The sequence below is a fragment of the Taudactylus pleione genome, unplaced genomic scaffold, assembly GCF_031769625.1.
Source record: "Taudactylus pleione unplaced genomic scaffold, aTauple2 ptg000043l, whole genome shotgun sequence".
NCBI classification, from domain to species: Eukaryota; Metazoa; Chordata; class Amphibia; order Anura; family Myobatrachidae; genus Taudactylus; species Taudactylus pleione.
In genome coordinates, this window is record NW_028284445.1 from 9,495,942 (window position 1) to 9,568,030 (window position 72,089).

Sequence of the window (72,089 nt, forward strand, 5' to 3'; positions counted from 1 at the left end):
CAGCTGAGTAAGTGTAACTTGTGAGGGTGTGTTTACGGAATTGCAGGTTAAACAGAGTTGTCTTTTGAACTAGGGATAAAGCTGGCGCCAACACTGTAACAGGGTGGCAGTGCGCCCTGTGCTGGCCCCGCCCCTAAACCCATGTCGTCGTGGGGCACGACTACCGGCTCTGGGAAATAAAGTAGTGCCCAGAGCCAGACTGCAGGGTGCCTCCCTTGTATGCTCTGGGCGGTTCTCCAGTAACGCTATTGGCTGCATGGTGACTTTTCAGGCACCCTGCAAGCCACAGTCAGGTGCTGCGGGGCAGCAACGGTGCCGCTCCCAGGGTCCTGTGCCCTATGTGGTGGCACTGATAATATGTGAGGTTCTGAATTTGTTGTGGACCCAGGGTGGTGATAGGAGCAGACACAGAAGCAGACTTAAATGAAAAAGTGGGGTTTTTAATAGGTGACTTAGAAGACATGGGAATGGCAAATGAAAAGACCAGGTATAGCACTAAAGTGCACTTGATAACTGTAGTGGGGTTAATGGGAAAATGTCCAGATAGTGACAGGCAGGAACAGTACAGTATACAAGTATGGTGAGCTGAAACAGAATGCAGGTATGATGAGCTGTAACTGAATGCAGGTATGGTAAATGCTCAGTGCCGCGCTGTGACTGGCTGGAATGAGCATATGACCTACCAGGATTGGACAGCCGGAATCACATGGCCGCAGGTAAGATGGCAGCGCCGATGCCAATGGAACGGAAACACCGCCAGACCTCACCAGGCATAGTGACAATGTGCCCGCACAGAACCACGCGCAGCCAATGCCCCTCACCAAACACCCGCACCGCTGCCAGAGACCCCCCACCATAACGACCTCACAGGTAATACCCGATGACTACCATGCCTAGAAACCCTGTCTGTGACAGTACCCCCCCCTTATGGGAGGCCTCAGATCACTCACCAGGCTTCTCCGGATGGGCAGCATGGAACCTCTTGATGAGTGCAGGAGCATGGACATCTCAGGCATCGGTCCAACAATGTTCCTCTGGGCCGTAGCCCCTCCAGTCCAGTAGATACTGCAAATGTCCTCTGCAGAGACAGGAAGCCAAGACCTGGGAAACCTCAAACTCTATGCCTCTTTCAGTCTGAACACGGGGAGAAGCAGGCAGGACTCTGTGGAATTTGTTTAGCACCAGGGGTTTCAACAGGGAGACATGAAAGGAATTGGGACTTTTCAAATAAGGGGGTAGTGAAGGCGATAAGCCACGGGGTTAATGACTTCTATGATGGAGAAGGGCCCGATGAAGCGTGGAGCAAATTTCATGGATGGCACTCGAAGTCGTAGGTTCTGGGTGGACAACCAGATCTGGTCTCCAACTTGCATACGTGGTACTTTCCTACGCTTCTTATCAGCTTGAAATTTGTAGCGGGAGGACGCCTTCTCCAGGTCAGTACGAACTTGAGACCAGATTGAAGCAAATTTCCGTACAGTGTCTTCTACATCTGGAACGTCAAAGACGGGCAGGCTTTGAAATTCAGGGACCGGAGGATGAAGGCCGTAGACCACTTGGAATGGTGTTTGGTTCGTGGAAGAGTGGTAGGAGGTGTTATGAGCAAATTCAGCCCATGGCAGCAATGCAGACCAATTGTCTTGGGAAGATGTCATAAATTTTCTCAGGAAGGTCTCAATGTCTAGATTAACCCTCTCAGTGGAACCGTTGCTTTGTGGGTGATAAGCCATAGAAATATTTAGCTTAACTTGCAATACAGAACATAAGGCTCTCCAAAATTTTGCTGTGACTTGAACACCACGGTCAGAGACTATCTCAGCTGGAAGACCATGGAGACGGAAAATATGTTGAACGAACAAGTGAGCCAAGTCAGAGGCAGAAGGCAATTTCTTTAGTGGTATGTAATGGACCATTTTAGAGAATCGGTCTACTACGACCCAGATGGTAGTGAACCCTTGAGAATTCGGCAGATCCGTGACAAAGTCCATGGAGAGATGTGTCCATGGACGTGATGGAATAGGTAGTGGCAATAACTCACCAGCCGGTGACTGACGTGAAGATTTATGCTGGGCACACGAAGAACATGAAGAAATAAATTCCGACATGTCTGCTTTCATGGAGGGCCACCAATAGCCTCTCTTTAAAAATTCCAAGGTCTTCTGAGTACCTGAGTGTCCTTCAAAGCGAGAGGAATGAGCCCAGGTGAGGAGCTGCTTCCTTAACTCTGGGGCCACAAAGGACTTCCCTGTAGGAGGCTGTAACTGTAAGGTGGCGAAGACACTTGACTCCAAAACAGGAGTATTTTGTTGATTCTCTGATTTGTCATCACAGCGGAAAGATCTGGACAGGGCATCTGCCTTTTGATTAAGGGCTCCAGACCGGAAGGTCAGGGTGAACTGGAACCGAGCAAAAAATATTGCCCATTGGGCCAAACGAGAACTCACGCACTGAAGATTCTTGAGGAAGAGAAGATTTCTATGGTCCATGAAGACAGTGCTAACTTTATGCTAACTTTACTGCTAAAAGTTCTTGTTCACCAATGGCATAATTTCTCTCAGCAGGAGAAAACTTCTTTGAGAAGAACCCACAGGGATGAACACGATTATCGTCATAACTAGAGATGAGCTCCGAACATAGGGGATCCGAGTCCACCCGAACACTGTTCGGGTGTTCACTGCCTGACTCGGATCCCCGTTCGGGGCCGAACGGCGGCCGCCTGATGTCGGATTCTCACTAGAGAATCCGACATCAGAGCTCCTATTGTGTAGGGCAGACCGCTGTGATAGCGGTCTGCCCTACACAGATACAAACACACAGCCACCAGCGGCAGCTGTGTGTTTGTTACAGCAGCCAATGAGAGTCACATAGACTCTCATTGGCTGCTGCATGGAGGGAGCTGGCTGGAGTTCACACATGAGCTCCATCTTTCGGCTTCCTCCTCAGCGTTTGGCAGCAGAGCGGACGGCGCGGGAGCGGGGATTCAGGTAAGTTTTTTTATTTTACGTGTGTAAGGGCTGGGGGTGCTACTGAGGGGTCTGCTACTGGGGGGTCTGCTACTGGGGGTGCGGGGGGGCCATACTACTGGGGGGGCCTGCTACTGGGGGGACCATACTACTGGGGGGGTCTGCTACTGGGGGGCCATACTACTGAGGGGCCATACTACAGGGGGGGCCTGCTACTGGGGCAGCATATTACTGGGGGGCCTGCTACTGGGGCAGCCTACTACTGGGGGCCATACTACTGGGGGGGCCATACTACTGGGGCAGCCTTACTACTGGGGGGGCCTGCTACTGGGGGGCCTGCTACTGGGGCAGCCTACTACTGGGGCAGCCTACTACTGTGGGGGCCTGCTTCTGGGGCAGCCTACTACTGGGGGGGCCATACTACTGGGGGGGCCTACTACTGGGGGGCTGCTAATTGGTGGCATACTACTGGGGGGGCATACTACTAGGAGGGCATACTACTGGGGGGCATACTACTACTGGGGGCACTGCATAGGGGACCCTACTACTAAGGGGACTGCATAGGGGGCACAACTGCTGATGGCATTGTGTAAAGGACACCACTACTGTGGGCATTGTGTAAAAGGGTCACTACTGTGGGCATTGTGTAAAAGGGGCACTACTGTGTGTCGTAACATAAATAAGAGACACTACTTTATGGTGTAATGTGAATCAGGCCCTATGTGCGGTGTAATGTGAATAAGATTGTGCACTGTGACTCCTTGGGCCGTAGCCCACTATGTAAACAAGTACTGTGACTCTGCTGGCCGTACCCCACTGGGTGGGTGCACTACTTTTCATTTCTGCCACTGCTGTGTGGCAATGTGTCATAGATGTGCTTTATACTGTGCTGTCTGTGCCGTTGTGCCGCTGCTTTGTCGCTTAGTAACCAGTCTACTCACTGCAACCTTTGACCAATAATGTTGAAAACAATATTATAAGCTGTGAGGTGGTCTAAATTGACTGGAAATTAATATTATTGAGGTTAATAATACTCTAGGAAGAAAAAAAAGACCAATTTATGTGATTTTAGCTTTTTTTTGTCAATTTTTGTAAAAAAATCCAAATCCAAATCCAGTCACCGCAGTTTGGCAAATCCAAATCCAAAGGCGGACGACGAATTAGAACCAAATCCAAATCCGGCAAAAATGGTCCGGCGCACATCCCTAGTCATAACGCTGGGAAAGAACTGCACCCACGGCCTCTGAAGACGCTTCCACTTCCTCTAGAAACGGCCTATCCAGATCTGGTTGTCGTAAGACTGGAGCTGAAATAAATGCCTGTTTTAAAAGTTGGAAGGCAGTCTCTGCCTCAGGTGGCCATAGGGCAGGGTTAGCGCCTTTTCGGGTCAACGCGGTAATGGGAGCCAATAATGATGAAAATCCTTTAATAAAACGTCTATAGTAGTTGGCGAACCCAAGCAATCTCTGGATGGCTTTCAAAGTTTGAGGATGGCACCAATCCAAAATTGCCTGCACCTTCTTGGGGTCCATTTCTAGACTGGAGCCAGAGATGACGTAACCAAGGAATGGCACATTGGGAACCCCAAAGACACATTTCTCCAGTTTGCAGTAAAGGTGGTTCTTTCTCAGACGGGACAATACTTCCTTCACATGTTCATGATGTTTTGTTACAGAAGACGAAAAAATCAATATATCGTCCAGGTAAACTACAACCGAGACGTACAACAGGTCCCGGAAAATCTCATTAACAAAGCCCTGAAACATGGCAGGGGCATTGCACAACCCAAAGGGCATCACAATGTATTCAAAGTGTCCATCTCTAGTATTAAAGGCGATCTTCCATTCATCGCCAGCACGAATGCGGATGAGATTATCAGCCCCTCTCAGATCCAGCTTTGAGAATATGATGGACCCTTTAACTCTGTCAAACAATTCTGTGATCAGGGGAAGAGGATATCGATTCTTAATCGTTATATCATTGAGGCCCCGGTAATCTATACAAGGTCTTAGGCCTCCGTCTTTCTTTCCAACGAAAAAGAAGCCGGCTTCAGCGGGAGAGGTGGAAGGACGAATAAACCCCTTCGCTAGGTTGTCCTGGATGTACTCTGACATGGCTTGAGTCTTGGGCACGGATAGAGGATAGGTGCGACCACGAGGTGGCATCTTGTCAGGTAGCAGATCGATAGGACAGTCCCATTCTCTGTGGGGAGGTAAGACATTCGCCTGTTGTTCGGAAAAACATCAGAGAACATCTGGTACTCCTTGGGAATATCTGGAGATGTTAACGAAGCTGTCTTTCTTACAGGTCGTAATTTGGGAAGACAGGATTTCTGACAGTCAGTTCCCCATGAAAAAATCTGCATTGAACACCAGTCTATTCTGGGATTATGTTGGCGTAACCAGGGTAGTCCTAAAATGATTTCTTGAGAAGCCTCTGGTATCACTAAGAACTTTAAAGACTCGGAGTGGAGTGCCCCAACACGAACTAATACTGGTTGAGTTTCCTTGGTGACTTTAGCTAGAGGACGTCCATCTACTGAAGTCAGGGAAATTGCTTGCTTGAGAGATGAACAAGGAATCTGTAGTTTATCAACTAGGCTGGAAGTATGAAGTTTCCGGCTGCTCCAGAGTCTAATAGAGCAGGGGCGAAGACAGGGTTGGGATTGAGATCCAAAGCTAAGGAAATCTTTAGTATTTGGGGACAGGCAAATAACTAATAACTTGATGTCCCCAAGGTCAGTTAGGAACGGGCGTTTCCCGACTTGCAGGAGCAGGAGGCCACCAGGTGACCCGAATCTCCGCAGTACAGACAGAGGTTTTTTAGCATCCTTCTCTGACGTTCCTCTTTGGAGAGTTGGGTTTGGTTCACCTGCATGGGCTCCTCATCTATAGGAGGATGGGGTGGATGGGTAGGCAAGGGAGACGTAAATGACCTTTGCCGGTCAGTTCTGTGCTTTTCAGCCTGACGTTCTCTGAAGCGTAGGTCAATTTTGTTGCAGAGTGAGATCATATAATTTAAATTGGTAGGAAGCTCACGGGTAATCAGATCATCTTTTAATTGGTCGGACAGACCATGCCAAAAGGCTGAGGTGAGGGCCTCCTCATTCCACTTAAGCTCTGATGCCAAGATTTGAACTGTACGGCATATTGGCTGACAGGACGGGTTCCTTGTCTCAGGGTCATGACGCTGGACGATGCTGACACTGTGCGTCCAGGTACATCGAAAATCCTCCTGAATGAAGATACAAAGTCTGTATAGTTATCCAGCAGCGAGTCTGAACGCTCCCAGAGTGGGGAGGCCCAATCCAGAGCCGAGCCGGTCAGCAAGGACACGATGTATGCCACTTTGGTTCTAGCAGTGGGGAAGCCGCAGCTGAGAAACACGTTGCACTGGCAAAGGAAGGAAGGCTCTGGACCTTCCTAAATACTCAGTGCCACGCTGTGACTGGCTGGAATGAGCACATGACCTACCAGGATTGGACAGCCGGAATCACATGGCCGCAGGCAAGATGGCGGCGCCCATGCCAACAGAACGGAAACACCACCAGACCTCACCAGGCCTAGTGACAATGTGCCCGCACAGAACCATGCGCAGCCAATGCCCCTCGCCAAACACCAGCACCGCTGCCAGAAACCCCCTGCCATAACGACCTCACAGGTAATACCCGATGACTACCATGCCGAGAAACCCTGGCCGTGACATAATGATTGCACTGATAATGATAACTGGCATAGCACAGGGGCAGTCAGACCGCAGTGATGACTACAACTCTGCTGATGAATGTTCACATTTATTCCCGTGCCTGCAATACGGGAACAATTATGGCGACATGCGTTCACCTGGACATCAGGCCAAGTAAGGCTTAGTATTTTAGGGTAGAAGTGGTATACAGGGGTACATTCATTGGCAGGGGAGAGTTGGGGCAATGCTACTATCAAACATTTTTGTTACAAGGCTAATATAATTAGTAAACTGCCCCTCACCCCCACAACTTACCCTGGCTCAGATGACATATTCTGCGTATTATGAACTGAACTTGGCTCCAACTCTTGGTATCCTGTTCAAAGTTTACCAGTACAAAATGTGACATCCCTAGTTGTGACATCTCTCTTTGGAGCTAGCTCTGTTTGTTCTCTCCAGGGAATATGCAATAAAATGCAATGAGTATTGTGTAGACCAGAAATATCCCGTACAGGAGCACAATGTAAATAACAATCTGAGCGTTTCCTTTTCTAACATAACGGAAAAGCAAACAAAACATAATCTTATTCTTCTAAGCTCCTAGCAACTTTAGTGCATGTGTATTTCAATAGTTTTATACATATGTGAGAGATTTGATTGTACCTGTACAATAAATGTATTGTTTATACATTTATTTCCTAAAGTACCTACTGCTGACAGCTATTAGATCTGCTGTGTAGAGCTGCACATTTTATTTCCTAAAAAGGAGCTTGACACCCGAGTCACATCGCAAAGCCGACAAGGTGATCTCCATGGTGTTCTATTTGCAGTAACTTTAGAGGAGTGGGGTATATGTATTAAGCCGTGGAGAGAGATAAAGTACCAACTAATCAGCTCCGAGTCATAACTGTCATGTTACAGATTGTGTTTGAAAGATGACAGGAGCTGATTGGTTGGTACTTTAGCTCTCTCTACTTTTTAGCTCTCTGGACCTGATTCAAACATGGGAATAGAGTAAAATAGAGCAATACCCCTTTAACACTGCTGCAAAAACCCGGGTTATTGCCGGGTCTACCCTGGTCGCAGCTCAGTGTAAAGGCTCAAGTGACCCGGCTCATGCCTAAAATGAACTGATTGGTGGTTGTGGAGCAGTCACCTCCCACTTTTTATGACCTCATAAGTTTAGCAGGGCAGACCCAGGTTCAGTGTGAACAGGGCTGACCTGGGAGTAACCCAGATAGAAGGTGCAGTGTAAACGGGGGTTTGACCTGGCTTGGAACCAGTGTCGGACTGGGGCATGAAGGGCCCACCAGGGTATGCATTGTTAGGGGTCCACTGAAAAACTGTCTGCACTGAACGATCAGTCATCGGTGCAGGCACAGTCCATCATTCCTGAACATGCTAATCTGTCGTTATCGTCAGATTGTGCTGCATGTTCAGGCGATGGACAATGTCGGAAACGACCAGCGGGAGTGCGCATCGCTGGTCGTTTCCGACACAAGAGTGCACGATTTGTGCACGATTACTGAGCGACTGCACGATTACAATGTCGTAATCGTGCAGTCGCTCAGTAATATCGCCCAGTGTGTACCCACCATTACTCCGGCAGATGAGATGTTCATACATCTCATCATTAGAGCTTCCTGCTTTGCCTCGATAAAGAGGCGAAGCAGGAAGCAATATAGCGGCACATCATCCCCAGTATGCTGTCACAGATCGCACTGTCCTCTCACACAGCCCCCCTCACAGATCACACTGTCCCCTTACACAGCACCCCCCCCCCACAGTACACACTGTCCTTCACACAGCCCCCTCTCAGAACACAATGTCCCCTCACACAGCCCCCCTCACAGATCACACTGGCGACTCACACAGTAGCCCCCCCTCACAGATCACACTGTCCACTTACACAGCACCCCCCCCCACAGTACACACTGTCCTTCACACAGCCCCCTCTCAGAACACAATGTCCCCTCACACAGCCCCCCTCACAGATCACACTGGCCACTCACACAGCAGCCCCCCCTCACAGATCACACTGTCCCCTTACACAGCACCCCCCCCACAGTACACACTGTCCTCCACACAGCCCCCTCTCAGAACACAATGTCCCCTCACACAGTCCCCCTCACAGATCAAACTGGCCACTCACACAGCAGCCCCCCCTCACAGATCACACTGGCCCCACTCACAGCAGCCCCTCTTTACAGATTACACTGGCCCCTCACAGATCAGACTGTCCCCTCACACAGCAGCAACCCCCTCCACAGATCACACAGCAGCCCACCCCCAGAGATCACACTGGCCCCTCACATAGCAGCTCCCCTTCACAGATTGCACTGGCCCTTCACATAGATCACACTGGCCCCTCACACAGCAGCCCCCCTAACAGATCACACTGTCCCCTCTAACAGCAGCCCTCCCCACACAGATCACACTGTTCCCTCTAACAGCCGCCCCCCTCACAGATCACACTGTCCCCTCACACAGCATCCCCCCTCACAGATCACACTGTCCCCTCTAACAGCAGCCCTCCCCTCACAGATCCCACTGTCCCCTCTAACAGCAGCCCTCCCCTCACAGATCCCACTTTCCCCTCTAACAGCAGCCCTCCCCTCACAGATCACACTGTCCCCTCTAACAGCAGCCCCCCCTCACAGATCACACTTGCCCCTCCCACAGCAGCCCCCCTCTCACAGATCAAACTGGCCCCTCACAGATCAATCTGGCCCCTCACACAGCAGCACCCCTCCCTCTCACAGATAACACTGTCCCCCCTCCACAGATCACACATCCCCCACACAGCCCCCACCCCCTCACAGATCGCACTGAACCCCCCTTGACACCTCTAGCACTAATCTGCTTTTCTCAGGTCTTCTCTTAATCTCTGGCTGTGACAGACTCGTCTCCTGCTGGTGGCCCCGCCCCCGGCTGCCAGTGTCCCTGCTCCCGGCACAACATGCGTCAGAAGTCATGGTCAGGCAAGGCCAGGGGATCTTAACCAGTACTACTGAGGTGGGGGCCCTGGTGACAGTCTGTACCTTCAGCTGCTCCTGGCTAGGCAGCAACTCCCCTCACAGCCTGTTAAGCCCCGGCCCTTTTTTAAAAGGGCGTGTCCTAAAGTCTTTATCAGTAGTACAAACGGCGGCTGGGGGTCTCTGGTGACAGCCTGTCAGCCATACCTTCAGGAGCCCCTGGCTGGGAAGCAGCCCCCTGACACCCCCTCTCGCGACCCGCTAAGCCCCACACCCTCTTAGAGAGAAGAATGTCTTAAAGTCAGTGGGGCCCACCGGGGAATTACCCGAATCCCCTGTGGCCCAGTCCGTCCCTGGTTGGAACCATGTCCAAAAACCCAGGTCGGACCAGGGTTTTTGGTGGAAAAGAGGTATAAGTAACTGTGTACCTGGACAAACCTTGTTGCAATGAAAGGGGTGCAAATATATACCTTTTTTTGCATGCAGGGTAAATACTGGCTGCTTTTGCATGTAGCCCACAAATGCTGGACAGTTTTAATTTTACACTGCAATTTAGATTTCAGTTTGGACACACTCCTCCCAAATATAAATCTCTCTGTACATTTTACATCTGCTCCACCTGCAGTGCAGCATAGTTTTATCAAGTTGCACGGTTACTTGCTATAGCCTACTCCAGTGATTCCCAAACTTTGTCCTCAGGACCCCAAACAGGTCACGTTTTCCAGGTCACCTAGCAGGAGCAAAGGTGTATTCATATTCATTAGTCACTGACACATATTCCCAGATCACCTCACAGATACACAGGTGAATTCATTACTCCCTGACACATTTTAAAACATCTACAGGTGGAGTAGTACTAATTAATTCACTTGTGATTCTGTGAAGAGATCTGGAAAACATGCACTGTAAAGCCGCATATCCACTACACGACTAATGATCGACTGAATGATAACGACATCGTTATCGTTCATTATACTGTGCAGTGGATATTGTGCCCACACTGATAGATATATCGTTCAGTGCCGGCACCCTCCCTCAACCCCGAACCTGCACAACCTGACAATATCATCAGGTTGGACAGTAGGTTCAGGCGATGACAGATGGCGACAACCACCAGCGGGAGCGCGCATCGCTGGTCATTGCCGGCATATCCACTGCACGATTAATGAACGAATGAACGATAACGATGTCGTTATCGTTGAATAGTTAATTTATATTGTGTAGTGGATATGTGCCTGTAGGGGTCCTGAGGACAGAGTTTGAGAACCTGTGGCTTACTCTATTCTCAACTGTGAATCAGGCCCTCTATACTTTATCACTCTCCAAGACTCAGTACATCTACCCCACACACATATAACATCTTTAGTAGACCTTGGGGGTCTACTAATAGCAGACGAAGGCCGTATAGGCGTGAGAATAAATAAGAATCCGGGTTTTTTTTGGCTGATTTGGCTGTCTTGACAGCCTTGTTACTAGGTAGATTAGCTGAGTTATTGGTCAGGTGGTTGCTTATCTGACCAATGGAATGAATTGTGGGAATGTTTGAAGATTATGTATATAAGAGGTGGTTGTGCATGTGATCAGCCTCTTTTGTCATTTTGGAGCCCAAAGCTTTGCTGCTGGTGTTTGGTTGTGCTAACTTTTTCTTCCTGATTCAGGGAAGGCGCAGCATGGCGGGACAACGCTGCATCTAAGTGGCGCAAGAGAGCGTTATGAGGGCGCTTAAACTCAATGTATTATGGCGAGTTTGTCCTTCTCGTACGAGGGGACCCGAGCGCTTTTGTACAGAAGCGATCGGACTATGCCCAGGAGGGGGGCGGGACATTCGTAATGTAAGTGCGTCTTTAGGGGGAGCGTTTCAGTCGTTCCCAGTGTATGTCTCCAGCTTGAAAGCTAGAACAGAGTATGCAGCGTCTCCTGGGCACCTCGGTTAGGTGAATTATTTAGTTGATAAATAAAAGCTGTGACCTTTCAGCCAAGCTGTATTTGTGTCCATATCTTTATTTATTAGATAAGCTAAGTGTTAAGTTTAGTAAGGATGTGTAAGATATTAATTGGCAATAAACCAATGGAGGTCTTATAGGTTCCAGTTTTTCCAAAATGGATTGCAGCTAAATTTACAGCAGCAATCCGTTAGAAAGACATAACTGATGACGGTTTTAAATTTAAATACAATCTTGTTGAAATCTCGCCAGTTCCGAAACCTATTTCATAACCATAAGTTGAGACCAAGGCCCTCATTCAGAGGCGCTCGCAAAAAGCGAGCGCTCGCTCTGAATGAGGGCAGCCGTTTTTTTTTTTTTTAACCCGGCCTCCTGGCCGCTCGCTAAGCTGTAGGTGACCACCCACAGCTTTTGCAAGCGGCCAGGTGATGGTCGCGATTATCGCGACCATCGGGCTTGCGACGAGACCCTTGTGGTAGGGTCTCGTCTGCCGCAAGCCCCAGTGAGCTTCCTGCTCAAATAGAGCAGGAAGCTTACTACTGACAGTAGGGCCGTCCAGAAACGGCAGGCGTTCCTTCAGGAATGCCTCCGTTTGTCCAGCCACCCCCCCTCCACGCCTACAAGACGGGGCGAGCTGTCGCTTTGTAGCGAGCCCCGGAGCGAGTGAATTTCTCACTCACTATGGGGCTTGCGAGCGGGTCTGAATGAGGTCCCAAAGTCCATAAAATCTTTTGGTTTAACAGACTCTTAAGGTGTGTATCCACTTGCCGACAATGAAGGACTGAACGATAACGATATCGTTATCATTCATTATACTGTGCAGTACCAACACTGAACGATATGTCGTTTAGTGCAGGCACCCTCCCTCATCCCCGAACAAGCTTAAACTGACGTTATCGCCAAGTTCACAGTCATGTTCGTGCGATGAGTGATGCCGACAACGTCCAGCGGGAAACATGTATCGCTGGTCGCTGCCGACATTTTTCTGCACGACTACTGCACAATTAATGAGCGATTGAACGATAACTATGTCGTAATCATTCAATCACTCATTTTTCTCGTCTAGTGGATACGCGCCTCAAAGGCTCATACACACTAGACGATGTGCTGTATGAACGAGCGAGCGCAAATAGCGTCCGGCTCTGAATCAGGCCCCAGGTCCGTCCACCCATGAGTTCTTTGGGCCTGATTCAGAGCCGGACGCTATTTGCGCTCGCTAGTTCATTAAAAAGGGGTGGCTATTCAAATGAACCGTTCGCACTTTGCGGTCTGGTCACGCCTCTATGTCTGACCGAGCGAACAAAACTTGCAGTCGTAATTTTGAAAAAGACGCCCCCTGGCCGCTCGCACCATACGTCATGTCCGCTATTTAATAGATTAATCAAGTACATCGAACAGCGTATGAACTGCTCGGTATTCTTGTGGTTGGTTTTACCTACCACAATCTTGCGAGCAGTTCTGACTATAAATCAACCAAGTGACGTGGTCAATGAAGCTCCTGTATTAATTATGCACACCCATAAAACGCCCGTTTTGACCTTTAAGCACGCCTGCGTTCTGATTTCCACTCCCCGTTTTCAAGCACCTTCCCCTGTTACCACCCACATACGCCTCCTCCTGTCACTCAAAATAGCAGGCATTCGCTATTTAGCGAACAAACGATTTTCGGCCGCACTGACTGGTTCGCGCATGCGTATTAAAATCCGTACGCATGTGCAGTTGTGCGAACATCGGTCGGAACGAACGAGCGGCCGCTTACGAGCGGCTCTGAATCAGGCCCTTTGTTTTAAATGTCAGTGCTAATAATTTATTGGTCGGGTAGCGGGGAGGAGGAGGCCTTTATATTAAATGTGAGTGCCAGTGATTTCATGCTGTGGAGGAGAAGTGCTAGAGTGTTCCTTGTTATTCGGTTTCATGGAGGTCATTTAGAGTTGGATGGAAGTCTGGGTTTGTTTTTTTATGTAAAATATTTATTTTCAAACTGTGCATGTGCTGTACATAAATATGTGCACCTCCTTTTTGTGTATCCCTGACTAGAGCCTCCTTATGCCTGGAGAGGAGGGACAGAGGGAGGATAGGGTGTGAAAGCATAGGCAGAGTACAGTAAAGGTATCAGTGAATCACGTCATCGCAATACTATTAGAGGCGGTCTCAATTGCACATTCATCTATAGGGAAATCTGTTCTGGGTACCAATCCCCTGGAGCAAAGACTTATGTTGATGAAAATGGAATGCACTGACCTTTACATTGTTAAAATGAAAAAAAAGAAAAGAAAAACATTAAAACAACTGTGTGTCCCTACCTCCACTCCTTCATAGAATGAACTAAACACCAGTACTGGATCTAGTCTACATATGAGCCTGGCACCTATCTGTACCTGGAAGTTCGTTTTGAGTTTTCTGTACCACGGCTATTGTTTCAAAAATAATTAAATAAATACATTGAATAGGACTTTTCGTTCTACCATGTATATTTTGTAGTATATTTTTTTTGCTGTGATTACATGTGTAAAAAAAAGTGAAGACTTTAATGGTCCAAAGCTGAAATACGCAAAAAAAAAATAAAAAATGGGGAATAGAAGTGTACTGTATCTTTGTTTTTGCAATATTTTCTACTATGCTGGCATTTGCCATCCAAGGTGATTCTAAAAGGTACAATATCAGGTCTTTCACTGTCTCTCTGCTATCACTTCCTGGATGTCCCTGCACTTTCTTAAACTCAACATGTCTAATGGTGCGTATACACATAGCGATTTAAAAGGAAGATTTGAACGATAACGATTTCGACCCGGCAAGCTCGAGACGGGTAATTATTACCCGCCCCCCTCTCAGCTCCCATGCCTGCAAGTACGCTGTCTTGGAGTCCTCCCGGTGAGCTCTCCCTCTCCTTCAAACCACACATTCACTACCTTTTGCAGTCCTGCTGTTTCCATCTAAGAAATTATTTTTTTGTTGGATTAGACCCTGTCAAGGGGCAAAGGCAGGATTCTAGAGAGGGTTTCCAACTGCTTGATTTTAGAGTGAGTGTGGACAGCCCATGTAGAGGGCATAATCAGCACTTAACCAACTATGGTATGCATGATACAAAGTGCAGTGTATGTAATAATTCCTGCATATACATGACCAGCGATCACAGTGTGCCATTAGATCATCAGTAGGGCTATCCTGCCTGAGATTAATGTTTTTATTTCAGATGTGGACACAATTCTTGAGCATTGAAGCAAGTGGAAATCTGGGGGAGCATCAGAAGAAACTAGCACCAGCCTTGAACATATACAGTCAGGTTCATAAATATTGGGACATTGACAGAAGTTTCATATTTTGGCCTCTATTCACCACCACAATGGCTTTGAAATGAAACAAACAAGATGTGCTTTAACTGCAGACTTTCAGATTTAATTTGAGGGTAATTACATCCAAATCAAGTGAACATTCTTAAGAAGAAAGAATGCACCGGAGAGCTCAGCAACACCAAAAGACCACGGAAAACAACTGTGGTGGATGACAGAAGAATTATTTCCCTGGTGAAGAAAAACCCCTTCATAACAGTTGGCCAAATCAAGAACACTCTCCAAGAGTTAGGTGTATATGTGTCAAAGTCAACAATCAAGAGAAGACTTCACAAGAGTGAATATAGAGGATTCACCACAAGATGTAAACCATTGGTGAGCCACAAAAACAGGAAGACCAGATTAGAGTTTGCCAAATAACATCTAAAAAAGCCATTACAGTTCTGGAACAACATCCTATGAACAGATGAGACAAAGATCAACTTGTACCAGAGTGATGGGAAGAGAAGAGTATGGAGAAGGAAAGGAACTGCTCATGATCCAAAACATACCACCTCATCAGTGAAGCATGGTGGTGGTAGTGTCATGGCGTGGGCATGTATGGCTGCTAATGGAATTGGTTCCCTTGTATTTATTGATGATGTGACTGCTAACAAAAGCAGCAGAATGAATTCTGAAGTGTTTCGGGCAATATTATATGCTCATATTCAGTCAAATGCTTCAGAACTCATTGGACGGCGCTTCACAGTGCAGATGGACAATGACCCGAAGCATACTGCAAAAGCAACCAAAGAGTTTTTTAAGGCTAAAAAGTGGAATGTTATGCAATGGCCAATTCAATCTCCTGGCCTGAATCCGATTGAGCATGCATTTCACTTGAGGCACATATAGAAACCTTTGTAATTCCTACACCGTTAACTTGATTTGGATGTAATTACCCTCAAATTAAATCTGAGTCTGCAGTTAAAGCACATCTTGTTTGTTTCATTTCAAAGCCATTGTGGTGGTGAATAGAGGCCATAATATGAAAATTCTGTCAATGTCCCAATATTTATGCACCTGACTGTATGTACATATTGGTCTCCTTATGCACTGGATAGTGTATGTTATACAGTATTAATAATTAACCCTATAGATTGCCTACAGCAGTGTACCCCTAAGTGCATGTCTTCCAGAGCTCCTAGTTGGTGCACAGTTATATTCATTACTTACTGACACATTTTAAAAACACAGGGGTATTAATTATTTCATTAGTGATACTGTGGTCATCTTTAAAACATGCTGCTCTAGTAAAATTGTATTACTGTATATACTATTGCTTTTGTGGTGATGGTGTCGGGAACCGGGCTTACCTTAGGGGTCGTGCTGCTATGTCTTTGTGGGGGGCCCAGCCTGGGGGGGGGCGCTCGGAGTGTGCTGTTGACAGGTTCCTCTGGTGGTCCCAGGGGCCCGGAGCTCCGGCAGCGTTTCCTCTGGCTCTGGACTCTGGGGCACAGCCATGGCGGTTCCTGCTCAATTAGATGCGTTGCTTGTGGGTTCTTGGTGTGGTGGTGGTCTCAGGGGGCTAGGGGCTTCTACAGCGTTCCCACTGGCCATGGACACTGGGCGCTGCCATAATAGTCCTAGTCAGCTGACCACTAGGTCTCCAATGCTAAGCCAGGCCGTTGTCCACCTGACCGCATCAGCCAATCTCTGTGCATCACAGGATATATATGTCTTGGCCCTGACAGCATTCAGCAGCCTGAGCTTCATCACTGATACTTATTCTTGGCTCTAGCTCCCATGCTAGTTGACATTCTGACAAATCCTATTTTGGTTCCAGTTTATGTTTCAAGTTCAATTCCATTTCAACTTTTTTGTGAACTCTCAGTCCGGCTCCACTACGGTTCCAGTATTTCAAGTTCAATTCCATTTCAGCTTCATTGCGAACTCTCAGGGCCCGATTCAGACCCGCTCGCTAGGCTGCGTTCGTATGTAGCCTGCCGATGTTGCAATCTACGCATGCGTATGAATCACAGTGTGCGTGCGTGAACTAGTCCATGCGATCGGGAAGCGTTCGCTCGCTGCGCATAGCCACCTCGCTAGAAAGAGTGACAGGATGAGCCGTTTGTGGATGGTGACAGGGGTTGGTCGATGGAAACGGGGGAGTGGTGGTGCGAACACAGACGTGTCTGAGCATCTTAACGCCGTTTCAGAGGCATGCATAATTAAGCGTCACAGTACACGTCACATGGTTGAATTTCACACTGAAGCACTCGCAGTGTATTGCAGTAGGGTATGGTCAGCCACAAGTGCTGCGCACGCTTCCAATGGTACTCGATGTTACCGATGCATACACTTCCTGAAGATGACGTGTATAAGTGGGCGTCTTAAGACAGGCTAGTGGGCGTCTAAATACACACCGCGATCGCACGCCAAGACATAGTGGCCGTGCTAATGCCGTGCGATCGCGGGATTTGCATACTTTGGCTGCGTGCGGACGGTTCTGAATCAGGCCCTCATTCCGGTTCCAGTATACTTTTCAAGTTCGGTTCCATTCCAGCCCCATTGCTACTCCAAGTCCGGTTCCGGTCCGGCCCCATTGCAAACTCCAAGTCCGGTCTCACTGTGGCTCCATTGTATGTTCTAAGCTTAGTCCCAGGCTGGGTCCACTGATTATATATTGCCGATTAGTCCTCAATGATGCTGCCATGCGCAACTTCCTCACCAAATTAACTACATCTGCCTACCCTTTCCTGCAAGACCTACACTGACTCCCCTTCCGCTTCAGAACCTAAAGCTGGGTACACACTGGAGCGATATCGGGACTATTTGCTGTTGATTGCATACTCCCGCTGATCAATAGCGATGGTCTTTTGACATCCCTGCTGCACAAACAATTGAGCGATAACCCTAGCAAAATGGTGCACACATTGTCTAGTGTGCATGGCCAACCGGACGTCCTGACGTATACATTTTGTACAAATTGAATACGAAGAAACAATACGATATATTGTTAGGTCGTTGGCAAGATTGCACAGTGTGTATGCTCAATATTGCTTGTTCTGGCCTCAAGGGAAATCATCCCAAAAATCAGAACGAATGCCGGACGTTCCAGTGTGTACCAGGCTTATTTCAAGCTATTCACACACACTTACAAAGCACTCACCAAATCCTCTCCCACTTACATCTTCGACCTCATCTCGCTTCACTCCCCTGCCCGCCATCTTCGTTAAACAAATGCACGCTGCAATTCATGCCAACTGATTACTTCCTCCCACTCCCACCTCCAAGATTTTGCCTGTGCTGCTCCCCACCTCTGGAACTCTCTCCCTCTCCCCATCACACTCTCCATCTCTCTACGGAACTTCAAATGGGCTCTCAAAACTCACTTTTTCATCAAAGCCTTCCAGCTCTCATCCTAACCCGCTGCTACATGCTCCTTCCTCACTGTCTACCACATCTGTGTCACCCTTGTCTGTCTGCCCCTCTGCTTTAGATTGTAAGCTTTCACGAGCAGGGCCCTCTTCCCTCATGTGCTTCTCCTTTCCCTTACTTACACTATCTTATACTCCCTACAATGACACCTAGCATTTGGTTGCTGCTTCCCTGCTGCTTATTTGAGTGTTATGATGGTGTAAGCAGCAATGTTACTAAACCATGTCCTTGTCTTGCATTGTTTTGTACTGTAAGTCACTGTTTTCTTGTTTTGCTCATTTGTAATGTGCTGCAAAACCCTTGTGGCTCTATAAAAATAAAGTAGAATAATAATATAACATAGGTTGTGTACTTCTGTTTTATGAAAGAAATTAAGATTAACTTCCATGTTACATTGTACAATCCCAAGTGGACCTTTCTGAGTATGTAGAACCCAGTGAATTCAGGGCCTCATTCATCAACAAGTTATATTCTCAGGGCCAGATTATAGGCGGGGCGGGTGGGGTGGTCGTCCAGGGGCCCCCACACATTAGAGGCCTCCACCATGCCACAAACATTACCGGCCACTCTATACCCTCTCTGGCTGCCTCCCGACAGCAGTGTCAGACAGCACTCTGAGCGCAGTCACTGATGGGCCGGTCTGTGGCTGATGATGAAGCCTCGTCCCCTCACTGACATAATACCGCGATTCGCGGGTGTATAGGTAGGCGGTGGACCTTAATGTTGTGAATTGCCCGCCCCCTTCAGAAGCTGAATGATGCTGTAGCTCCAAGTCTTCAACAGGTAGTGTGTGCCCGCTCTCTCTCCCTCCCTCTACCACCCTGTCCCTTTCTCTCTTCCCTCCCTCTCTCTCTTTCTCTATATCTCCCTCATGACTTCAATTTCCCTCCCTTTTGCTCTCTCTAAAGCTGCCCATCCACTAGGCGATTAAATTCAACGATAACAATATCGTTATCGTTCATTAATCGTTTTCAAATCGTTCACTAAAACAACCAGCTCTCCGTGCTCCCGCTGGTCGTTTTAGACATCTATCATCGGCCAGACATGCTGGACAAACTAGATGGTAACAACAGCTACCAATGGTGCGCTGTCAGGTATGTATTCCTCCAATAACAATAGAGCAGCTGGAGTAGTCAATCCCTCCACAAAATGGAAAAACAGTACAATATACCAGAACTCAAAATACTGTAAATACAATAAACATATGAAATAAACTTGAAATTTTAATCATACAAATTAAATAAAAAATGAATATAAGAATATATAGATATATATAAATGCACAGATCTAAGTGGTATCTGAATGCACAATAAAATCACAATAAAATGTCACAATACGATCCACCATGCTAAAGTCACAGGAGCTCATTCAGACCCGCCCGCAAGTTGCGGCCGCTCGCTGGCAAAAAAGGGGCCGGATATTTAAATGAAGTGCTCGCACTGCGTTGCGTAAGGACGCCCAATATGTTTTAGCGAGCTACTGCAAAGTGCACTCACAAGTGTATAAAGATGCCCCCTCGCCACTCGCAACACACATCATCTCCGGGAAATGTAGGACTAATCGGGACCATCGAGAGCCATCGGAGCTGCTCGCAGTCCTTGAGGTTGCTTTATCCCGCCGCAAGCACAGCGATCAGTGCGGCCTGAAATACATGCAGGTGACGTGAACAATGACGCTACATTGCTAATTATGCACGGCCTTTAAACAGTGTTTTGGCGGCCTGACACGCCTGCGTCCTCAACACCACTCCCCCGTTTACAAGCACCTTCCCCAGTTACCACCCACAAACGGCGCTATCTGTCACTCAAAGTAGCGTCCTGATAGTGGCTTACGAGCAACCAAAAACAGATCGCAAAGACTGGCTTGCGCACGCGCACTGCGAATTATACGCTTGCGCAGACGGGCGAATATCGCTCAAGACCGAGCGAGCGCAACTTAGCGACCGGGTTTGAATCAGGTCCACAGTTCATAAGCACGTTTGGAGAAATTGTCCCATAAGGATTCCAAGTCCCAAATATCTCCTATGGTGAATGGGGATGTGCACTCCCATGCAGCTATAATTACCAGTCCCAGTGTCCGAATAGAATGCAGGGTCTTTATTAGCAACGCTTGCAGAGCTGTCACATAGATGGTAGTCCCTTGGGCACGGTTCTTGGTCCAAATAGCGATTTTAGGTGTTGAAAGAATCACCAATAAGTGGGAGAATGGGTGGGCGCCTATTAGTCGGTGGTGGTCATATAAAAGCCAGGCACTAGTGATTTTATTGTGCATTCAGATACCACTTAGATCTGTGCATTTATATATCTATATAATCTTATATTAATTTTTTAATTTAATTTGTATGATTAAAATATCATGTTTATTGCAAATGTTTACATCATTTTGAGTGCTGAAACATGCTGGACAACCCGACGATAAGGTCAGGTTCAGCATGTTTGCAGATTATTGATGTTCCTACACTGAATGACTGCTCGTTCAATGTACGCACATCACAGACTGACAAATGACTGCATGATTACAATGTCATAACTCATAATGGTGCAGTCATTTGCCTGTCTTCAGCATAAGATGGACACTATCATTTTTATTTTTACCTTTTTTTTATTGAAATTTAAATACCTGACAGAAAATGTCATATAGTAGCTACAGAAATAAAAATATAATAAAAACTACAACATAACAAAGGTAATTAAGTGTGAATGTTTTCCCTTATTAAAATAAAAATAGTAGTACTGTATATCAAAGTAGAGAAGAGGAAAACAACTTGTAGAAGTGATAAAAGATAAAAGAAAGAAATGAGAAGTAGGGAGAAGGGAAAAAGGGGTGGGGGGGAGGAGCCAGTCGGCATTGGTCAATGACACTATAATTTTTGGATCCACAGAATCTTAGCATCATACCCCTGAGGAAATGATATGTATAAATCCCAATACAGTGGTAATGTTATGTGCTGGGGGACTGTGGGTCTCATTCAGACCCGATCACGAGCGCAGGACACTCGCAAGCGGGTCGATGGTACCCAAATGTGCATGCGCACGACGGAGGGAGCTCCATCGTGCGAATGTGCAAGACCCGGATAGCGACAGCCAAGCTGTCGCTCCGGGTCTCGCACCAAAGGGGGCGTGCTGTCGATGGTGATTGACAGCACGCCCCCTTTGGTGGGCGTGGCTGCCAGACGGAGGCGTTCCCATGGGAATGCCTACCGTCTGGGTCCGGCCCCACTGACATCACTAGTGATGTCAGTGGGAGTGATTTTGGCTCTGATAGAGCCAAAATCACTCCAGGGCTTGCGGCAGCGAGACCCTACCGCAGGGTCTCGTCGCAAGCACGATGGTCGCGATGGTCTTGACCATCGCAACCATCATCATGGACGCTCGCATAAGCTGTGGGTGGCAACCCACAGCTATGCGAGCGTCCAAAAGGCCGCTCCAAATTTAAATAGGACGGCCCTGATTCAGAGCGAGCGCTCTGGTCAAAGTTAAAAACAAGCAAACTTGACTCTGGGGGGGGGGTCCCCAAGTATGCCACAAGTGTTTTTCTTTATTGCAGGTGCTTGCGGCAGTTGGATTTTTCACGATTTTTTCAACTTTACTTTAGCAACTTTTAAATATGCTGGCCCATATTTTAAAGTACCCCAAATTTGCTGGGATGTTATTTTATGCAAAAAATACTCCTGAATACTATTCTGCACCACGTATACAAAAACGCTATTTAGCAGCCTTTGAGTCCCTTTTAAAAACACCAAATACCTTCAGCTAGCCAAATCGGGGGGTAACCATAGCTAACCCCCATGTCAGAGCATCTTTTGGGGGGTGTCAGGCTGATTTCCCTAAATCTGAAAGTACTTTCCGCCTGTTCAAGTTTCGACGGGTCCCCTTTTCGCGTACTTTCAAATTGAATACGGGGATACGCAGGCACGCGCACGAGACTTTTCCGCCTACAAAACACACGATGTAGGCGAAAAGTCTGGGAGGTGGAAATGTATTGCAGGTCCGCTCTAATTGAATACGGCTCAGAGTGTAGAACTAAAAGATGAACTCCCATTGTTATTTTCATAAAACAATTCCCCTCCCCTGAACAGCATAACAACCAGAACAATCAGTGGTCTACATACAATCGCACTGCATCGAGTTCTTCATCAACTACTTAACATTTATCTTACTGATAGACAGCAGGAAAATAACGGCGCCTATACAGACAGGCTGCACTCCAAAGTACATTCCCCGGATGATCTAAACTTTGATGAGTATGGGCCATTAGGGCACTTTACTTAACTAAGAAAGCTCTATGCAAATTATCTACTTTAAGTAACGTCTCTTAGTTAAACCTCAATTAACACTTCACCATGGCTTAAATACATATAGGTAATGCACTGTCATTATATACATATAGGTAATGCACTGTCATTATGTAATAACCTCTACATTTGTGCAGAACTGATTATTTAAGCAGCATCATTGCTATTTTATAGCAGAAACAAGCAGGAACCTCTCATTAACTATAACGTAATATCCTGGGCCAAAATGCATTTTCCATAAGATAAGTTTTATTTTAATTGCCCTTTTCAGTGGCTTCTTTTTTAAATACTATGTATATGTGTAGCAGGGCCCTTTTACCCTTATGTTTGTCTGTTACTACCCAGTTTGGTTCTATTAATGTTATTTCCATTGTAAAGCACAACGGAATATGCTGCGCTATATAAGAAACTAATATGCTGCGCTATATAAGAAACTAATAATAATAATAATAATAAAAAAAAAAATATATATATATATATACACACACACACGCAGGGGCGGATTGGGAATTTAAAGTGGCCCTGGAAAAAACTCTGAAAGTGGCCCTATGTGCGCACGCCTGAAAAAGTGTCTGTGGCCTAGTGGCAAGGGGTGTCGCCTGATCTTAAATGCTGTGCCTGCAAGCCACTCCCCTCACTTTCATCATGCTGGGGCATGCCCACAGCTCCAGGAGCAGATTGGCATGCCCACAGTCGCCCTCTCCAGTGAATAAGCACAGCAAGCATGTGAATGAGTATTTTCTTACCTATATGATTTCTCTGCAATGAGGGAACCTCTGAAGAAATTAATCCTCCCTGGACAGGCAGTGTCTTGAGTCGGTGATCACTATTCATGCAGGAGATCACATGGTCTGGAAGCCGCCTGTTTGTGATGCAATAAAGCCAATGTCATCAACATGCAACAGATAGTAACAGAAGTTTTTGGGCAGAACAAAATGTGAGTTTTCCACATCAAATAATTTTATATTAATAAAATATATTTGCTCATATGGTACTATTTGCATTAGTAAAATGGTTTCATTAAAATTGTTGTCTTACTGAATATTACTGTCCCTCAGTCTTTTCTTCCAATATTACCAGCAGTCCTACTGTCCTCTCTGTGTGTCTCCTGCACCATTGCCTTGGTGTGTCTCCAGCCCACCCCCCCATGTGTCCTTCCAGCGCCATCCCCTGTGTCTCCCCAGCGCCACCATCCTGTGTCTCCCCAGCATCACCATCCTGCGTCTCCACAGCAACATCCCCCTGCCATTGCACAGAATATCCTCCCCCAACTTCCCTTAGCACAGAATAGCCCTCCTCCCCACAGACACATCATCTTCTCCCCCTAGTAGAGCAGATCCCTCCCTCCCCTTCAGACAGATCATCATCTCCCCTTAGCACCAACTAGTCCAGTGTTGGCTAACCTTGACACTCCAGCTGTTGTGGAACTATATATCCCAGCATGCCCTGCCACAGTTTTAGCATGCCCTAATAGCAAAACTGTAGCAGTGCATGCTGGGTTATGTAGCTCCATAACAGCTGGAGTGTCAACACTGAACTAGTCCATACTTGCTTACTTTTGAAAATGCATTTCAGGGAGAGTGTGACAGCAGCACCTATGAGCGCGGCAGTAAAGTGGGCGTGTCCTGCTACATCTGAGAGGCGTGTCATATAACTGACTTACATCCACATGTAAACCAGCCCAAAGGTGTTAGTAAGATCTACTTGTTGATGAAAACACACTGATACTTTTCAGAAAATGCATTTAGCCATAGGGATCACTGTGCCTTATAACCAATGCAGGGAAATGATACTAATATTCCCATTTGAATGTAATCTCTCTGTTCTTTTTTTATATATAACATCTTCATAATGTGGGTAAAGTGTAATCAGTGAGATTACTGAACTCTTCAGGGAGACAGGGAGATTGCTACTGTTTCAGGGAGTCTCCCTGACAATCAGGGACAGTTGGCAAGCATGAACTAGCCCCCTCCCAGACACAGACAGATCATCTCCCCTTAGTGCAGAATAACACTCCCCTCCCACTCAAGGTGCATATCCACTACTCGAGTGTAGAACGACTGTACAATTACAACATCGTAATCGTTCAATCGTTCATCATCCTGTGCAGTGGGTATTGGGTCTCATTCAGACCCGGTCGCAAGCGCCAATGCGCTCACAACCGGGTCGATGGTCCCCACAGAGCATGCGCACGACGGAGCCGGCTCCGTCATTGCGCATGCGCGAGACCCGGCTAGCGACGGGCGCTCCGTCACTAGGGGTCTCGTAGCAGACGAGGCGAGCTGTCGATGTTGAGTGACAGCTCGCCCCGTTTGCTGGGCGGGCCAGGGGCGTCCCCGGCCAAACGGAGGCGTTCCAGTCGGAACGCTTGCCGTTTGGGGGCGGCCCCACTGACATCATTGATGATGTCAGTGGGGAACTTCCTGCTCAAACAGAGCAGGAAGTTCCCTGGGGCTTACAAGAGCCCAGACCCAACCTTAGGGTCTGGTCGTAAGCCCCGATGGTCGCGATGGTGATGACCATCGCAACCATCACCCTGATCGCAAGCTAAGCTGTGGGTGGTAACCCACAGCTTAGCTTGCGACCTGGAGGCAGCACTTCAAAACAAGAAGTGCCCGCCCTCATTCAGAGTGAGCGATCGCTTCTTGCGATCGACTCTGAATGAGGGCCATTGTGCCCACACTGAACGATATGTCGTACAATGCAGGCACCCTCCCTCATCCCCGAACATGCACAACCTGACGATCTCGTCAGGTTAGCCTGCATGGTCAGGCGATGACAGATGCCAACAAGGACCAGCGGGAGTGCGAAACGCTTGTCGTTGCCGGCATAATTACAGCATGATTAATGAACGATAGTGATGCCGTTATCGTTCATTTTAATCGTGTAGTGGATATGCGCCTTTAGATAGACAGATCATCACTCTCCCCTACAACAGACTAGCACAGAATAGCCCCCCCCAATCCAAATGATACAGATGGATCTCCTCCCTATCAGCCAGTCTTTAAAAAAAAAAAAGTCCTGACTCCTGCAGCAGGTGCCAATGCAATACAATCATTTAGACATGTTTGTCTCCCAGGCAGCCAATCCAGCACTGTTTATCTCCCAGGCAGCCAGTCCAGCACCGTTTGTCTCCCAGGCAGCCAGTCCAGCACCGTTTGTCTCCCAGGCAGCCAGTCCAGCACTGTTTGTCTCCCAGGCAGCCAGTCCAGCACTGCTTGTCTCCCAGGCAGCCAGTCCAGCACTGTTTGTCTCCTAGGCAGCCAGTCCAGCGCTGTTTGTCTCCCAGGCAGCCAGTCCAGCACTGTTTGTCTCCCAGGCAGCCAATGCAGTGCTGTTTATCTCCACTCCGGCTTCCCCTCTCATGAAATTGAAGTTTTAAACTAAACCTGCCTGAGTCTCCCAGGCAGCCAGCCCTGATTGTCTCATCTCCACTCAGTCACATTCCCAGGCCAGGGCCAGATTAAAAGCGCACATCCACTAGGCGATATTAATGAGCAATTCCACGATTATGACCTCATAATCGTGCAATTGCTCACTAATCGTGCACAAATCGTGCACTATAATGTCGGAAACGACTAGCGATGCGAGCTCCCGCTGGTCATTTCCGACCTCAATCATCGCCCGAACATGCCGGTCAAGGTCAATCTGCTGATAATGACAGATTGACCATGTCCGGGAATGAGGGAGGGTGTCTATACTGAACGACTAATCGCTCAGTGTAGGCACTGTAGGGGATGGGGAACTACGGTACGATTACAATGTTGTAATTGTACTGTCATTACCCCATCGCCTAGTGGATGTGCGCCTTAAAGTTTACATACTGTAGGTCTGGAACTGAAATTTGTGAAGGGCCTACAGTGTGCCACTGCAGGGGGTGTGACCAGTGCTGTGGCGAGACACACCAGTTTTCGGGGGGTACATGCAAATATTAAGCATCCCCAGGATTTTAGAAGGCGGTACCACAGCAGGTATCTCCGATATTTGCAGCGGTTCCTCCATTTACAACCACAATGCAGCTGCCATACGTTTCTATGGGAGATGGGGGCTACTATGCTGTCTGATTTACCAAGTTCACAGATACATTTGTTATGTTATTTATAATATGTGGAGTCTGTTGGAGATCTCTATATGCACGTACATACAGAAATACATGAAACATACATAAATATCACCTCTGTGTGCTGACACTGTTCCGGTGGGTGAGGTGGGGGTGTGACATCACACAGCGCAGAGGAGGAGCTGAGGTACTCTATGCAGCGTAGGGAGGGCTTGTGAAGTCTTCCATATTGCCCCCTTCACTACATGCTTTGTTCTCCTCTGTGACCAGCTTCGGTCCCCTTACGTGCATCTCAAGCTCCTGTACCCTCCTAATTTAGCATTGTGTCAGCACTGTTATTTTAAATAGTCCACAATTAAATAAATATGTTATTAAATAAGATAAGTCTCCAGTTAATCTTCTCGTAATAAGGATGTAACCTGAAACCAGTTAGACCTACAAATGGAATACATTCACTATCCCGGCGCAGGGGATGTCGGCACTGAGTATACCTGTGCCGGAATCCCGACACCGCTCAGAATCCTGGTACTGGCATCCTGACCGCTGACATCCCGAAGTTAAGTAGTAGGGTTGCGGGGAGGGTTAGGCACTAAGGGGAGGGTTTGGCATCCCTCACCTTTCTGTCATCTTTCACAGAGTTTGCAGTCCTGATATTATCCAACAAATTTTAAATAGGCTGTGCATCCACTTTATAATTAAACAATCCATAGGACTAATGCAGGGGTTTGAGCGTCTGCAAGTGGAAACCCATGCTGTCCATTGACTTTATGCTAAACACCACAGCTGTCATCATTAGTATCGGCACTTGCCCCATGGTATGGGAGCAAGAGATCCGTCAGAAACAGGCGTCCTCTCACTCTACACATGACTAATGCCGCTTATACACTAGATGATATGCCGTCCGATCCGGTGGATCGGACGTCATATCGGGCACATCAGTCGTCAGTGCGTGTTTGTGAGGCTATGGGGACAGCATGTGTGTGAGGCTATGGCGGCAGTGTGTGTGCGAGACTATGGTGGCAGTGTGTGTGCGAGACTATAGGGCAACTTGTGTGCGTGAGACTATGAGGCAGTGTGTGTGTGTGCGGCTATGGGGCAGTGTGTGTGTGTGTGTGTGTGTGTGAGGCTAGGGGCAGTGTGTGTGTGTGTGAGGCTTGGGGCAGTGTGTGTGTGTGTGAGGCTATGGGGCAGTGTGTGTGTGTGAGGCTATGGGGCAGTGTGTGTGTGTGTGAGGCTATGGGGCAGTGTGTGTGTGTGTGAGGCTATGGGGCAGTGTGTGTGTGAGGCTATGGGGCAGTGTGTGTGTGAGGCTATGGGGCAGCGTGCGTGTGAGGCTATGGGGCAGTGTGTGTGTGTGTGAGGCTATGGGGCAGTGTGTGTGTGTGTGAGGCTATGGGGCAGTGTGTGTGTGTGAGGCTATGGGACAGTGTGTGTTTGTGAGGCTATGGGGCAGTGTGTGTGTGAGGCTATGGGGCAGTGTGTGTGTGTGAGGCTATGGGGCAGTGTGTGTGTGAGGCTATGGGGCAGTGTGTGAGAGTGTGTGAGGCTATGGGGCAGTGTGTGTGTGTGAGGCTATGGGGCAGTGTGTGTGTGTGTGTGTGAGGCTTGGGGCAGTGTGTGTGTGTGAGGCTATGGGGCAGTGTGTGTGTGTGAGGCTATGGGGCAGTGTGTGTGTGTGTGAGGCTATGGGGCAGTGTGTTGTGTGTGAGGCTATGGGGCAGTGTGTGTGTGAGGCTATGGGGCAGTGTGTGTGTGAGGCTATGGGGCAGCGTGTGTGTGTGAGGCTATGGGGCAGTGTGTGTGTGTGTGTGTGTGTGTGTGTGAGGCTATGGGGCAGTGTGTGTGTGTGTGAGGCTATGGGGCAGTGTGTGTGTGTGTGAGGCTATGGGGCAGTGTGTGTTTGTGAGGCTATGGGGCAGTGTGTGTGTGAGGCTATGGGGCAGTGTGTGTGTGTGAGGCTATGGGGCAGTGTGTGTGTGAGGCTATGGGGCAGTGTATGAGTGTGTGTGAGGCTATGGGGCAGTGTGTGTGTGAGGCTATGGGGCAGTGTGTGTGTGTGTGTGTGTGTGAGGCTTGGGGCAGTGTGTGTGTGTGTGTGAGGCTATGGGGCAGTGTGTGTGTGTGAGGCTATGGGGCAGTGTGTGCGTGTGTGAGGCTATGGGGCAGTGTGTGTGTGTGTGAGGCTATGGGGCAGTGTGTGTGTGAGGCTATGGGGCGGTGTGTGTGTGAGGCTATGGGGCAGCGTGTGTGTGTGAGGCTATGGGGCAGTGTGTGTGTGTGTGTGTGTGTGTGTGTGAGGCTATGGGGCAGTGTGTGTGTGTGTGAGGCTATGGGGCAGTGTTTGTGTGTGTGAGGCTATGGGGCAGTGTGTGTGTGAGGCTATGGGGCAGTGTGTGAGTGTGTGTGAGGCTATGGGGCAGTGTGTGTGTGTGAGGCTATGGGGCAGTGTGTGTGAGGCTATGGGGCAGTGTGTGTGTGTGAGGCTATGGGGCAGTGTGTGTGTGTGTGGCTATGGGGCAGTGTGTGTGTGTGTGTGTGAGGCTATGGGGCAGTGTGTGTGTGTGTGAGGCTATGGGGCAGTGTGTGTGTGTGTGTGTGTGTGAGGCTATGGGGCAGTGTGTGTGTGAGGCTATGGGGCAGTGTGTGTGTGTGAGGCTATGGGGCAGTGTGTGTGTGTGTGTGTGAGGCTATGGGGCAGTGTGTGTGTGTGTGTGTGTGTGTGTGAGGCTATGGGGCAGTGTGTGTGTGTGTGTGTGTGTGTGAGGCTATGGGGCACTGTGTGTGTGTGAGGCTATGAGGCAGTGTGTGTGTGTGTGAGGCTATGGGGCAGTGTGTGTGTGTGAGGCTATGGGGTAGTGTGTGTGTGTGTGAGGCTATGGGGAAGTGTGTGTGTGTGTGAGGCTATGGGGCAGTGTGTGTGTGTGTGTGTGTGTGTGTGTGTGTGTGTGTGTGTGTGTGTGTGTGTGTGTGTGAGGCTATGGGGCAGTGTGTGTGTGTGAGTCTATGAGGCAGTGTGTGTGTGTGTGTGTGTGTGTGTGAGGCTATGGGGCAGTGTGTGTGTGTGTGTGTGTGTGAGGCTATGGGGCAGTGTGTGTGTGTGTGTGTGAGGCTATGGGGCAGTGTGTGTGTGTGTGTGAGGCTATGGGGCAGTGTGTGTGTGTGTGTGAGGCTATGGGTCAGTGTGTGTGTGTGTGTGTGAGGCTATGAGGTAGTGTGTGTGTGTGAGGCTATGGGGCAGTGTGTGTGTGTGTGAGGCTATGGGGCAGTGTGTGTGTGTGTGTGTGAGGCTATGGGGCAGTGTGTGTGTGTGAGTCTATGGGGCAGTGTGTGTGTGTGTGTGTGAGGCTATGGGGCAGTGTGTGTGTGTGTGTGTGAGGCTATGGGGCAGTGTGTGTGTGTGTGTGTGTGAGGCTATGGGGCAGTGTGTGTGTGTGTGAGGCTATGGGGCAGTGTGTGTGTGTGTGAGGCTATGGGTCAGTGTGTGTGTGTGTGTGTGTGAGGCTATGGGGTAGTGTGTGTGTGTGAGGCTATGGGGCAGTGTGTGTGTGTGTGAGGCTATGGGGCAGTGTGTGTGTGTGTGTGTGAGGCTATGGGGCAGTGTGTGTGTGTGAGTCTATGGGGCAGTGTGTGTGTGTGTGTGTGAGGCTATGGGGCAGTGTGTGTGTGAGGCTATGGGGCAGTGTGTGTGTGTGTGTGTGAGGCTATGGGGCAGTGTGTGTGTGTGTGTGTGTGTGAGGCTATGGGGCAGTGTGTGTGTGAGGCTATGGGGCAGTGGAGCTCATTCAGACCTGCTGGCTAAGATGCATACTCTCGGTGCTGTCAATGGTGTGTAGTGTGTATGCATTGTGCTCAGTCACATACCTTAGCAAAAGTTCACAATGCATTCGCTCGCAGCACATAGACAGCCCAGCAGAGTGAGTGACAGGAGAAGCCATTTGTAGGTGGTAACAGGGGCTGGCCATTAAAAACGGGGGAGTGGAGGTGCAAAAGCAGGTGTGCCTGAGCATCTCAACAGCGTTTTAGAGGTGTGCATAATTATAGGACAGCATCATAGTACATGGATGTCACCTGGCTTGTTTTTACACTGAAGTGCTCGCAATGCTTGCGGCAGGGTATGGTCAACCTCAAGCGCTGCGGTAGCATCCGATGTTACACGATGTACCGTGGTTGCATACACTTTCAGGACATGACGTGCACAAGTGGGCATCTTAAAACAGGCTGGTGGGTGTCTGCATACACTATGTGATCGCTTTCTAAGAAATACTGGGCGCGCTAATGCATTGCTGTGCGGTAGCACTGCCTATGCAATTTGCATACACATCGCGTGAGCGATCGCATCTAGCGAGCGACTCTGAATCAGGCCCAGGGTGCATGTGTAATGCTGGGTACACACTAGACAATATGATATATATTGTGCAGTCCGTAACAGACTGCAAGATCTGGTGTACGACCAGCCGATATATCGTTCCAGAATGATGGTGACGGCCACCAGATCTTTAGATTGGCCTGCACTGCAGGCAGATCTGAAGATGCGAAGACAATGTGCAGGAGCACGCAATAGTGCATACACACTGGACAATGTGGATGATTTGTCACTCCGATTCATCCCAAAACGACAAATCGACCAAAATAGTGTGTACCCAGCTTAGGGCTTGGTGGCAGAGTTCCACTTGCCTACCTTTAATTTTCCTCCCTGGGAGAAGCCAGGGGAGGAGAAGCAGGTGGGTGGCAATGGGGGCGGGGCCTGATGTTTCACGGTAAATTATAGCGAATAGCACATATTTAAGTAGGAGGCGGGGCCAAATGATGCCAATCTTATAGAATCGTGTCATTAAGCCCCGTCTCCTATTCGGGGACCCCCGATCTCCCCATTTTTGCTTACTTCACTAGGAAGTGGGCAGGAATGCGGGAGAAGTGCCTACTCTACCGGGGGTGCAGAACTGAAACTCTCTAACAGTTCTCTCCCTGTTCCCCAAGGGCTATTTGACAGCACTCAGCAAGAAAGACTCGATGCAGCCCTGAGCACATCACAAGCATTATCACATCGCATGGTATAACGATGCCACTAAATGTTGTGCAACTGGTATTTTGGAGGGTCATACAGAAAAGTGTCTGCATCAGTTCTCCTCTGACAACTATGGTCCTGAACCGCTGCGTAGGGCTCTGCACTCAGAGGGCAATTTGATGCCCTAGGCAAGATTTTGGATGGTGCACCCTAGCATATAATCCCACCACCAATATATATATATATATATATATATATATATATATATATATGCACAAATGCATAAATGCATATATATACAGTCAGGTGCATAAATATTGGGACATTGACAGAATTTTCATATTTTGGCCTCTATTCACCACCACAATGGCTTTGAAATGAAACAAACTACATGTGCTTTAACTGCAGACTTTCAGATTTCATTTGAGGGTAATTACATCCAAATCAAGTGAACGGTGTAGGAATTACAATGGTTTCTATATGTGCCTCCCACTTTTTAAGGGGCCAAAAGTAATGGGACTATCAACTCAAAAGCTATTTCATGGACAGGTGTGGGCTATTCCCTCATTATTTCATTATCAATTAAGCAGGTAAAAGGTCTGGAGTTGATTCTAGGTGTGACATTTGCATTTGGAATCAGTTGCTGTCGACTCTCAATATGAGATCCAAGAGCTGTCAGTATCAGTGAAGCAAGCCATCATTAGGCTGAAAAATCAAAACAAACCCATCAGAGAGATAGCAAAAACATTAGATGTGGCCAAATCAACTGTTTGGAACATTCTTAAAAAGAAAGAACGCACCGGAGAGCTCAGCAACACCAAAAGACCCGGAAGACCACGGAAAACAACTGTGGTGGATGACAGAAGAATTATTTCCCTGGTGAAGAAAACCCCTTCACAACAGATGGCCAAATCAAGAACACTCTCCAGGAGGTAGATGTATATGTGTCAAAGTCAACAATCAAGAGAAGACTTCACAAGAGTGAATATAGAGGGTTCACCACAAGATGTAAACCATTGGTGAGCCACAAAAACAGGAAGACCAGAATAGAGTTTGCCAAACAACATCTAAAAAAGCCATTACAGTTCTGGAACAACATCCTATGGACAGATGAGACAAAGATTAACTTGTACCAGAGTGATGGGAAGAGAAGAGTATGGAGTAAAGGAACTGCTCATGATCCAAAACATACCACCTCATCAGTGAAGCATGGTGGTGGTAGTGTCATAGCGTGGGCATGTATGGCTGCCAATGGAACTGGTTCCCTTGTATTTATTGTTGATGTGACTGCTGACAAAAGCAGCAGAATGAATTCTGAAGTGTTTCGGGCAATATTATATGCTCATATTCAGTCAAATGCTTCAGAACTCATTGGACGGCGCTTCACAGTGCAGATGGACAATGACCCGAAGCATACTGCAAAAGCAACCAAAGAGTTTTTTAAGGCTAAAAAGTGGAATGTTATGCAATGGCCAAGTCAATCCCCTGACCTGAATCCGATTGAGCATGCATTTCACTTGATGAAGACAAAACTGAAGGGAAAATGCCCCAAGAACAAGCAGGAACTGAAGACATTTGCAGTAGAGGCCTGGCAGAGCATCACCAGGGATGAAACCCAGCGTCTGGTGATGTCTATGCGTTCCAGACTTCAGGCTGTAATTGCCTGCAAAGGATTTGCAACAAAGTATTAAAAAGTGAAAGTTAGATTTAGGATTGTTTAGTTTGTCCCATTACTTTTGGCCCCTTAAAAAGTGGGAGGCACATATAGAAACTGTTGTAATTCCTACACCATTCACCTGATTTGGATGTAATTACCCTCAAATTAAATCTGAAAGTCTGCAGTTAAAGCACATCTTGTTTGTTCCATTTCAAAGCCATTGTGGTGGTGAATAGAGGCCAAAATATGAAAATTCTGTCAATGTCCCAATATTTATGCACCTGACTGTATATATATATATATATATATATGTATACAGATAAGTAGCATATCCATGACAGTACATTCTTTCCCTTCATTTCCATATTTTAATATTGGAACCATTTTGAACTGAACATGTCTGAAAAATGTGGAATTAAGTGTAAACATCGCCCTCTAGAGGTAAGTAAGAAAATAATTTCTCTCTCACACAACATAATAAAAAAAAAGTCAAAATCGGAAATTAGTTTCTGATTGCACTTAAGAAATAATAATAAAAAATTTTTTTTTCATAGTTCACCCAGAGACTTTCACACTTTCTGATAGGAGAATGGATAAAGTGGTTTCTTGATAAATGTGGTCTAACCACATATATAACTTTAATAGGATTCAATGTTAGCGGGCATTGTATTATGATGAAGTTCTAGGGGTAGAGATTGTGAAGGTAGTGGAAAAAAATAAATTTTTACATATTCTTGGTGATCGTATGTCGCCGTGGTGACATCATATGACCTATTATGTGACCCTTTCTGCACCATCCAAGTGCATTTTATATGAGAATTTCACTTTGGTGTATCTACAGGGCGTCTCACTCGCTATTGGCCCCAAACCTTTTCTAATAACTTTTAAAGTAATTAACATGATTTAGTGAAATTTGACACAGCCCCACCTCGTGTTTGTTAGCTATATGCGGATATGCAGGGCGGCCAAGAACTGCGCCAGTCCGGTCAAAAGGGGGCGTAGCCTAATCGCAGGAGGCGTGAAAAAAAAACATAGTTGTGAGCTGGGGAGGGGGGTGCTGTCAGCATCTTAGCCCAGCGCAAATCCAGGGGGGCCACTCCCCTCCCTCTCAGCGGCCCTGCCAATGTGAACCGGTCAGTACACAACTGAACAACGTGTATTTATTATCCAGACGTAACACACAGACGCAATAGCGAGTGAAACATTATGTATAATGGGTCTAGGGGGCTCCACACCGCATACCTTGCACCCATTGAACATACAGTAGTTACCTTGCGGCTGCCATTGAAGAAATCACACAGGTCCAACTCTACACTGGCTCGAGGAGTTGGAGGGGCCAACTCAAAGACACCACACGAGACCCCTCCTCTAATAACTTGCATACTTGCCGACTAAATGGCTGCCCATTCCGGGAGGGGGTGGTCAGGTCAGCTCAGTGGGAGGCATGTTGCAGAAAAGTGGCCATCTAGGTTTGAGTGATGTCACGATTGAGGCCCCGCCCTCTGCTACACAATGCCGCGATTACTGCCATTATGAACCATGGCCACGATAACGTGATTCAATGTGGATCATCTACCTTTGCTTGGTAAATGGGTGGCTGCAGGAAGGTGGAGGCCAGCTCCAGGAGACTTGCCCACTCTTCTGGGTGGCTGAGATTTTTGGGAGCCTCCGTGATGTTGCTGGAGGGTAGGCAAGTATACTAATTAGATGCCTCTTGCATCGCATGTATATGAGTGTAAAACAATGCAGAAATGTGACACAGGAAATAATACATAAGCGTATTTATAATGAGTGCAGGGTGTGCGGTGCACACGGTTCCACCACACACCCTGCACCCATAGTATACTTACATGTGCTGGCAAGTGGGTCCCTCATCATCCGAGGCGCCATCATCCCAGTGACATCTTCGGGAAAATGGTGCCGCGCAGTGAAAAGCACAGACTCTGGTACTGTGCCTCTTGTGCGCATGTGCCATCTTCCCGAATATCACTGGGAAGCTGGTGCCGCAGAGGAGGAAGGACCCACATGCCAGCACAAGGTAAGATGCGGGACTTGGGGGCGCTGATCAGAAGAGTGGCCCCACTGTACATGGGCCCCCTCAGGTGTTAATACGCCCCTGAACAGACCAATGGGTAACGCAGAATCATGACTTACTATATATAAAAATCGAGTAGTATCTTAGGGGAAGTTGTCATTTACCTTTTATATTTCCACTTTTGAAGAGCAGGGAAATGTCTATTGTCTGTCACGTATGCACAGGAGTGGAGATATCATACTACAGTATCAAGTGCCTGAGCCTGAAACAGTCTATTTATTGAAGCTTAACTTTCAAAACGTTTGGAAATACCGAAGTCTATTATATTCCCATATGCACAATAGGAAGCGGATGGGTTATTATTTACATCTGACAGCTGTTTCCCGCAGCTCGAGGTGTCATGACAGCAGAAATTCTAACAAAGATGAGAAACAAAATATTAATGCTATGTAATTTGCCCTGGAGGCATCATGTGATCGCTATCAGCCAAATTACACACAACAAGCTTTATGTTTATCCAAAAACAAAAATTCCTTTCACCACTAAAATTCACATTGATTCATTTAGTTCTTAGGAATGCCTAAGGCCAGGTACACATCACAACGACATATATCCCACGACCCGGAGCGCCATGGAAGGATATATCGGGCCACTGTACATACTGCACGATCCGGTGTACGACCATGCCATACAGTATACCCTTCCATCCTGCATACGGTCATCAGCACATCAGACGGGACGACAATGCTAGCGACGCACAGGAACACACCGTTGAGGGTAGACACTGAGCGATATGGACGATATATCGTTCCGATCCACGTCAGATCAATATATTGTCCAATATATCACCTGATGTGTACCCAGCCTAAGTCATTGCATTAAGGGCCTGATTCAGAGTTCTACATTGTTAGCATCGCTGCTACGTCCGATGCCAACATGTGCATGCTTACGTGATCCGCAGCCTTGACCAAGGGCGCAGGCATCGGATCACTTACGAGACAATCTGTCATTTGAGTAACCCTCAGAACCATAGCCGAGACCTCTGCACTTCCAGAAAATGGGGCGACATGCCCCCGTTTCTGGGTGCGCAGGACGGCCCTGCCCACACCCCGCCCTATTTGGGGAATTGGTAGAGATCTTGCAGTAGGAGACCGTCATATGCATAGAACAGATTGTCTAACATCGGAGTAGCACATAAACCATCGGGTATGCGTACTACTCTGAATCAGGCCCTAAGTATAGAGTTTCATTCCTTTTACATACTATGGCCTGGATTCAGAGTTACATGCTGTTATAATTGCTGCTGCCTATTTGGATGCAGCAGTGATAACATATACTAATGCTGCAGGAGACGTCTGAGGGCGATGTAGTTATGAGACCAGCGGCCGCAATGCCGCCGGTCTCAATACAGACAGGGGAATCCTGACAAGGGACTTAAGTTAGGCGGTGAAATACAGACGCCTATCTTAATCCCGACACCGGATTGTCAAAGGTCGCCAGCACTTAGCCGTGGGGGGGGGGGGGTGGGTTAGGTTTAGGGAATGTAGCGTGGTTAGGGTTAGATTTTGGGGGGGTTAGGGTTAGGCACCCCTAGGGGGGAGAGTTAGGGTTAGGCACCACTAAGGAGGGAGGGTTAGGTTTAGGTACGAAGTGGGTAGGGTTAAGTTTAGGCACTAACTGGGAGGGTTAGGGTTATGCTACAAGAAGGGAGGGTTAGGATTAGGGGTAGAAGGGGGAGGGTAAGTATACTTACCCGACCCATGTTGGGATACCAACCATCGGGATGCCGCTGTTGGTATTCTGATAGGAGGTATCCCTACAGCCGGCATTACATACCCATTCCGTCTGAGGCCAAAAGGGTGGTTCCGGTGCTTCTTAGATGTCGGTGTGTATTTCTATCGTTTGGTATATGGAAAAAATAAAAATATACAGTGCAAACTGTCATAAAATATGGTATTGTAGAGTTAAAAATGAAAAGTAACCGTTTTGGGATTAAAAACAGGCGTTGTACAGTTCTTACACCGATGTCCACTCCTTCGGTGGTTGCAAAGATCATGCGAGCTGTAGGTAACCTTTATCAGAAAAGTGCCATATATTATGACAGTTTGCACTATTTTTATTTTTTCCACATACCAAGTGACACAAATACACGACATTTAATGTGTGCCGGAACCACCCAATTCTCCAATATTCCGTTTCAAGGAACTGTGTTAAAAGGTTCCTCCTGTTTTTGGCTGTAAACTTAGACTGCCATCCCAAAGATGTCTCTTGGTGCAGGTCGACACCAGAATTCGAGAGACTAAGGACAAAAGACACCACCTGACAGCATCGCAGATTTGAAAGTTGCATCCAAAGATGCAGCATCGGATCACCATCACGACCATCGGTCACGGCATCGGCCATCTGAGTGAGCCTAAGGATACTGAAAATGGTCATTGGAAGACACAGATACTGGCCTCGGCACTCACAGAAAACATAGACGACACCCCCCAGTTACGGGAACACCTGCGGTTGCACTCATATCCTGCCCCTAAAACGCTGCAGCTTAGGGGCACTGCAACCGTAGTTGCAGAAGGAGAAATGCTTGTGTGCAGATCTCCAACAATCGGAGTTGTATGCAATTGCAAACCATCCCTTTGGACCCGAGAATCGCTGCATTTTGCTGCAACAGCGATGGGATGTATTGACATGAAGGCCCAGCCCTGTACATCATACAGGGAGAGGAAACTGCCAACCCACTGCAGCCCAGCACACAGCAGGGTGTTGGGCTGGTGAGAGAGGTTGCTGATGCTGACAGGTAAGAACAGAGGAATGTGGGGGACCTGGGCCCCTCCAACACACCCAGGCCTGGATAATTAGTACCTGCTCCCCCCTTCATTTCGGGACCCCTGCAACTCACAAATAAAACAACATTTATCTCAGCATTTACATCAAACAACACCAGTGTCTCTGAGCAGGCGGACAGCCTGTTACCCCCAAGCAGTGAGAGATTGACCAGAGAAACTAACACACCTTTTATCAGCCTGCACCGGTGGTCTGGCAATCAAGGTTGCCCATAACCTGGTGATTACCACACAGAAGATAAGATCTTGGAACATATATACCTCCCATCAATACCTTCCCCAGTGCCTTTATGGGAATCGGTATGTAATACCGCCGGCAGCAGGAGGCCGACAGCGCTGGAAATATCTATCATCCCCACGTAAGTACTAACTAACCTAACCTACCCCCCTAACCCTCCCTTAGGGGTGCCTAACCCTAACCTCCCCCCCAAGTGCCTAACCCTAATCCCTCCCCATAGTGCCTAAACCTAACCCCTCCCCCCTTCCCCGCTGCCTAAACCTAAGTCCCCCGGGGGAGTGCCTAACCCTAACCCTCCCTCAGAGCCGTAACTAGACTTTTTGGTGCCCTGTGCCAGAAAGAGCATTGGCGCCCCCCTCAATTTTCAAAGGGACATAATACACCCAAAAAAGGGGAATGGTCTCTTGGGGAAGGGCCAGGGAAGAGATAGGAGAGGCCAGGAGATGCTGGGGATGAAATAAGAGGAAGCTACAAGTGAAAGTGATAATAAACAGAAATTTGACAGGCCCAAACAGCGCCCCCTGACCTGTAGTGCCCTGTGCGATGGCACCGGCCGCACTACCCTAGCTACGGCCCTGCCCTCCCTCCCCCTAGCCTAACCCTAACCTCCCGAATTCAGCAACATATGTAGTAATATTTTATTTCTATTTACAGTAAGTAGGTCTGTGCATACAATATTTGAGTCCTGTCATTGCTCTTACTGTACTCGGAAGCAAAGACACCCCTTGGAATTTATTTCCTGGCTATTTCCTCTCTAGGGACAAAAAACAAGAAATTGGTGGAGAATGTTGTACGACTCTTCTATGTAACATTAGTCACTGATTGTCTATTTATATATTAGATTAGGAGCTTCCAAATGTGATGTTGACATGGAAATCTTTATTTAAAATATATTGTAGGGAGACAAAATAACTGATGTTTATAGTACTGTGCTTCCTGGACCAACGGCGTGACGTATTGTGACGTATTTATTTGTTTTATTGAAAGAATGAAAAACCATTAAAAAAAGTGAAACAGAGAGAGAGAGAGAGAGAGAGAGAGGGAAAGGGAGGGGGAGAGAGAGGGAGAGGGAGGGAGAGAGAGAGAGGGAAAGGGAGGGAGAGAGAGAGAGGGACAGACATGTATTATACAATCCCCTATACAGAGTCTGGAGACCAAGATGTTATACTTGTTCTCTGAGTAGCACAGATGATCATCTCACAGCAACGAGTATACAATAACACGAACGGAGACCTATTCTTTTCGGCTCTTAAAATGTATCCTAACCCCAATTAACATATAATTAGATCCGGGAAGTGCCTGAATAATTTACACAGCAATAAGGAACATCTATCAGCTCATGTTACTCCTTTGAGCCTTAGGAATAAGTTGTTGTTTTTTTGTTTTTTTTTAGAACAAGTTTGTGTTAACACTGACGGCAACTTTACATTCTGTTACTTTGTGTTACCCTCTGGGCTGGATTCAATTAGCCGTGGTTAATTGGATCAGCTCTGGAGGATAATCAAACAGAAATCTGCGTTAAATGCCCTGATCGCGGGTGTCCGCAAACATGTTAACCCATAGCTCTGGGAACTTATCCTGGATTCTATGGGTTAACACAGTTAAATTACTGCATCTAATTGAATCCGGCCCTATAAATCTACAAATCCATCACAATCAGTTTTCTATGTCTTTAGAGTCTGCATTTATAAATATCACACTATGCACCCCCAAATTATTTTAGGAAAAATAGATTTTAAACCAGTGGTCGAAGTGGGGGTATGGAAAATCTAAGGTTGTACTTATGCACACACAGGAGGCACGCGCGCATTGGAAAAGGGGGCGTGGTCACTCAAAAGGGGCATGTCCTGAAGACACACCCTTTTTCATCAGTGTAGTGTACCACCCCATAGTACCACTTATACACATTATGCTAGTAGTGCCCCTAATACAATGCCCACAGTAGTAGTGCCCCCTATACAATGCCCACAGTAGTAGTGCCCATATACAATGCCCACAGTAGTAATGCCCTAATGCAATGCCCACAGTAGCAGTGCCCCTATACAATGCCCACAGTAGTAGTGCCCTTTATGCAATGCCCACAGTAGTAGTGCCCCTTTGAGTAGTGTCCCCTATACATTGTCCACAGTAGTAGTGCCCCTTGTAGTAGTGCCCCCTATACATTGCCCACAGTAGCAGTGCCCCTATACAATGCCCACAGTAGTAGTGTCCCTTATGCAATGCCCACAGTAGTAGTGCCCCTTACGCAATGCCCACAGTAGTAGTGCCCCTTGTAGTAGTGTCCCCTATACATTGCCCACAGTAGTAGTGCCCCTTGTAGTAGTGCCCGCTATACATTGCCCACAGTAGTAGTGCCCCTATACAATGCCCACAGTAGTAGTGCCCTTATGTAATGCCCACAGTAGCAGTGCCCCTATACAATGCCCACAGTAGTAGTGCCCTTATGTAATGCCCACAGTAGCAGTGCCCCTTATGCAATGCCCACAGTAGTAGTGCCCCTTATGCAATGCCCACAGTAGTAGTGCCCCTTATGCAATGCCCACAGTTGTAGTGCCCCTTGTAGTAGTGCCCCCTATACATTGCCCACAGTAGTAGTGCCCCTTGCAGTAGTGCCCCCTATACATTGCCCACAGTAGTAGTGCCCCTATACAATGCCAACGTCTTTGAAAGAGGTTGAGGACGGAGGACTGGAGAGAGAACAGAGGCTTTCCTGTGTTTGTGCTGTCTGGAGGGAGTCAATTATACCCTTTTCCACCTAAATTCCGGGTCTGACCCGGAGTTGGAACAAAGTTCCTATCCGGATCAGACCCGGAATTTTGCCAGAGACGACTCGGGATATTCCCGAGTCGGCGCCGTTCACACCGGAGTCGGGTCTGCATAGACCCGGCTCTTCCGGAGTGAAAGTGGTCGCTTGGAGATGACGTCATCTCCAAGCACCACTGAAGCCGGACCAATCGGTCGGCTAGCAGCGCACTCCAGGTCATCGTGACCCGGAGTGTGCTGTTCTCACAGCAGGGTTTCACGGGCTACGCCCGTGTTAAACCCTGCTAGTTACCTGGGTTGGATTGCCGGGTCACTCGACCTGGCGATCCAATCCTCTCCCCTTTTACACCAGGGAGCTGCCCGGGTTAACCCCTCAATAACCTGGGTTTTAGCTCCGATGTAAATGGGGTATTAGTGTTTTTTTTTTCTTAGTGTGGTGCTGCTGGGCTGGCTGGGGTGGGGGGTGCTATGAAATGAAAGTTATTTTATTCCTGTGTTGTTGGGGGACCCTGAACGTTTTATTATTTTCCTGTGGGCCTGTGCTGGGCCATTTTTATCTTTGAAAAAGTAAAGTAGAATAATATTATCATTGCTCAACTCAATCCCGGGGATCCTGGGAATCCCGGAATTGAGATTTTTTCAATCCTGAATCCTGAGATTGAAAAAATGGTCCGGGTTTGGCTTCCCTAAGTGCTATCCAATTTCAAACTCACTTTTTTTTTTTCAAAAGCAAACTTGCGTTATTTTCTGCGCACCTCCCTGAGATGGTAGGGAAAAATATTTATTTTAAGGTAAAAATGTCAAAACACAGTGCAGAACCCCTTAGACAGCCCCCCTAATGACTAATTAGGCATTTAGACGTTCTCAATTAGATTAATTATCCCAATAATTACATGCCATTTTTTGGGTGTTAAATACAAAATCACATTTTTTTCTAAATTTTTTGCATTTTTCGTTTCATTTGTTTGAGATTAAAAAAAAGTTTGCTTTTTATCATTTTTTTAATATATTTTTAAAAAAGCACAAATCGGCCATTTGATACCATTTAAAAGCTCCAGTCCTTAGGTCTAACAGACTTCTATATGGTCCTGATAACAAAATTGTCACTTTTTGGGGGTCTAGGATGGTCCCCCCACTTCAATCCTGAGATTGAAAATATTGTCCGGGTTTGGCTTCCCTAGGTGCTATCCAATTTCAAACTCACTTTTTTTTTTCCAAAAGGAAACTTGCGTTATTTTCTGCGCACCTCCCTTAGATGGTAGGGAAAAATATTTATTTTAAGGTTAAATGTCAAAACTCAGTGCAGAACCCCTCAGACAGCCACCCTAATGACTAAATAGTCATTTAGACGTTCTCAATTAGCTTAATTATCCCAATAATTACATGCCATTTTTTGGGTGTTAAAAAAATCAAAATTTTTTCTAAATTTTTTGCATTTTTCGTTTAATTTGTTTGAGATTAAACAAAAAGTTTGCTTTTTATAATTTTTTTTAAAAAAAATTCACGCTATAGAAAATTTGCACACCCTCACTGCGAGTAGCGTAAGTTGGCATTTCTAATTGGATTGCGTGTTTCTCGGGAGCGATCATTCGTGCGATGTGTGTGAGTTTCATGAAACAAACTCGCACTTGCAAACTTGCACCTAATTGGTTTGATCCCATAGAATTCAAACAACCCATACGCTGCAGACAACGCAAGAAGATAATCAGTAAAGCTCATTTATTAACCACAAACTGTAGACTCGCAAGTGTATGCTCATGCGCATCTGTGCTTACTGACTCACCTAGAAAATGTACATGCTGAATTATCGGCTGTGGAGCCACGCCTATAAAACGTGTGAATCAGTAGGTAGGGGAAAAAAAGTCAAAGTCCAGCCTACTTCCACTTTAGGACTATCCACTTTCATTAATTTAATAGCATTCATTTTAGTCTTATTTATGTGTTTAATATATCTGGAGCTATGAGGAGCGGGGCCGGTGCAAGGTTTCCAGGCGCCCCAGGCAACATTTCACCAACCGCCCCTGCTCCCTCCAATTCATAGTATGCCACGCATCAGTCTCCCCAGTGAATAACATGCCACGCATCAGTCTCCCCAGTGTATAATATGCCACGCATCAGTCTCCCCAGTGTATAATATGCCACGCATCAGTCTCCCCAGTTTATAATATGCCACGCATCAGACTCCCCAGTTTATAATATGCCACGCATCAGTCTCCCCAGTGTATAACATGCCACGCAACAGTGTTCCAAATTCGCAATATACTATATAGAATATTCCACACAGCAGAGCGCCAAAATCATAATCTACCTCATAACACTGCCGCCAATTCATAATATGCCACTCAGCCGTGAATTATGCCATTCAGATGCCACACATCAGTGCCCCAATACATATTTATTCTACACATCTGTGCCCCAATATATTATTCAAAAGGAATTAAGAAAATAAATGCAGAGTATGTTAATTTTATTTCATGTATTTATATACCTGCTTTTATCATTTATGTTGTATTATCTATATGACAATGGACCCATTGCATAATTGAGTCACAGCGCACTTTATATATATATGCAGGATAATATACATAGTACTGTATATTCAGCACCCTGGACACATCCTGATATACAGATATTAATAAATACACTGACATACATGAAAATGTATGACAGAATGAATGATATCCCACCTCTATATACCCCCTATTATGAGAAATGTTATAAACCAAGAATAATAATAGGGTAAGTAGATTGTCCGCGCTCTTTTAAATGGGACGCGGCTAGGAGAAATCAGTCACGTGGTATAAACCAAGTGACAGCGGCAGTAATAACCAGGAGTCTTCTGGAGCCTGAACTGGCTGCATGCTGCGTTCCAAGCAGTAGAGCGCAGCGCACTGACCGACAGTGAGACCACGTGGTGCGCTCCGAAAGCTGGACCGCACCACGTGGGATAGTTTGGAACGCAACACTTCCGGGCCTAAGTAGCGGTCACGTGGTACACTCCAGAGCAAGCGTCTCAGCACCTAGTAACTCAGAGACAGCGCCGTTTAAATTAAGTAAGTACTACTTTAATGTACACCATATTAAAGGGACAGCTCCGCCCACATTGGCTATATATATCAAGTCATTTCACTCTCAACCATATACCTTGATAAAGACCTCAGAGGAGGTGGAAACGCGTTGGTTTTATGGTGATTGCATTTGAAGTACCCAGACCGGGAAAGGTAACGCTCTATAGGGGGAGCAGATTAATACCCCTATTTGTTCAACAGTGTGCCTTGCTTTAAAGGTCTTCTATGCTATGCATCCATTTATGTGTTTTCAATTTGAATAAAACTGTGAAGATTTTACACTATTGCGGCAACCCTGTTTTGTCTTGCATGTATGCATATTTCAGAAAATCTACACAGAGGAGGTTGACCGTGGATGAAGGATTTTAATCAAAGCTTGGAGTGACGACTTGATATTATTGGAGTTACGGTGAACTACTGGAGATTACTTCCATTTAAGGACATAGTGACATTGATACAGGAATATTTGACTGCGATCAACTGAGTGGTGCAATAACACCACACATTGACTTAATAGCACTATAAATTGACTCAGAAACATTTTTGCTCTGAAAAACTATTCACACATAAGTGCAGTCTGCACTACACTACTAGTTACATACACACCGCCGCTGGCGCCGGGAGCAGTATACTTTCCACGGGGACACCTGCTTTTCGGAGCAGTTGTCCCCTCACTGGAGCAATATGGCCTTCGATGATGAATAGGCCCCTCAGTCTTACAGCACTTTGGCTACGTCTACTACATGCCCCCTCCATCTCTCAACCCTGCTCCTTTGTTATAGGGAGTCGCAAGTGCATGTACCTTAAAAAGACGTGCATTGTGGAAAGGCACATATTTGGTCCCGGTACTGTACACTATTTTCAGATGGTGTATACTGCTGTAAGCCTATGGAGGCTTAAGTTCCAAGCAGGAGAGAGATTCTCCGATCTCTCTCCTGCAGCCTCTGGCCCGCTCCGGAAGCTGACAATGTGCACATGCGCAGTATCAGCTATCACAGGAGAAGTCTCTCACATACGTGAAATACTTCTACAATTTGCCGGGGATATAACTCGCAGGAATTGTAGTTACCGCAACAGCTGTCTCTGCGAGTTCCCCTTTGTATATAGCAGGAATATTTTTATTAAAAATGAAAAGATCTGCCGCGATATGGATCCTTAATAATCACAGCAGCTCTGAGATTACTGCTACAAGCATCATAGATGCTTAGTGCATACAAGCATCATAGATGGTCACATACTGGTATCAGGAAAAATATTTCAATGAATAAATAAATGCCAACTTAAGGTTTTTTTTGTTCATTAAATTGAGAATGTTCCTTCATTTATGAAGAGGTAACTCAGCCGGCGGTCTCTCTGACCTCCGACATACAATACTGCGCATACATACATACTGTATGCACGCACACACATATATAATATAATATAATATATATATATATATATATGTATGTATATATATATGTGTATACTCACACACGTTAAAAATTACAAAAACATAATCACTTACATTCATCTTGAGGCTTGGACATGCACTCTTCAGCTGGACCACTAAGGAGGAGGAGTGTGCCGCGAGGGGTGGGGGGTCGGTGGTGCCGAGAGGGGAGGGAGGGGTCGGAAGTGCCACATGGGGGAGAGGTCAGAGGTGCCGCGAGGGGGGGGGGCGAGGTGCCGCGAGGGGGTGGTTGAACAACAGGGGATGATGGGAGAGGAGAGAAACAGGAAGGAAGCAGGAGGGACCCAAGAGGAGGAGGAGCACCACCCCCTGCATGTCACGTGAGCCAGTGTTTGATTGGGGAAGATTGTCAGAGGGCGGGGGTTCGGCTGGACGGCTGCTGTCCCAGGCAACACAACAGCTGTTTTAAAAGGTATTGCTGCCCCGTTTTTTGTGTTCCTGATCCTCGGGGCCCCTCTGATCCCGGTATGAGTGTCCCTGGGCCTGGCTGTACCACGTGTGGACTAATTACATCAGCACCAAACATCTGCGCAACACATTTACCACCTTATACACCCCGGCCCAGTGTAGTTACTGTTATTTAGTGGGACTATTGACATAACCTTAATTCCACCCAGTGTCATTCTGCTGCTCCTCTTCCCTACCGCTACTCTGCTAATAGGTTATGAGACCAGCAGCCTCAAGCTAATAGGATCTGGTCCCCACACACTGACACTACCAACAATGTACACCTAAGCTCTATTCTGTCTGAAGAATCCCTGCAAAATGGATTTATGTTCATTGAATGGGGTATGTACTAAATAAATATACTGTATTTATAAAGACATATTTATATTATAATTTGATAATCAGCAATATACATAGAAAACGGGCATATTCCCTACTGGGGCCATACCTGCAGGGCACCAAACTTATTTTTTTTTCCCTATAGATGCAATAACTTTAGATAGGACTTGGGGAAATATTGGAGACCGATACACAATTATTCCATAGGAGCTAGTATGTGCACGCGGCCTGATTCAGAGCCGCTCGCAAAAAGCGAGCGCTCGCTCTGAATCAGGGCGGCTGCTTTATTTTTTGTACCCTAATAGCGCTTGCAAGCGGGTCTGAATCAGGCCCACAGTGCGAAAATATTGCTGTCGTTTATGGAATCTGGAGTGATTTATGCTTCTGTGGGTGTGGAATCTGGAATGTATCATGTGGCTTAACTATGGAATATATCATGATTCATGTAACAGTAGTTTTAATAGTGGCCAATTAATACAGTCATATGGAGACTGCAAGTATCTCATAGGAAATATTAAAATAAACATGAGAGGTATTATTGGGCATATCATAGGTGGAAATTATATTTTTGTCCTGTTTAATAGTTACTTTCTGAATGAAATTACCTCTAATAATAAAATAATGACTTCCAACTAGAGATGAGCGGGTTCGGATTTACTCGGATTTCAAAATGGCATTTTATTGGCTATCGGCTATCACGTGTTTTGGATAGCCAATAAAATAAATCCGAACTAATCCGAACTTGCGGTAAAGAGGCGAAAAGAACCGAGTAAGTCCGACCCCGCTCATCTCTACTTCCAACCGTTAGTGGAGATGAGTATATGCTGAGCATCCACATTGGTAGTGAATGTGTAGAGCTACTAGAACATCTCGCAGTTGGGACAACCCTGGTCTAGACAGTGGGTGCACTACATTATCCAACATTACATATGCACTTAACATCATTGGCAGAGCTGGTAGATTCATGGCCGGATTGGAGCTACAAAATAGCATGGCATAAAAAGCCCATCGACTCACGTTTTCTATACACAGCCCATTCCATAATTTTTTAGTCGCCCTAAAACTGTGTCTCTGTGTTACCACTGGCACTGACCAAGTGCTGCAGTGCTGAATAGGCAGTGACTGAGAGGCAAGACTACAGTAAAGCAGGGCTGAGAGGCTAATTAGGTCTGTGAAACCTATTTTACCAAAAGGTTGGGAGTCCAGGCTAGTGTATTAATATCAAGATCAGTAGTATTTCTGGCAAATGCAACATTTAAAGTTTAGGCAGTGGCGTAAATTCATCCCAGACGCCCAGCTGCAAGTTATAATTTGGTGACCCCCCCCCTCCCCTTAAAAAGGGAAAATGAATATGGTGCATATCTAATCTATCTATCTATCTATCTATCTATCTATCTATCTATCTATCTATCTATCTATCTATCTATCTATCTGTCTGTCTATCTATCTATTTGCACGCACAAAAAACACTAATATACAATATGTGAATTTGTTTCTATTAAAGTCAATTCTCAGGATATCCCCCCAAAACACCCTTTTTCGGTGAGTGGGACGGGGAGTTGTGGGTGAGGGGGGCTCCGTAAGTGTCACACTGGCATAAGAAGCTGCTGAGGGGCAGAAACACCAATGAGCGGAGATAGGCTAAACATAGACGGAAGCGGCAGCTGATGATCTGACACAGAGCCCTCCACTAGTATATGGTTATGGCAGCTTCTCAGGTGCCGGGAAGAGGTGCCATGTATTGGGCGGCCGTGACGGTACACTCCGGGAACATATTTACAGCCATACATTGGGTGAATATATTGTGGGCAATGGAGAAGGTGCCCCTTCAGTGCTGGCGCCCGGTGGCAGGCACCTCCTTCATCTCCCATAGTTCTGCCCCTAAGTCTAGGACTGGATAGAGAATTTGGACAAAAATGCTGGCACAGGGTTTGGTGATACCCGGCATTTGTGTGAGGTATCACTTTCACCCTATGTGGCTATTAAGCCAGCAGGGAGCAGCAGCTGCCAGAAACTACATTGCTTATGCTGGCCATACACCTGCACGGCTCCTAAAACGGATCGTATGATCAGATGTGCAGCCCATATGTTTCATCGTATCGTGTGCAGATCATACCGTGTATTTTGCGCATGCGATGCATCGTGCTTCCATTCATGTCATTTTAATGACTTTTCCCTGATGAGCGCGAGGCACATCATCGATCGTACAACAGATTGTGTGCAATGAAAAACAACAAATTGTGACGCCGGGACTGCCAGGGAGCTCCGGGGAGTCGTGAGGTGAATCTTATCTGATGCTGGTCGTGCAGGTGTATGGCCAGCATTAGGAAGCATTGCAGGAACTCATAAAAACCAATGATAGTTGACCGGGAAGGGAGGATGGGAGAGTCCGTTGGAGGAGAGATGCAAGTAAGGGTGAAGTGACCTGAAGTGCAGAGGAAGCTACAGAGAAAACCAGCCAGGGAGTTAACGGCAGTTGGTGCAGTGCGTGAGAGAACAGGGAGACACCATTATAGCGCCTCAGGCAGCTTGTGTCAGGTGGCTGTTAATGGGCAGTGTGTATTGCCGTAACCCAGAGACTTACTATCTGCATGTGAAACCCGAGGCAAGCTACAGTACAGCTGCAAATAGAAAGTTGAGCCACAGCAAGGGAGACTGCTGAGACTTGTGGTTCTATCCACAGTCCTACTAGGAGTGCATGCTGTACCAAGCTTTCTTGAGGGGAAGCTGGGTCTCTCTATAAATTGGGAGAGAGACAACCAGTTGTTCATACAGACACAAGCATCCAATTGGTGTAGGGACATTTATGTTATGCACATATATAAGTGCTACAACAGTGCAAGTCAAGGAAAGACTACATTTTTTTCCCTCGCCATCTCGGATACCAGCGTTCCCATACGCAACAGCGCATTTGTAGGCAACGCATGTGCTGTAGGGGGTTTCAGAACATAATAATTGCTGAACTATGTGAACATCAGCATTGCGTGCACCTCTGAATCATGCTCTGAAAGTTGTCACTAACTCCAGTTTAAACTCGTGCCACACCGTCTGTATCCTCACCTCTTCGGGGGATTACACTTGCAAGAGTCATAGGACCTAATTCAGACCCGCTCGCGAGCGCTCGCAAGCGGGTCAATGTTGGCCCAGTGCGCATGCGCACGAGGGAGCCGGCTCCATCGTGCGCATGCGCGAGACCCGGATAGCGACGGCCAAACCGTTGCTATGGGTCTCACTACAAAGGGGGCGTGCTGTCGATGGTGAGTGACAGCACGCCCCCTTTGGTGGGCGTGCCGGGGGCGTTGCTGCCCAGACGGAGGCGTTCCCATGGGAACGCCTACCGTCTGGGGCCGGCCCCACTGACATCACAAGTGATGTCAGTGGGAGTGCTCTCGGCTCTGATAGAGCTGAAAGCACTCCAGGGCTAGCGGCAACGAGACCCTGCCACAAGGGTCTCGTCGCAAGCCCGATGGTCACGATGGTCTTGACCATCACGACCATCTTTTTGTCGACTCGCTATAGCTGTGGGTGGTCACCCACAGCTATGCGAGCGGCCAGGAGGCCGCTCTAAAATTCAGAGGGACGGCCCTGATTCAGAGCGAGCGCTCTGTCAGAGCGTCTGGCTCTGAATCAGGGCCATAGTTTGGAGGTATGGCATCCACTTTATTGGGTGTGCTTTATAAGTGATAGACTATATTTTTCTTACATATATGCAATGCACAATCATACAGCATATCATCCATCTTAGGTAGCCCCAATGAGTTTGCAAAGTATAGCCTCAGTCTTTCCGGGTCTCCTGTCCTGCTGTTACATAGCAGCTGCATAGGTCTGATTAAGAATGGTTCAAATTGGTGATATTTAGCAGCCTAAGGGGCCTATTCATTAAACCTAAAAATTCTCTGGAGATAATTAGCTTTAGAACTCTCATGGAGTTCTAGCTAATTATAGGTGGAATTCATCATTCCACCTCTCCATAAGTATCTATTCCGAAAAGCTGTCATTTTTGCGATGACAGCTTTTCGGGAAATAGATACTTTTCCCTGCCTACACTACCTTATCGCATCTGGAAACACTGCTGCGCATGCGCTGTTACATCTGTAACACCAGCGCATGCGCAGCACTGCCTACAGATGCGAATAGTAACTGCATCAAATTCCGAAAATGTATAATTTTCGGAATTTGATGAATACCACAATTTCCACATCCCCATACTAATGTATGGGGAGTGTGGAAATTAACGCAGGGGAACTTAGCAAGCCTGTGCTAAGTGGCTACATGAATACCAAAATAAAGTTATTTAAGGAAAATGTGTTGATGAATAGGCCCCTGAGTTTGAAGAGATCTATTAATAGTTTTGTTCGGAAAATACTGTCTGCTCATCCTATACTGCACACATGAAGAGGAAACACAGAAATAGCATGACCAGTTTACATATCCTCAGGAGATAGGTCAGGAGAAATAAAAAGAAAGTCTAAACTATATTAACTCCGCCTGCTCTTCCCTTCTCACCAGCTTCATCTGTAATAACAGCCACCAGTTCTTGTTTGAGCTATACTTTTATAATTCAATACTTGGGCTAGTATGTAAAATTTAATTGCATTTTTAACAGATTAAGGGCCTGACTCAGAGCTGCATGCAATACGCCCGCAATGCCAATGGTTATGTAGTTGAGCGACTTTTCGCTACTGTGCATACGCAAAAATCCCGAAAAACTCCAACGGCGCATGCGTTACACAGGGCATACGCACAAAGGTGCTGGCGGGATCGAGACACACTGTATCAGAAATGTTTTGGAAGAGTGATGGGACGCACGGAGATTGTCCATCTTATGGGTGTGTTATGGCTATGGGAGTGTAGCAGGCGTTTTGGTGATAGTAGTTGCGTACACAGACGAGGCCATACACGGAGGGAGAAACTGCACCTGCCAGTTTCGAAGGTGCGACCGATGGTGCGTGTAAAGACGCAGCAATAGATATTTCAGCATCCATGGATGCAGACAGTGGGCGTCTCAGTCCTCGCACATTTGTACGACCAGATGTACACCAGAAGAAGGCTTTGTAGCACCATTTGCTTAGTCACAGTCGCTCGACTGCCAATAGACTCAGCCCAGAGCCGGCCCTAGGCATAGACAAATAAGCAAATGCCTAGGACATTTGGAATGCCTTGAGGCACCCAAGCCCACCTAGGGCCGGCAGCAGTTTTGGGCATGCATGGCCGGGGCTGGGCAGAGACTCTGGCAGCTGCTACTGTCACTGTGCAGTGTCCATGATCAGCTGACAGTTTTGATCTGGCCTGGCAGCAGCAAACTGAGCGGACAGCAGTGGTCTGCGGGAATGAGGCACCTGGATGGCGGCTAGTGGTTAGTGCGGGTGCTATGCTGGGAGAGGGGTGATAGTTGCTGTACTGGGAGAGGGGTGCTGTGCTGGGACATGTGCTGGGTGAGGGCTACTGTGCTGTGATCTGTGCTGGTAGAAGGGTGCTGGGAGCGCAGCACAATGGGGAAGGGGCCGCAGCAAAGTGAGACCCCTTCTGTGAGGTCACACTTTTTCAGGATCTTATGGGGTGGGGGGCACCACCCAAAATCTTGCCTAGGGCACTAATTTGGCTAGGGCCGGCTCTGACTCAGCCGCATCCATATCTCTATCCACATCTGAATCAGGCCCTAAGGCGGGCATGTATCAAACCTTCTAAAGAAGACAAGTGTAGAAGGAACCAGTCATATTCTACCTATCATTTTATAGAATGTACTTGATAAATGAACGCTAGATGCTGATTGGGTGCTATGAGCTCTCCGCTTGCCCTGTTTGGAAGGTTAGACACGTATTGCCTCTGAGTGGTCTATCGCAGTGATACAGAATGTCTTATCATAACAATTTATCATGCTGGAGCTCGTTTGTGAGCCCTGGTGAAAACTGTGCTCCGCTGCAATCGACTTCTTCTTACTGGCAGTCAAAGGTTAAAGTGAAACGTACATCACTTTTGCACAACATTTCTAATACAGTCTGTCCAGCAAGGTGCGTATACTCTGTGTGGCGCATGAGCCGTACAAGTTTTGTTACGTATGTGCAGTTGCAAAAAAAAATCGCTTAACAACATGAACATCAGCATTGATGCGGATTACGTGCGGCTCTGCCTCAGACCCTTTGTATTATAAAAACATTAGTTTTGAGCAATTAGCACATCATTTGGTGCAGATATTCTGAATACCCCAATCTGCCCATCATCAACAACAAAAGCCTTGCATGCCCAGAAGACGGCATCTTACCCCTCTCATCAGACGTGAAAATGGCATCTCACGTGACATCACCGCAGCCTTTGCAATACCTTTGCACTGCGCCAAACAATTGTAAATTACTTATCTCTATTTTATTTATTAAAGATCGCCAATCCGTATCACAAATAACATAGCAAGTATAATTCACTGCCTCCTTTAGGTGAAGGTTATTGAAGGAGTTTAACGTCTTCTAAGCCTGTTTGGTAAAGTTCCATTATTATTACTCAGATTCATCTCAGGTTTTCTACACCCCTATCTGGTCAACAGAATTATGCTGAGGATTATGTTACCATGAGGAAATAAAACATGTTAGGCTCTGCCACCCATGAGTTAGCCCAAATAACCCCAAGCTCAGTAAATGAGCAGTAGACACAGACATCAAGTGAAAAAAAACTTTTACCTTATGCAGCAGACTTTCACTTTCTTTTAACTTCAATAAGTAACACTGACACACATCATCTGTAACGATAATGAAAATTCAGGTAAGATAAGCGGGATACTGTACTCTGGGTAAGTCACAAGCAGCTAAGGCTCAATTTACTCCTCAACATCCAGCCCTCTCTTTTGACTGGATAGATAGATAGATAGATAGATAGATAGATAGATAGATAGATAGATAGATAGATAGATAGATAGATAGATAGGTATGGCACTCTAGAGTATGATCAGCTGGCCGGGGTGCCCACCTGGAATGTTTAATAATGTAGAAATCCAATTCAAGACTGCGCAGGATCTTTTTCGAAAAGACCCTGCACAGTCTTGAAAAGTTGATTCTTACGATATCACTGCATAAGCCCAGTATAATGACTACCTGTACTGGGTCAGTAGGCAACAGGTAAGGTTTCAAAGTAACATTGAGACCAATCTCCCAAACATAATTATTATTGGCATCTCTTATTTATAGGGCACCACCAAGTTCCCATGAACACTCAGCTGTTCCCATTCCTGTACCCACTACACAAAACATTTCATGACATTTCTAACTTGTTCAAAGGAAAAAATTAGCAATTTGTATGGCAGTCACTTACAGTGTATCTTTCATTTTCTAAAGTGAGTAAACGACACAAAAGCACTTTGAGCGGTGTAGATAAATGACCCCCAATGTCAGTAGATATGAGCAAATCATTTTGTCAAGAGTGAAACATTCTATTTTAAAGCGAGGAAAGTTTGTTCACTCTACAGAAGCAGCAACCCATAACCTCTGAATGTCAAGAAAATATTTTATTTCCCAGAAAGGTTTTGGACCTGATTCAGACCCGCTCGATAGGATGCGTTTGCTCGTAGCCGGCTGATGTTCGCATCGTGCGCATGCGTATGCATCGCAGCTAGAGATCGGGAACCGTTTGCTCGCTACGCATAGACTGCCCAGCAGAATGAGTGACAGGAGAAGCCATTTGTGGGTGGTGACAGGGACTGGCTGCTAGAAACAAGGGAGTGGAGATGTGAACGCAGGCGTGCCTGAGCGTCTCAACGCCGTCTCAGAGGTGTGCATAAGTTATAAGCAGCGTCATAGTACACGTCACCTGGCTTGTTTTTACACTGAAGTGCTCGCAGTGCTTGAGGTCAGCCTCAAGCGCTGTGATCGCATCCGATGGCACCCGATGTACCGATGGTTGCATACACTTCCTGGAGATGACGTGTGCAAATGGGTGTCTTAAGAAAGACTGGTGGGCTTCTGCATACACACCGCGAACGCAAGCCAAGACATAGTGGGCATGCTTATGCCTTGCTGTGCAATCGCCTGCCTTCTCAAATTTGCATACGCTGGGTGGGAGCGTACGCATCTAGCGAGCGCGTCTGAATCGAGCCCTTTATTCCATAAGGTTTTGGGTAGTTGTTTATTCAGTTAATGTTTATTTGATTTTGAATATAGTGCTTTTTATTTTTTAACTCTTTTGGTATAATCCCTAAGACCCCTGCCCATTAATGAATTGAGTCTTGTTAATTGCCCTGGTCCCCTTTTCATTCAGTTTAATTGTATAGTACAATTCTATCAAAGTGAAAATATATGTATATAGCAGGGTATTTCAGTATTACACTAGACGTGATGCGATGTGCTTCCTTGAAGCAGCAGCACAATGAAGGTACATGAAATCACCTGGCGTTATAGAATGCAATTTGACACATGCTACATCTGTACATGACACTGACACATGCTACATCTGTACATGAATAGGCACTGACACATGCTACATCTGTACATGACACTGACACATGCTACATCTGTACATGAATAGGCACTGACACATGCTACATCTGCACATAAGTAGGCACTGACACATGCTACATCTGCACATGAATAGGCACTGACACATGCTACATCTGTACATGAATAGGCACTGACACAGGCTACACCTGCACATGAATAGGCACTGACACATGCTACATCTGTACATGAATAGGCACTGACACATGCTACATCTGTACTTGAATAGGCACTGACCCAGGCTACATCTGCACATGAATAGGCACTGACACATGCTACATCTGCACATGAATAGGCACTGACCCAGGCTACATCTGCACATGAATAGGCACTGACCCAGGCTACACCTGTACATGAATAGGCACTGACACAGGCTACATCTGTACATGAATAGGCACTGACCCAGGCTACACCTGTACATGAATAGGCACTGACCCAGGCTACACCTGCACATGAATAGGCACTGACATATGCTACTTCTGCACATGAATAGGCACTGACACAGGCTACATCTGTACATGAATAGGCACTGACATATGCTACATCTGTACATGAATAGGCTCTGACCCATGCTACATCTGTACATGAATAGGCACTGACACATGCTACATCTGTACATGAATAGGCACTGACATATGCTACATCTGCACATGAATAGGCACTGACACATGCTACATCTGCACATGAATAGGCACTGACACATGCTACATCTGCACATGAATAGGCACTGACACATGCTACATCTGCACATGAATAGGCACTGACCCAGGCTACACCTACACATGAATAGGCACTGACCCAGGCTACATCTACACATGAATAGGCACTGACACAGGCTACACCTGCACATGAATAGGCACTGACACAGGCTACACCTGTACATGAATAGGCACTGACCCAGGCTACACCTGCACATGAATAGGCACTGACATATGCTACTTCTGCACATGAATAGGCACTGACCCAGGCTACATCTGCACATGAATAGGCACTGACACAGGCTACACCTGTACATGAATAGGCACTGACCCAGGCTACACCTGTACATCAATAGGCACTGACACAGGCTACATCTGTACATGAATAGGCACTGACCCAGGCTACACCTGCACATGAATAGGCACTGACCCAGGCTACACCTGCACATGAATAGGCACTGACATATGCTACTTCTGCACATGAATAGGCACTGACACAGGCTACATCTGTACATGAATAGGCACTGACATATGCTACATCTGCACATGAATAGGCACTGACACATGCTACATCTGCACATGAATAGGCACTGACCCATGCTGCATCTGTACATGAATAGGCTCTGACCCATGCTACATCTGTACATGAATAGGCACTGACACATGCTACATCTGTACATGAATAGGCACTGACATATGCTACATCTGCACATGAATAGGCACTGACACATGCTACATCTGCACATGAATAGGCACTGACACATGCTACATCTGCACATGAATAGGCACTGACACATGATACATCTGCACATGAATAGGCACTGACCCAGGCTACATCTGCACATGAATAGGCACTGACCCAGGCTACACCTACACATGAATAGGCACTGACACAGGCTACACCTGCACATGAATAGGCACTGACACAGGCTACACCTGCACATGAATAGGCACTGACCCAGGCTACACCTGCACATGAATAGGCACTGACCCAGGCTACACCTGCACATGAATAGGCACTGACATATGCTACTTCTGCACATGAATAGGCACTGACCCAGGCTACATCTGCACATGAATAGGCACTGACACAGGCTACACCTGTACATGAATAGGCACTGACCCAGGCTACATCTGTACATGAATAGGCACTGACCCAGGCTACACCTGCACATGAAAAGGCACTGACCCAGGCAACGTCTGCACAAGAATAGGCACTGACCCAGGCTACGTCTGCACATGAATAGGCACTGACCCAGGCTACGTCTGCACATGAATAGGCACTGACACAGGCTACGTCTGCACATGAATAGGCACTGACCCATGCTACATCTGCACATGAATAGGCACTGACCCATGCTACATCTGCACATGAATAGGCACTGACCCATGCTACACTTGCACATGAATAGGTACTGACCCATGCTACACCTGTACATGAATAGGCACTGGCACAGGCTACACCTGTACATGAATAGGCACTGACCCAGGCTACACCTGCACATGAATAGGCACTGACCCAGGCTACACCTGCACATGAATAGGCACTGACCCAGGCTACACCTGTACATGAATAGGCACTGGCACAGGCTACACCTGCACATGAATAGGCACTGACCCAGGCTACATCTGCACATGAATAGGCACTGACCCAGGCTACACCTGCACATGAATAGGCACTGACCCAGGCTACATCTGCACATGAATAGTACTGACCCAGGCTACACCTGCACATGAATAGGCACTGACCCAGGCTACACCTGCACATGAATAGGCACTGAACCAGGCTACACCTGCACATGAATAGGCACTGACCCAGGCAACATCTGCACATGAATAGGCACTGACCCAGGCTACACCTGCACATGAATAGTACTGACCCAGGCTACACCTGCACATGAATAGGCACTGACCCAGGCTACACCTGCACATGAATAGGCGCTGACCCAGGCTACACCTGCACATGAATAGGCACTGACCCAGGCTACACCTGCACATGAATATGCACTGACCCAGGCAACATCTGCACATGAATAGGCACTGACCCAGGCTACATCTGCACATGAATAGGCACTGACACAGGCTACATCTGCACATGAATAGGCACTGACACAGGCTACATCTGCACATGAATAGGCACTGACCCAGGCTACATCTGCACATGAATAGGCACTGACCCAGGCTACATCTGCACATGAATAGGCACTGACACAGGTTACACCTGTACATGAATAGGCACTGACCCAGGCTACATCTGTACATGAATAGGCACTGACCCAGGCTACACCTGCACATGAATAGACACTGACCCAGGCTACGTCTCCACATGAATAGGCACTGACCCAGGCTACACCTGTACATGAATAGGCACTGACCCAGGCTACATCTGTACATGAATAGGCACTGACCCAGGCTACACCTGCACATGAATAGACACTGACCCAGGCTACGTCTCCACATGAATAGGCACTGACCCAGGCTACATCTGCACATGAATAGGCACCGACACAGGCTACATCTGCAAATGAATAGGCACTGACCCAGGCTACATCTGCACATGAATAGGCACCGACACAGGCTACATCTGCACATGAATAGGCACTGACAGGCTACATCTGTACATGAATAGGCACTGACACAGGCTAAGTCTCCACATGAATAGGCACTGACACAGGCTACATCTGCACATGAATAGGCACTGACACAGGCTACATCTGTACATGAATAGGCACTGACACAGGCTAAGTCTCCACATGAAAAGTCACTGACACAGGCTACATCTGTACATGAATAGGCACTGACACAGGCTACACCTGCACATGAATAGGCACTGACCCAGGCTACACCTGCACATGAATAGGCACTGACCCAGGCTATACCTGTACAAGAATAGGCACTGACAGGCTACACCTGTACATGAATAGGCACTGACACATGCTACACCTGTACATGAATAGGCACTGACACATGCTACACCTGTACATGAATAGGCACTGACCCAGGCTACACCTGCACATGAATAGGCACTGACACAGGCTAAGTCTCCACATGAATAGGCACTGACACAGGCTACATCTGTACATGAATAGGCACTGACACAGGCTACATCTGCACATGAATAGGCACTGACACAGGCTACATCTGCACATGAATAGGCACTGATCCAGGCTACATCTGCACATGAATAGGCACTGACAGGCTACACCTGTACATGAATAGGCACTGACACATGCTACACCTGTACATGAATAGGCACTGACACATGCTACACCTGTACATGAATAGGCACTGACACATGCTACACCTGTACATGAATAGGCACTGACCCAGGCTACACCTGCACATGAATAGGCACTGACCCAGGCTACACCTGCACATGAATAGGCACTGACACAGGCTACATCTGTACATGAATAGGCACTGACACAGGCTAAGTCTCCACATGAATAGGCACTGACACAGGCTACATCTGTACATGAATAGGCACTGACACAGGCTACATCTGCACATGAATAGGCTTAAAATATAATCTGTCACTTTTTATATAATTTGTTGATTATGGAGTGTTTAGCCAATGTGGGACATAGAATTGAAATACAAAGGGCCAGACTCAGACTGGACGCTTTTGCACAGCAGCCGCGTCATTGGACACAGCGCCTGTGTAATAATATAATAATGCCTGCAAGAGGCGTCTGAAGGAAAAAGACGCATCCTGCTGGCATCTCAGATCCGATGCCTGCGCCTGAAGATTCAGGATTGGAGTAACATCTTGGGAAATGCAAGCAGCGTTGCCCTGCCCCCACCCCCACCCCCAAATGGCTGCAGCATATCAATTATTCTGCGGCTTATGGGGGACTGCAACCAGTCAGTGATTGGCACATGCGCAGTACGGATCCTGCGCGTTCGCAGACCACTAAACAACGGAGTTGTGCATAAACCATCAGATTTGTGTACAGCTCTCAGTCAGGCACGATATGTGCTATAGGCAAATGCCAACCTCTTCCCAAAAATCCAGAGTTGTGGATCTCTATTATGATGGCTACTACACACACAGATCGGCGTTTGCTGTACGCCTGTGTATGTGCCATTTATTTGTTGTGAGCGGTATGCCACTTCCGCGATTGTTCTTGCGTTCCACTGAGTTGGAGCGCTTGTGACTTCCGGGTTGATTGGCTTTATTTCCAGTCATCTGTGCGCAATTTCCGTTTGAGGGTATGCGTTCCACTGCTTTAGAACGCATGTAACTTCCGGTAATAGCGCTTTCTCTTTTTTCTCATTTATTGATTACATTTGGGAGTTATATCTAACGCTACCATAGCAATTATACTTAGCGCTATTGAGGGGTTTGCATTATTGTTGTTCTGGATGTGTATACTTTGATTTATAATAGGTATACTATGTCCCAGCAGGCTTTGTGATCTGTGTGGGCAGAGTCTTGCCTAATAGATGTTGGTATATATGTCAGCCAGTGGTGGTGGTGTTCAGTCTCTCCTTGGTTGTCAAGCTGTACATGTCTGCTGCTATGTCCTGATGAAGGTCCATCATTGGACCGAAACGTAGACTACTGCACTTTATGGCTCTATGCACTTTTCTTCCATCAAGGATGGGTAATTAAATAAAAAAATTTTTGTCAGCTACCTGGTGAGTGCCGATTCCAATTTGTCATTGAGTTGGGCTTTTTTTGTCTCTAATTGAGCACCCCGAACTTGATTCATTTATTGCAAGTGCGGACACTTTGGACTTTTATAAATATATTATATATATATATATATATATGTGTGTTTAACGTTGGGGGGGTAGGCTCCGTGTGGCTTGGTGGGGGCCCCCATAACTTAGTCACCCCAGGGCCCCCACAAGCCTTAATCCGGTCCTGCTGTCAACCATCAATAGTTTCATACAGATGGCCCTGGCCGTTTGTTCACCATCAATGGGGATGGTCTGTTGGTAAAACTGTGTCACTTTTAAGTACTGCATGTGAGTAGCCACATTCCCTGTTTGCGGATGCGCAGAACTCAACCATCGATGTCCTAACCCCCTCATTAGTTAAGAACCATTCATAGTGAACACATTGATGGACAGCCCTAATTTATGTTCATTCCAGGCCTCGCAAGACAGAGAATATGAATAAACATAAATGCTGCCAGGAAAGTGGATAGTACAAGATACACAACGGCTCTCTAGCAGAGTTTGGATGCAACATATTTTTTTTTTTAAATGAGAACATACAGTACAATAGGTAGGCATATGAACATAGGAGAACATAAGGACACAATGCCTCCAATGTGACTGCCTCTTTTTTAATATAAGCTTTGAAACATAAAGCAGGACTCATGGCTAAATCACTGATAAGCCTTACATATGTAGCAGAACATTGGCTGCGTGGGTATGTGGTGGTGGGGAAGTTAAGTTACAGATGTGCCCTGTTACATCTTTGCCGCTTGAGTGACAAATTGCGCCATGCATGGCGGGCGTAGCGCATCTGCAAATGGTTACGTGTGTTGTGTTCACACTGGCGACCCCATAGTATTGCATGGTGTGATCGCAGTGCACGCCATAGCATACCGTAGCTATGCAGCCATGAGTGATTACATGGCGCGATGCATGCGCTCGTTTCTAGTGCAATCAGCAACGATTTAACAGGATGCATCTGTAGGTCTGTCTCAGGGGTGTAGCAACACCTATGGGGGCCCCATAGCAACAGGACCCCCCCCCCGTGCAAATTATTTTGCAGTTTATCCATTTTGATTCAACTATTTGCCTTCTTAGCTAACATGCTGGATTAAATGAATGATGATTAGCATTTAGCAAGTATTATAATCGAAAAAATACATTAGAAAACATATATCTCCCTTATCCTAATTGTTTATGATATAACGTGGTATATAAGAAGGCTATGATTCACTAATAAATAAGTCAGTGAGGAGAGACGGAGGTAAAGCTGACTGAGCCATTGACAGCTGATGTCTTGCAGCAACACTCTGGTGAGAATAGAAAAGCCGGGGCTCAGGAGGTGAGAACTTGGTACAGGGAGAGGGCCTGGTCCCACAGGCATCCCGGGCCCCATAGCAATTGCACTCCCTGCACCTACTGTAGCTACGCCTTTGCCTATGAGTGGCAGATGACCTGCCAAAGATTGGAAGAGTGTGTACGGTGAGAACATTGCTTTCAGCAGATTGTTTCAGCAGATCTGAAAACTGCTACAAAATTGTACAGCTGTGTGGGCATATATTGGGTGTTGAATCTGCGTCCAGGTCTCTAGTAGTATTGTGTCAATGGAATCGGTATGATTTACCGCCGGACCCATGCCAGGCGGTTGGAATCCCGACAGCGGCATCCCATCAGAGGAGGAAATCCTGATCGTCCTAAGGTAAGTATTCTCTCACCTAATTCTACCTCCTAACCCTAACCCTCCCTTAGGGGTGCCTAACCCTAACCTTCCCCCCATTGCCTAACCTGAATCCCCCCTCTAAGTGCCTAAACCTAACCACCCCTATCCCGCTGCCTAAATCTAAGTCCCCCGGGGGTGTGCCTAATCCTAAATCCCCTCCGGGGGTGCCTAACGCTAACACCCCCTTCCCCTAGCCTAAACCTTCGATCGGGATGCCGGGCGCTGGGCTCCCGGCGTCGGTAAAATTACAGGCGCCTAGATTTAGACGCTTGTCAATTAACCCTCGCCGGGATTAAGCAGGATTAGCATAGAGTGTTATAAGCAACAAAAATATATTAAAACAAAATATCTCCCTTATCCACATTTTTTATGATATAACGTGGTATACAAGAAGCCTATGATTCACTAATAAATAAGTCAGTGAGGAGAGACAAAGGTGTAAACCGGCCGAGCCATTCACAGCTGATGTCCTACAGCAGCACTCTGGTGAGAATAGAAAAGCCTGGGCTCAGGAGATGGCAGTGTACCTCGGTGCAGGGAGGGGGCCGGGACTCGGAGGCATCTCGTGCCCTATAGCAGCCGCACTCCCTGCACCCACTGTAGCTACGGCCTTGGTCTATCTCCACCTATGATTCCAGTAACATTCAGTGGCGGTGGATCTGAAGTGTGTGATGATCATAATTAAGTGTAATGTGTGCAATCCGCCTTCCACCATCCTATCTATAATGTGTATTTCTTATCATTTCTTAATTGTTAGCAAAAATAGAAGACTGCTGAGGAAATTTATTTTCTATATTTGCCTCAACTGACCTTTGATTGTAACTTGTCAATTTAACTAGGTTATAATAATCAAGCTTCTATACATAATACAATATTAACGAAAAATAAAGCTAAAAATAAACAACAATTACATTGAGGACTATAAAATACATTATGCACCTACTACATGGAGGCTAGGGCTATGCATAAAAACCCTTGAAAATGAAAATACATGTTACTATTTGCATGTGTTTCCTACTGTTTCTTGGTTTATTTGGTTTTTTACACCTTTTGGTTTATAATTGGAAATAACTTACTTTTCTGGTGTACTGGACACTTAGGGCCTGATTCAGATGTCACACCCACGTGACCTGGCATGAAAGGGGGAGGGGCGGGGATGCTAACGGGGGACCAAAAGTGTCCCCTTGCGGGCTTGCTACGCTCGCCATGCTTCGGGCACGGTGGCTCGCTACGCTCGACACAAATATTTATTCCCCCTCTATGCCCTCGTGGATGGTAACGCAGGAGCGTCCAGCCTCCTGCAGCGGTCATGTGGTTGATACGTCACAGAGGTCCTTTAACCACATAGGATCTAGCACCAACCATGAGGGCAGGGCCGTAGAGAGAAATGGCGGGCCTGGCTAATGGGGAGGTGTGGCCAAATTCTGGGGGCGTGGCAATATCAGTTGAAAAAACAAATAAAAAAATAAGGAACACAATTATGCGCATCAGCATTCTGTGCCAAAGAGAGAGCATTCTCCTCCTGCACAGCTGGCCTGGGTGCCTACTGTGCCCCTTAAACAAGCCTGTGCCACTCAGACAAGCCTGAGCCCAGGTGATTTTTACCTGCCCCGCCTCTAAGCGTACTCGCTCCCACTCCCTTTCCACACACCTGCACAAGATCAGACTATCATCAGCACTTATACTAACCTACCCAATGCTGGCTGCAGTACTTACCACTGTATTTGGGTCCACTTTGCATATGCACAACTCCGAACTCTGGCTACACACCTGCGGAAGCTCTCTTACATGTGTACACCCTTGTTGCCACCCAGATGTCACCAAGTAACACCCATTCAACAGTCACAGAGAAATAGAGTTGCAGAAATCTGAATTGGTTGTTATTTCTTAATGATGCGAATGCAGCCCGCGACGCATGAGCAGCCAGCTAAATATCGCTAATGACAGACGCATTTGGACTTGCGTGCGACTCAGAATCAGGTCTATTGTACCTGAACGGTGAACTAGAAACTCAACGAGTGCCCTTATGTCTACAATACGAGGACAGCACATGTAGGAAGCTGCCGAAGAGGCTTGCTGAATAAGGGGGAGATGTATCATCGGCGAAAATGCGGTAAAACCCCAGAAAATGCAGTTTTCGGGGGTTTTACCGCATTCCCTGTATGTATTAAGCAGCAGAATATGCTGCTTTCTGCTGCTTCGCGTTGCTAGGTAACGCCACCTTCAGGTACCCTATGGGCTTCTTAGCGCGACGCTCGGGGCTGGGAGGGATCGGATCCCTCCCATGAGCCCCCACGGCCCGCGTCCTTCTGCGCATCCGGAAGTCCCTCTGCCCGGCAGCATTGCAAAGGACAGCTCTCATCTAGAGAGCTGTTCTTTGCGATATTCTTGGTACATACCGCTGTAATTAACCGCGGTATGTACGCGAAGTCGGGGGGGATGTACCGCATCGGCGATGTCGCCGATGATACATCTCCCCCTATATGTATAGGGGAAGGGAGCCTGGACTGCACACCCTAGCTCTTTCTAATGGGATGCGCTACCTAGCTGAGACTTAGTACTACACCATAGAAAAAAGGGGGCAAGCAGATGCACCATACAACCATTGTTAATTATACATCATATAGAAGGATTTTGGCATAAATTTGGCCAAAATTATGTATAGTAAACATGGTGGTAGGGTAACAAGACACAAGGACAGTGCTATATTTGCAAATGGGGTGTGGCAGACTTTGTCAACATTCATAATGTCGACATTCATGAGAATGTTAAAATGTCCGTAATATCAACATGCAGAGAGTCAACAATAACCAAACTGACATTCATCATGTCAACACTGATGAACCATAGCTGTTGACATTGTGGGGTAACTCAAAGAAACATAACAATCTAGCTGTCATTTGTCCAATGCAGATTAAGCATGAAAACCAGTGTATGATTGGTTAGTATTGGCTACACCATATTTATGAACGCCCGTCGCCCGGCGACTACTACCCCCTTCAATTAAAAGTGACAGGCCTGGAGGCCCACTACCACTAGCGCACTAGTGAACCCCCCCCATCGCACAATAAAAGAGAGTGACAAGCCCAGGGCCGCTCTTACGCTCTGCTTCCTACCTACGCCGCAGCCGGCCTGTGCAATAAAGTTTTTCTTGTGAGACAGCCCACGTGACGTAATGATGTCACACCGCTGAAGGAGAGAGTAGCCGCAGCGTGTGAGGACTGAGGCGCAGCCAGAACAGAAGAAGGAGGTAGTGTCTGTCAGATATCATGTTGTGGATGTGGGGAGTGGGACTGGCTAGGGCTACTTTGTTCTTTGGTTAATTTTTCCCATTGATTCAGACAGAGCATGATGGGAGAACCTCTGTCCCTGCTCCATGGAATTCTCCCCATGCCTGCTTCTTTCTTCTGTCTTTAGAGGGCAGTTAATAAACGTAAGATGGTCAACTCTAGGCTCCAGCTATTTTTAATATGCCTCAGTTTTCATAATGGTGCACGATTTCTAGTACATGAATATTTATAGTAGTTTGTGTAATGGATGAGAAGGATTGATATTTTTTGGACAAAATATTAGATTTTTTTTCTGTATAGGAAAGAGGGGGTATGTGGAGGGTGGGCTGCCTATTTTGTCAGTCCTGGGCCCCACAGTTTCTGACGTTTATACGCTATAGTATATACGCTATAGGATGGGGACCAATTGTATTATATGTGCATTGTGTAGGTGTTAGAAGGGTGACTAACGGTTTGAAGTAGGAACATTTTTACATTTCTTTGATCTTCATTGCAACATTGTTGACTGCAAGAAAATTAGGGACTCATACCCACTGGCATCAGTATACATGTGCTTCCCTCAATCTCACCACACCCAACCATGTTCGCACTGATTTTGGATGCTGTCTGCTCAATTTGAGGTCAATAGAGGTGGGGGGAAGTGGTGTAATATGTAAAGGGGGCCCCAGTATTCCCAAGAGGGAGTGCCTGTGCACCAAAAACTCAGCCACGGCACCTTGTATTGTTGCCCCATAGATCTAATGACTGCCATGTCCTTCACTCACTTGGCTTGTTAGCCACCACATGACAAACATGTACACATATGACATGTGATGCCACCGGTGTAATTTTTTAAAATTTAACTTTTTTACCTAGTAATATGTTGGTGTCATGTGTAGATGAAACACGTAGGACAGCGAAACAGCTGTGACATATACATTTCTGGAATTTGTTGCATTAAAACCAGTTTGTTTTTTTTTTAAAATTAGTACTTGGAGAATAATTCCACCATTAATGTTATTTGTAGATAACAGGTGCCCTCCTCCCAAATGGTAGATTAATGGGGCTCCTTGCCATCCTCCATGATAGTGCTCAAATGCTTCTGCTCAACTTATTGACATCCAGGAGAATCCAAACCTCTTTGATCTGGTCTCTGAAACGGACACTGGAGCTCTGGCCCTGATCCGCTCTGAATCAGGGCCTGTCTTATTTTTTCCTAGAACGGCCTCCTGGCCGCTCGCATAGCTGTGGGTGACCACCCACAGCTATAGGGAGCGGCCAGGAAGATGGTCACGATGGTCAAGACCATCGCGACCATCGGGCTTGCGACAAGACCCTTGTGGTAGGGTCTCGTTGCCGCAAGCCCCAGAGAGCTTTTGGCTCAAACAGAGCCAAAAGCTCTCCCACTGACATCACTTGTGATGTCAGTGGGGCCGCCCCCAGATGGTAGGCGTTCTCATGGGAACGCCTCCGTCTGGGCAGCCACCCCCCCAGCCCGCCCACCAAAGGGGGCGTGCTGTCACTCAACATCAACAGCACGCCCCCTTTGGTGCGAGACCCGGAACGACGGCTTTCCCGTCACTATCCGGGTCTCGCGCATGCGCACGACGGAGCTGGCTCCGTCGTGTGCATGCGCTCTGGGCCACCATCGACCCGGTTGCGAGCGCTCAGCGCTTGCGACCGGGTCTGAATTAGGCCCACTGTCCAATCAGCTACCATGTTTGGAAGTAACACAGGGGAGATGTATCAAAGCTTAGAGAGATATAAAGTGGATAGAGATAAAGTACCAACTAATCAGCTCCTGTCATTTTTCAAACGCAGCCTGTAACATGGCAGTTAGGAGCTGATTGGTAGGTACTTTATCTCTCTCCACTTTATCTCTCTCCAATCCTTAGTACATCTCCCCCATAGTGCGTTTTAATGTTGAACTGTTCACATCACCCGTTGGACGAGGTAAAAGCTCTTGAACTGAAGGGTCGCTGACATGTTGGCACCAATAGATCTGCTAGTTGGGTGGAGACGGGATGTTAGCTAAATCATTTATTCAGATTGAATTATCGTTTAAGTGATGTATTAATAAAGGGGGCTGCAATTTTACTGAATTTCTATTCAGAAGTAGGTGCTGATGTTCACTTTGAACTTAAAAAAGGCAAATTGTCTGAGCGGATATTCACATTTATCCTAAGTACCTTCGCATACACTTTTTCACCTGTTATAAACAACACGCATATATCCATTTGGTGAGTAAAATGCTGGGAAATTTGAGCACCGAAACCACCAAAAATACTACTCTATGCATATTTTATTTAGTTCTAACTGAAGTACCCAACGTTGCCCGGGTTTATATATTCAAGTTATTAAGTTTTATTATGTGATGTCTTTCAAATCCATCCAGGTGAAGGCCCAGACCAGGCTCCCTTGTTCAAAGTTCTGGCAGGCGCACTCTGCCATGAGGTCTGACTGGGATCCCAACCACTCCATTAGGGTTCCTAGACCAACTGCCACCACTTTGAAGTGTTCATCCAAATCCATCCAGTGGAAGGCCCAGAACAGGCTCCCGGGGTCAAAGTTCTGCCCAGCGTACACCAACAGGAGGTCCGACTGGGACATCAACCCCATAGTATGTCTTCTGGAATCCAATGTTACCACTCTGTAAAGTTTTCGTCTAAATTATGTGATGTAATCCAAATCCGTCCAGCGGAAGGCCCAGAACATGCTCCCTGGGTCAAAGTTCTGACGGGCACACTCCGCGCAAGGTCCGATTAGGACCCCAACCATTCCATTAGGCATCCCAGACCAATTATCACCCCTCTGTAAAGTTTTTATCCAAGTCCATCCAGTGGAAGATCCAGAACAGGCTCCCTGGGTCAAAGTTCTGCCCTGCGTCCCCGGGTTAAAGTTCTGCCCAGTGTACACCAAAGGGAGGTCCGACCGGATCCTCAACCCCCTAGTATGTCTTCTGTGATCCAATGTTACCACTCTGTGAAGTTTTCGTCCAAATCCATCCAGTGGAACTCATAACGCGCTCCCTGAGTCAAAGTTTTGCCCAGCGTAGACACCAGCGAGAGGTACAATTGGGACCCTAACCCCCCTAAAACCTGGCCAGGATCCAACTGGACTACCTCAGTGGTTTCATCACAAACAGTGCAGGGATGTCTGAATGCATAACCATACAGACAGACAAACAAACATACATACAAAGAAACAGACCAATGAATTTTATATATAAGAAGTAGTAAGCTCCTACTATTAATAATAACCTTTTACTACGCCACTAAATACAGAGGGACATTTTTCCTACTACTTAACAGTATACAGCTTGGTGTGCTACATAGAACAGTATACGTATATATCTGAATTATAAAACAAGCATAGAATATAATATCATTGCACTTTTCATTACTCCTATCTGCGGTCATACTACTAAGATCAAAGACTTCTGTGTCCTCTCAGTTGTTCACGGGAATAATTACTGAGTTATTTTAATGCTTCATGACCTGAAAGTGTCATGAAAATGGATGTGCTAAAACATTTGCCTAATAATAGAAGTTACAATATATTGGTTTGTTTAACTGTTAGGTATTATACACACAGAATTAGATTTTGTCTCCATAAGCAGTAAAGGAACCCAGGGCTTGATTCAGACCCGCTCGCTAGATGCGTTCGCACGCAGCAAAAGTATGCAAATCCTTGATAGCACTGCAAGGCAATAGCGCGCCTACTATGTCTTAGCGTACGATCGCTCTGTGTATGCAGACGCCCACCAGCCTGTCCTAAGACGCCCACTGTCCCACGTCATGTCCAGGAAGTGTATGCAACCATCGGAAACATCGAGTACCATTGGAAGCGATCGCAGCACTTGTGGCTGACCATACCTTACTGCAAGCCCTGCGAGTGATTCAGTGTAACTTTCAACCAAGTGACATGTACTATGACGCTGCATCTTAATTATGCACGCCTCTGAAACGGCGTTGAGACGCTCAGGCACGCCTGCGTTCGCACCACCACACCGCTGTTTTCATCGGCCATCCCCTGTCACCACCCACAAACGGCTTCTCCTGGCACTCATTCTAGCGAGCTGTCTATGCGCAGCAAGCAAACGCTTCTCAATCGCATGGACTAGTTCTCAAACGCGCACTGCGATGCGTACACATGCGCAGATTGCGAACATCAACTGGCTGCGTGTGAATGCAGCTTAGCGAGTGGGTCTGACTCAGGCTCCCAGACCACTAAAGGAAAGCTATGATCACATGGTGTATGAAGAATAGTACAAAACAATCTGAGAAAATAAGCATATGAGACTAAACAAATTTCAAAGTTCTAAAAATATTTGTATGTTAAAAAGAGGATGGTTGAAGAATCTGGTGCACTTTTCCTTGCTTCTAGTTTGCTGCCTTTCCCAACTACTTTGCCCCTTGAATTTGCAGCCAGCCTCCAGTACTAATTAATGCCCATATTTATTTTGAGGTGAAAAGCCGGAATCGGTGAAAAAGTTTCGCCAATGACGTCATTTCACCACGCGGAAAAGTATCACCGTATTCAATTTGAAAGACTTTCCGCCTAGGAGAAAGTCAATGCAATGTAATAGGCGAAAAAGTTTTCCTTATGAATAGCAGGTGGAAAAAAGTGCAGAATTGGGGTTTTGGGGTGCAATGTTACAGGAACCCCCGTGCAGCCTTCAGACAGTCCCCCAAAGGTAAACTGTGTCAAAAAATTTTTCAAAAACACTTAAGTACACCACAAAAAATCAATTTAAATTTGGGGGCGAAAAAAAAAATGTTGGGGGACAAAGTTAAAAACTAGCGAACTTGACTCTTGGGGGTCCCCAAGTATGCCCCAGGTGTTTTTTCATTGCAGGGACTTGCGGCAGGTGGATTTTTCAAGTTTTTTTAAACTTCAGCAACTTTAAAATATGCTGGCCCCTATTTTCAAGTACCTCAAATTTTGCTGGTATAAGTTATTTTCTGCAAAATAACTTTTAGAATACTATACTGCATCACTTATACAAAAACGCTATTTAGCAGCTATTGAGCCCGTTTAAAAACACCAAATACCTTCAGCAAACCAAATCGGGGGGGGGGTTCCATAGCTAACCACCAAGTCAGAGCATCTTTTGGGGGGGTGTCAGGCTGATTTCCCCAAATCTGACAGTACTTTCCGCTTGTTTAAGTTTCGCCGGGTCCCGTTTTCGCGTACTTTCAAATTGAATACGGGGATCCGCGGGCACACGCGCGATACTTTTCCGCCTACAAAACACGCGATGTAGGCGAAAAGTCTGGGAGGCGGAAAAGTATCGCAGATCCGCTTAAATTGAATACGGTTCGATAGTGCAAATCCTTAGCTGGTAGATTACAGTCTATCTACCAGGGCTAATTAAAAAGTAAAGAGGCTGCCTCTGTTTTTCTATCTCATAGGTAGACGTGGCAACGCTATGCTGGTGTCTGAACCTTCAGTTGGACTGAGGTAGTCTTCTTTGTTTGGTCACAGCGAGCTGAAGATCTTCATACATTTCGTCATTGTGAATGAGGAAGTTGTGTCGTTGAGATTACATCAGAGATGTGTGATTGAATTTTGTGTTAAACGTCGAAAAAGTGGAAATGTTTCCATACACTGCACTGTTATTTGGAGTCCGGATCATAATGACGAATCCATGGTTCGTCACACGTCACAGTTGATGTCAGGAAATCGGGTATCCTCTCTGACATTGGAACGGTGTCCTTGCACGATTCAACTCCTCGTCGCATCTGCTCTTCTGTGAGATTTCTGGGTACCTACCTGGCACATACACAATGCATTTTCAGTTCCTTTGTTACAAATTACATAGAGTATGCTGAACCCATTTGAATGAAATGCCGGGTGAAGCCAAAAGTTTGAGTAAATTTAATCTTCTGTCATTTTCCTACAAGGTTAAACCTTCAACCTTGACCGTACCCCTTTTTTGGTGTCTGTGAGACCATGACCTGCTAATTGAACTGTCTAGAAAAAAAAATTTTGATCTCTCCCCCACAGCCCCCTGAAGCTGATGCTGTGCGCAAGTGCAGCGTCAGCTTCCCCCAGGGAAGTCTCTCATTTCAGTGAAAGACTTCTCCTAAATGCCAGGGATATAACTCGCGGGGTCAGCGGTTACCACAACCGATGTCCTTGCGAGTCCCCGGTAGTACATAGCCGGGATATTTTTTTTTTTTAAATTAAAATATCCCTGGCGAGTTGGACTGTTAATAATCGCAGCAGTACCGCAATTCTTAATACATAGACCCCTAAATTAGTAAAAATTCTATTTCATTATATGATTTAGCAAAATATTTTTTGCACAAGTTGATCACATATAAAGCAAATAATAATTCATGAATGCACCTAAATTATAAAAGACACAAATAAAAGATGCATGGAGGAATGGATCCCAAATGCCTACCATTTTAGCGATTAAGATTTAACTTTGATGTTAAACAGATTAAAAAATGCACCCTCAAAGAGAATAAGGTATGGTGGGAGGTACAGGTTGAGTCTCCCATTTCCAAATATTCTGAAATACGTTTTTTTTAGCGTGACTGAGATAGTGAAATCTTTGCTTTTTGATGTTCCAATGTACACAAACTTTGTTTGAGCCACAAAATTATTGAAAATATTGTATAAAATTACCTGCAGGCTGTGTGTATAAGATGTCTAGATTTGGGTCCCAGTCCCAAGATATTTCATTATGGTATGCAAATATACCAAAATACGGAATAGTCCCATATCCAAAATAACCCTGGTCCCAAGCATTTTGAATATGGGAGACTCAAC